General features: G+C 45.3%; 2 protein-coding genes across 2 annotated transcripts; one reads left to right on the top strand and one right to left on the bottom strand.

The window, feature by feature from the left end:
- The first annotated feature begins 34602 nt into the window (after window positions 1-34602).
- Window positions 34603-37526, top strand: LOC148220382 (uncharacterized). The gene is given in 3 exon segments (XM_088155541.1): window positions 34603-34758; window positions 34760-36402; window positions 37517-37526. Coding segments are annotated over 3 exon segments (1809 nt in total).
- Window positions 37527-37863: 337 nt separating this feature from the next.
- LOC148220381 (endogenous retrovirus group K member 8 Gag polyprotein-like) lies at window positions 37864-49694 on the bottom strand. Its single transcript, XM_088155540.1, has 5 exons — window positions 49683-49694; window positions 48235-48304; window positions 46006-47171; window positions 41014-41657; window positions 37864-37867 (listed from the first exon to the last, which is right to left on the bottom strand). The coding sequence occupies exons 1-5, from the start codon at window positions 49692-49694 to the stop codon at window positions 37864-37866; spliced, it is 1896 nt and encodes a 631-aa protein (XP_088011666.1).
- Window positions 49695-71747: the final 22053 nt, after the last annotated feature.

Here is a 71747-nt window from a genome sequence, read left to right as displayed (position 1 = left end):
ATATTTGCCATGGCAGGCATATTGTATGGCTTTCCTGTTAAAAAGAAATTGGTTTTGCTCATAGCAAACTAGATATGTACCCAGTCTGACACCTATTTTTTAGGCTATATTTCCAAGTAAATGGCTTCCATGATGATGCAGTAAGTTTATGTCATGAACAGGAATGGAGTGATTGCATGCATCCTTTTTTACCCCAAGCCAGCTGCTGAATAATGAGACAGAGACTCTCACTGATGCCAAGGAGTGCCCAAGCTTTTGGGAAAAGCACTGGGCAGATAAAGCCTATTTGCACATTTTGTGCTATCGTCTTCTTCAAAGTTCATGGGTTTGTTCATCTTTTAGAGCTGTTCTAGATGTCTCTGTAGTTTACATGTACTAAATTTAGCAGGTATTGCTCTCATGCCGTCCTAATAGATTTGAAGTTGGGATCTACTGAGGCTTCAATGTCTCAGAAGAAGCAACGTTGATTCCTTGAATTCTATTCTTGAACGTGAGAATGATACTTATGTAGTTAATGAATTAATTAAATCGAATTCACTTGAATGGAAAAATTGTCTTGTTCATGTAGATTTTAACTTGGGAAATTGATATTTGAGTTCTACTTTTCATTGTTGTTGCTTTTCTGTGTTCTTTGATTGCACAGATAGCAGATGTACTGACCAAGTATTCTGAGAAACTGGAGGAAATGTCCTTCCTCTTGGCAGCTGATGTTCACAAGCTCATTAACGCTAAGGCCATAGTAAATGTTTTACCTGGGGCAAGATAGCAGTCTGAATATTCCTAGAATGTCTTTCTTTCCCCAAATGAAATTCATTTTTTCTACCTATCAATCACTGAAATATAGAAGAAATTTCTACTTGGCAGGGTATTGGTTATCATTTGTGGTTTTTTCTCCCCTCATTTTCTGTAGAGGATACAACTTTTTGTTTGTTTTTGCATGTCGTATGCTGCTTCTACTTCTGGTTTTCTTTTTTAATACACAGAATGTAAAGAGAGCACTGCTGGATAATGAGAGGGCAACTGCCAAGCTACTCTTGAATCGAATGGAATCAGAGCTTGAGAAAGAAAAATGGCATCAACTGAAATGGCAAGGGAGAGTCAAGGATTGGGAGCTCATGCAAAAGAAGTGTGTAGTTCAGAGTTTCAGGTCAGAAATGTGGCAGTCTTCTTTTGGACAATGAGCAACACAAAGTGGCTAGTGTTCACTTTTGGTTTCTATCAAAGTAATACTTGATCATTTTTTCTTCCTACTAGATATCACGTATGACATCACATATATCATGTGATTCCATTCTACATATCTACTTTCCATCCTGCAGAGAATTTATGGCAAGTGAAGAAATACAGAATCCCCCAACTGTGAATATGGAAATGGAAAAGTTGATAAAGGAGCAGATGGTACTCAGTGAACAGAGACTGAAGGTTTTCCAATATATCGGGTATGGCAAAAGAGGGTATAGCATAAAGGAAAACAATTGTTGCTGGAGTTAATGAAGGACTTGGCTACAAAATGCACTTTGCTTCCTGTCAATGTGCGATTGCTAAATGCAGCAGTAAGGCAGGGTCTACATCTATTTCTGTACAGCTCTTTTGAATGGAGAAAATGTATTCTTGATTTTCAGTGCCCCAGCTACACTTAATAGGTGGCGACCAGGCTCTAAAAATGGAGGAATGCAGAAGTAAATCTTGAAACATAGTAGAAATGGGCAAAGATGGGTGGAGAGCTAGAAGTTGGTGCTTTTGTCAAGGCATTTTTTCTCCATGGGTGGGATTTCATTTGCGTAATAAATTAAGAGACGAGTCTGGATAGAAATCTAACTTTGCTACGTTTGACTATCCATCCTGAACACAAGACGCTTTTGTGTGGGTGCAATGCATTACGATCTTTACAGGGAGGTTTTTTATGGTGGATGTAGGAACAAGGTAGATGACAGTTAGTTCCTTATCGGGCAGTAAACAGTTGGCCTTGAACAACAATCTCAGGTTTATTTTCATTGCCAAGATGGCTGTAAATAAAAGAAAGCCCAGTAGTATGGATATTCTGATTCATGATTTTATATTTGAAGTACTGAGTGGTTTGTATTTTAGGATACCTGACTCTTGTTTCCTACTTTGATAGCACCTTGTTGCCTCCAACATGTGCCAAATCTGATGTAAGCGAATGATGCAGAACTCTGGAGAATTGAAACAAAAGTCTAGGTAGGTCGGGAAATCTTAAGAACATTCTGGAATTCAAGCAATATTTTCTTTTCTCCCGGGCAACGATGAGGCAGACAGTTGCTTTGAGAGTGCATGTTTGCTCTATTTTTTGTTCCGTGTGTTCCCACATACCTTCTCAGTTGCTTGGAGGTGGCAGTAAGAGCCAAAGAAGCTGCCTGTGGCATGGCTCTCCTTTGGCCAGTACAAACACCTGTGCATGGTCAGACCTAGCAGGAACTGGCTTGGTTAGAATGAATCTGGGGGAAATCAAAAGTTAATTTTGACATGGATCCCTTCTCAATCATACAAAAATACTCCTTTTTAACTCTTGCAGAAGAAGAGGGGAAGTATGAGAAGAAGAGGGGAAGTATTGGAGATACTTCCTTTCTCTGTGTCCTTGCAGCATGCCTTCCCTCTCTGTGTCTGCCTTCTCTTGCTCCAGAGCACATCCTGTTGGGATGTTTGTAGCCTGTATAGCAGCAAAGAAGTTGGTAGCGATTTTAAGTACCTTGCGACTTTGAAGCATAATGATAAAGAGCTGTGTATGAAAATGTCTTGATTTCTTTGGCTGGTAGTGTCTGGTGTCTGTAGGCAAAGGTCTGTAGGCACTGCTGGGATCTGTTCTGTGTGCTGAGATTCAGCACATGGCCTCTGTCATGTTTCCATGTCACACTGCACTATGAAAGATGGGAATTTTGACTGTGGTCAGTTCCATAGCATTCAGAGAGCCCCAATGTGGAGTGCGTGGAGAAAATGAGCATCCAGTATGAGCTGGTCGAGGGCAAATGTCAGGAGAAAGGGCACATGTGCAAGTTGAGTGCCACAGCTTTTGGCTGTGATAGCCGTGGTCCAATGTGTCATTAGAGTGAAATGCGTCTGAGGATGCACCAAACATTGAGATAACAAGTGGAATTCCTTTTTAACCTCTGCCTTACTCTGTTCAAAAAGTAAGCCATCCGTTTGGTTTCACAGTAGTAGTTGGTATTTGTACATGATATGTGGAAAAGCCGTAACAAATGCCGGTAATGAAGGGAGTGCTGTCCTACGTGAATGTGGAAGATGCAAGGAGCCTCAGCCCTTTTACTAAATCTGTCTTATCTTGGGAAAGAAATTCCACCTCTGCCTCAATTTCTCCCTTTGTGTCCAACCAGATGGTGTTGTTGACTAATCTCATATGGCATGTAGGAGGCTGAATCTATCTCTGTCCATCACAAGAAAAGAAACACTACGTTTAGCCAGGCTCTCTGAAAGCCACACAGTATTGCTTCTGTGCATGTCAATAATCTGTTCTTCTTTTCCTTCAAATGACCCTGTTGGATATGAACATTTGCACAGCAGAAGATTCTGAAGTTGTGCGCTTCAACATGCTTCAGATGACTGAGAAACTAAAATGTAGGTTTGAAGAAGAAGTGGAGCGCGTGGATGTATGACGTTTCTTCCACCCACTGCCCACCTCATCTGGGCTACCGGCTAGCTCCGGGAAGCCTGCGTCGGTGAGTGGCCCCTCCCCGGCACCACTCTGGGAGCCGCAGAAGAGGCGTAGCAACAGCTACGCCTGGGCGAGTCATCAGGGAGGGACAAAGAGGCGCAGGAGACACCTTTTACAGTTCTGGGGGAAGGGATTTATTGAAGGAAGAGGTAACAGGTCAGGAGGTTGGGAGAGGGAACCGCAAAAGGCAGTTTGAGGGGTTCTACACAGGCTTAAGTACGGGGGAGGAGCAAGGGGATGGTGTAAGGGTCGGTCCGAAGTTCCCCTTGATTTTGCCTCCCGACCGTCACAGGGAGACCTCGAGGACCCCCACCCAGGCTGACTCCGAACAATGGTTTACTGGCCGGGCCAGGTGGATGCTCATGACTGTGTGCTGGTGTATTGTGTTCACTGGACTGTGCTGTCGTGGCACCAACCAGAGACTGTGTTGCATCAACTGAGGACTGCTTGTCCGTACCTGTCTCCTGCAGCACCACACAATGGTCCATAAATCTTCCCACCTTTTGGCTAGAGGCCACTCGCTTTGGAGAAGGACTATAAAAGAGCGACCCTCTGGAAAGAACCTTTTGAGATCTCTCCACTGATGAAGACCCCTGAGATCTCCCCACGGACGAGGACTCGTCTATCGGATGACCCGCGAGGACGCCCGTCTCGTCTGATGGTATCTATTCTCCCATCCCTTCCTTTCCTTCCCCTTTCCTTATCCTGTACCTCTCCCCTTTACCGTAACTGAATTGTTGGCATTTGATGAAATGCATTGCTGTTGTTGACTAAACTGATTTTCTGTTGTTGAATAAATTGATTTTGTCCCCTGCATTTTGCCTGTTTGCACCTTTGACATCAAAGGAACCATCACGACCCCCGCTCTGCATTAATAGCGGATCGTGACAGATGGCACAAAACTCTGTCCAATAACGGTTAACGGGGGGGAGGTACAGAAGGCGGGGAAAGGGGTACATTGAGCCAATAAGGTAAACCAAGGGTGGGGATACATACAATATAACCAATCATGAATACATAAGGGAATGCTTGACAGAGAAACTTCTAGAACAAAGGGAGGGGCTACAAAGGATTGACATCCAGTGGGGCAGGGTTTAGGGTGAGGGACAGGGAAGGTTCCAGATAAAGGGGAGGGGTTTAGGATGACTGACTAGGGCAAAGGCGGGAAAGGGAAAAGCCATTATGTACTTAACTTAGGGGAACGAAACTGGGACCAACCATCAACACAGAAGGGAAATTAACATTAAATAACGCAACACTACATCTCCCCCTTTCTTTTTAAACAGAAGTGTCATTTTCAAAGTCCTCACCAGAGGTGAATCCCTCATTCACTTCCTCAACTGCTTTCATGTCTTCACCATTTGGGGGATCTTCGAGATCCCAGTCCAGGATAGGCCGACCTCTGCGCGGTTAACGTGGGGTGATGGGGAGATGCTGCAGACAACTAAGATCTTAATAATGGGGATAGCAATACAAACGAGAATAATAACAAGGACAATAGAAATAATGTTTTTGACAACTGAAGCCAGCCAAGCCAAATGTCCCCAGCCTTTAAAGATGTTCCTCAGCCAGTCTTCGGATTCCTCCTTGATGTTCGTGACAAGGCCTTGTATTTGCTGTATCTTGGAGTGGACACTGCTGCTCCGAGATGACAAGTTGAGACAGCAGAGGCCTTCGAAGTCCTCGCAGCCGTGGCCATGTGCAAGCAACAGGAAATCTATTGCTGCCCGATTTTGTAAAGTCGCCTGCCTGGTAATTTCCTCATCTGCTAGGAGGTCGCTTAAGGCCGCTGATGTAAGATTTGCCTGTTTTGCTACCCAGCACTCTAGGAGGCCCAATTCACCTAGGGCTTTAGCCGCTGCCACCCACGGTAAAAAGATGGAGACAGGAACTCTTTTGGACTTAGACCAATGAAAAACATCTGCATTGCAATTTTCGTCCAAATTATGAGCTTCTCTCTTTTGGATTGCCGATTTTTTGTTTTTAGATTTCCAATTCGAAATTTGGGTACGGTTAGGCGAAAACAGGGTCAGTCGTCCAAGGGTTCACAGCCCTCCTATCAGGTGAGAGGGGATGCCTGCGCACGCCCGGTCGCCACAGATCAAGAAGACCCCTTACCTAGTGGACGAGGTTGGTCTACAGGGGTCCCCTCAATCTGGGGGGTGGCGTTGCACCACGCGGCAACTCTATAATCAGGTTTGGGCTGGATAATGTTTAGGTATGATTCGGGGTTGGACCATCTATAATGATTCTGAACACAAAAAGGGGATGGGGCTGAACCAAGTAACTCTAATTCCTGAGGTTCCTCGGGTGCTTTGGGAAGGTCTTTAGACCACTCCCGCCACACCCAGAGGGGGTTGGTCATAGGATAGGAGGCATAGGAGGGGTGCCACCACCGGGGGTTAAAATCATCCCGCATGTTGATGATTGTCTTGGGATATTCGTCGGGCTGAAATGGGATCCCCACCAGGCAGGTTGAAAGTGGGTTCCCTGTTGCCGCAGTTGAGAAGCAGAGATGGTCCTGCTGCATGGCTTGGGCCAGGGTGACCCACACATTCTTCCTCGGCTGTGGGACTATCCACTCCACCGAAGACTGGCAGAGGCACTCCCAGATGACAAGGGCGTACCACATCCTGGGGCTCCGGGAGGCTGACTAAAACAGAACAGGAAAAGGGAATGGGTTACTCAAATAGGTCCTGAACTTCAGGGGGAGGAAACAACTTGGAGAAGGGGCTGTCCCGCCCTCTGGGGGACCCTTGGTGTTCCAGGGAGGGGCGCCGGGGACGACGAAGCGCTGCATATTTGACATTTCCGGAGGTTGGCCCTGACAGATGTCCCTGACTGGCAGTATAGGGCCGGACCCACCTTTGAGGGACCCACCTCAAACCAAAGGGCGTGGATACGCAAGCGTACCCACGACCCCAGGTGACTAACTCATGTGGGCCCTCCGTTTTACCAGTCTCCGGGTTCTTCACCATCACGGGAGGGTGTTTTCTCAACCGTAATGATGAAGAGTTCGTGAAGTGCCTCACAATGGGAGGACTCAGCACTTCGAAGGAGCAGTTAAGAAAGTTGATGGTAAAAAGGGCTTTTTGCAATTTAGTATGAGGTGTATCGAATTGAGTATCGCCCTGTTGCTGCTCCAGGACCCATTTGAGCGTTTGGTGGGCGCGCTCAACCATGCCCTGACCTGCAGGGGAATAACGGGATGCCAGTCTTATGTTTGATTCCCCACCTCTGCAGGAACTCCCGGAAGGCCGTGGAAGCATATGCTGGGCCATTGTCCGATTTCAATTCCCTTGGGATCCCCAACACAGAGAAGGCCTGTACAAGGTGTTTCTGTACGTCCTTGGCCTTCTCCCCTGTGTGGGCAGAAGCGAAGACTGCCCCGGAAAAGGTGTCCACACTCACACGTACGTATTTCAACCTGCCGAACTGCGGAACGTGGGTGCCATCAATCTGCCAAAACTCACAGCTCTCCAGGCCTCTAGGATTGATGCCAGAGCTCAGGGTTGGCACCCCGAGCTTCTGGCACTGGGGACATGTGGCCACAATGTCCTTGGCCTGATCATGGCTTAGTTGGAATTGCCATACCAAGCCAGGCGCATTCTGATGGAATTTCTGATGGCTCAGCTTTGCCTGTTGGTAAATATCAGGAATCCTGGCCATATCAGCTGGTGCGGCCAGGGTGTCTGCTCTCTGGTTACCCTCGGCGATAAAGCCTGGCAGGTCTGTGTGCGATCTTACGTGCATCACGAAGTACGGATGCTCTCGGTGGGAGACAGCATATATCAGCTTCTAGAGCAGACCGTGGAGGTTCGGATTAGAGACTTCTTTCAATACAGCGTTCTCTGCCCTTGACACCACACCCACCACATAGGCTGAATCTGTAACCAAATTAAGTGGCTCTGAGAACCTCTCGAAAGCTCTAACGACTGCATCTAACTCAGCAATTTGAGGGTAACCCTCAACAACCTTAACATCTGCCTCCCACTGCTGAGTCTGGGGGTTCTTCCAAGTCATGACTGACTTGTGCAAAGCCGCAAATGGGTCTGTAAAAACAGTTAGAGCTTTGAGCGGCACCTGGCTCAATTTTTCTTTCGGGACCAGATTGAAATTTTAATTAAATAATTTATGACTTTGGTGGTGGACAGATGTTTGCCCTGTTTAGCTATAAGGGCAAAGAGAAGAGTCTCATTCTCCGGGAGCAAATGCTCCCAAACCTCCTTAGTCAGCTTGCTTGATGATAAGGCAAGTGGTACTCAGATGAACGCAAAATCGCAACCCGCCAGCTCTCGCAAACAGGCCCTGGCCTTCCTGATCAGCTGCGCCATCAGCTCCTGTGGCCTGGTGATACTTTTGGACCTCTGATGACTGAGGAACACCCACTCTATAATCAAGAGGGGGTCCCTCTGGTCCTGGTCCCACTGGTAAATGAGGCCGTGGAGGTGCGGCAGCCATCCCAGGATAATAAACTCAAATTGCAGGTTAGGCAGGTAGCGATGGGCTTGTCTCGTCCCCATCGCCTTCTCTACCTTTTCCAGAGCTGCCCTCGCATCTGGGGTCAGCACCCTAGGAGAAAGTAACTCATCTCCCCCTTTCAATAAATTGAAAAGGGGAGCTAGGTCCTCGGTGGTCAATCCCTAGCCAGGGTCTGACCCAATTCAATGACCCACACAGCTGGTGGAAATCCACAAGGGTTTTTGGCTTGGTGTTAATTGCCAATTTCTGTGGGACAATAGTCCTGCTGGTAATTTTGAGCCCGAGATACTTCCACGGGGGCATCCTCTGAACTTTCTCCTTCTGGAGCTCAAACCCTGCAGAGATCAAAACCTCAATGACAAGGTCAAGGACATACTGCAGTATGTCGTCCGTGGGGGCACAAATTAGCACGTCATCCATATAGTGCAGGATGATGGCCTCCTCTGCCTTGGCATGGACAGGAGACAGCAATGAGGCCACGTACTATTGACAGATACTGGGGCTGTTCTTCATGCCCTGAGGCAGTACCCACCAATGGAAGCGCCTCATTGGGGCTTCCCGGTTGATGGATGGAACCGGGAAGGCAAACCGTGGTGCATCCTCGGGGTCAAGGGGAATGTGGAAAAAACAATCCTTGATATCTAGGACTGCCAGATTCCAATTTTGCGGCAGCATTGAGGGTGAGGGCATACCTGGTTGCAGAGACCCCATGTCTTCTATCTTTTTATTTATTTCACGAAGGTGGTGAAGGAGCTGCAACTTGTCCTTCCCCGGCTTTTTGATGACGAAGACCGGAGAATTCCAAGGGCTCCAGGATGGCTCAATGTTACCTTTGGCTAACTGCTCCTCCACGATTTCGTTGAGCACCTGCAATTTCTGTTTGTTAAGTGACCACTGATCTATCCATACTGGTTCATCAGATAGCCAATTCAGTTTCTGGACAGGGTGCTCCACAGTGGCCGCTAAGAAAAATCCCACGGGGTTTTCGGGATCTCAATACGAACACCCCATTGCGACATGGCATCTCTGCCCCACAGGGGAGCTTTATACTCCATAACAAAAGGGCGGACATTAGCCACCTGCCCTTCAGGTCCCTCAATTTTAATTACGCTTTTTGACTGCCGAGCCAAATGGGCCCCCTTGACTCTGTATTCTGCCAGCCACGGGTTGCAACTCCCAATGTGACGGCCAATTCTCGGTTGGTATAATTGTCACATCTGCTCCTGTATTGAAGAGTCCGTCAAGGAAAAAGTAGTCTTCACCCCGACAGAGTCCGCATCCAATGATTGGTTTATCCTCACCAATGACTTCCGCCCAATAGAAGCAGGGCTTAGCCGGTTTCGCCACGATGGTGTTGGGCACCGGAATCGCCTGCCCTACTAGTTGTTCCTTTGGCAGGAAGTATGGTGGCTGGATGCACCGTGCCAGGAGAGAGAAACCGTCCGGACACAAAAGCTGTGTCTGCGGCACGATTTCAATCTCCGGAGGGGTACACTTTGTATCCCCAAGCACAACATATGTGCAGTCGAGTCCGGCAAACAAACCCGGTGACGTGGGCTTCACCGACACCAACCGCCAGTCCTGTGTTTCAAAATAAGTGTTATCTGTCAGGGCCAAGCTCAGGGGAGGACGAGGAGTCCACCCTGGCGCTATTTGTCATGTTCGGTCAATGTCGGATCCGGTGGGAATGTCACATCCGGTATTAGTATTGCCCCCCCCCCCCCCCCCCCCGCCAAGGTCCCCCTCGTGGCCCACCTCATTCTTGTTTTCACACGAGGCGGGGTCGCTCTCCCCAGTTCGTTTTTTTTTCCTTGTGTGTTTCCTCCCACCTCCCCCTGCCCGTTATCGATTTTATTTTGAAGAGGGCACACGCGCGCGATGTGACCAAGCTGGTTGCAGAGGAAGCAGCGCACAGGGAAAGTCTTTGCAGCTGCAGTCATCGCCGCCATCTTCACTCCTCCTCTGGTGGGAATAGGTGGCGCTGGCACAACTGCGTGCTTGACACAGGCCTCCACTATAAGCTGGAGAGACGGCTCAGGGTAGAGAGGTAGAGATGTTATAACCTGTTTACATGCATCGTTAGCATTTAACTTTATCATTTCCATTATTAGTTCTTCTAGGGTGTCCTGGTTTTTCACTTGCTTTTCAATTTCTATCTTTAGCCTCTCCACGAATTCAATGATAGATTCCGCCGGCCCCTGTTTGATGGAGGCATAGTGGACACGGGGCTCGGTGGTCGGCATCACCATGAATGCCTTCTCGGCAGCAGCTTGAATTTTTAAAATCACAGGCTTTGGGATTTTTTTCTGCCTGTGCTTCTGCCTGGGACCACTGCCCTTCGCCTCACAAATGATCCATCGTGATCGGATTTTGTCTGCGTCAATGGCGCACTCGGGGGTCTATAAGAGCTCAGGCAGAAGTTCCCCTAGCATCCTTTTCCATGTGTCGTCCCACAATCTGTACTCAATTGATAGGAGGAGAGATTTAAACAATCCTTTCAAGTCGCTAGGGACCAAGATATTGGAGGAGAAAGTAGCTTCCAATAAGCCTTTAAAATATTTGCTCTTTCTCCCGAACTCCTTCTGTGCCCTACAGAGCTCCTTTTATGGGAGTATTCAAATGGCCACCAATTTGGAATACCCCTTTGCCAAGAATAAAAAACAGGAGCAGCAATGAGTGTGGTCTCCGGTTCCGGGTTCTGATCCCCTGGCCTGTCACTTCCGGTTTCTGGAGCGTGGGAACTGGAAGGAGGGGCGTGGGAATCAGAAGTTGGAAGCTGAGGGGCAGGACCGCTTACCGAGGAGGAGCCAGAACACTGGCAACATTCATGGTGATGGGTGGGACCTGTTGAGCTCGGGGGCGGCCTCTCTGGGGGTGGAGTAAGAGGAGGAGTTTTAGGAGGAGGAGGAGGAGCCTGGGGAGGAGGAACACCCCTCCCGTGGGAGGAGACAGGGGCAGGACTCGGGGAAGGAGGCGGGAACAGAAAGGGTTTGGGACATGGTGTAGGGGGCGGAGCCACAGTCGGAGGAGGGTACGGATCAATGAGGAAGGGATTCTGGGAAGTAAAAGGAGCCAGAGCACAAGGGACCGGAAACGCCACGTGGCCGGCGCCATCTTGTACGCCGGAGTGCAGGAGGCTATTTTGTGGCTCCAGGGGGGATGACTGGAACCTGACTGACTTTGGGGTTTTTGGGGTAGAGCCTGGGGGAGGAGCAGGGGAGGGTTTCGGGGTACATTTACAAACTTTACAACTCTTTAAAACAGATTTCAGGGTAGAACTCGGGGTGCAACTGGGAGAGACGGAACTGCGGGAAGAGGGATTAGAGGAAGGCTCCCTGACGGCTGGCACCTTGCCGCCCGGGCTAGGGTATCGGGAGGACCGAGAGGGGCCAGGCAAGTAGCGGCTGGTCTCCCTGGCCGGGCTGGCCTGCGATCGATGCCGAGCTGCCCGTCTCGGATCCCCCGATGCAGGGGAAGAGGGATTGGAAAGAGGGTTAGGAGAGGGGGGAACAACTGGGGGAACCCGGGATGGCTTGCTTCCCTTCCCCGCCCTCTCCTGGCGGGGAGGGGCCGGTGGCACGCTCCCTGCCTTTTCTTTTACAGCTGTACGAATTTGAATGTATAAACTGAAAAGCCGATCAACGCCATGAGCCTTTGTCCTACTAGTTCCCAAAATTGGACCGACTCCATTTGCTGGGGTGACACCCCGGGGAATTGGGAAGCAAGCCATTTTATGAAGTTCTTTAACGAACCCCGTGAAAACTTTTTTTCCCTCCCTCCAGGGTACCCACAAGTTGGAAAAACATCTCCCACTGCTGTGTGGACAGCTTTGCGCCCATTATGGTGTGCCTGGTACCCACACAGCAGAACTCACTCTCCCACTGCAGCAAAAGAAAACTGAAACAACTGAGAATAAAGGTCCCAGGGCCAGTGAGTCCCCCACCCTCAGGGACTAAAGGAAGGGGTTTTTTTACGGGCCCCCACACCTAGGGCTGCACACCCCGCCCCGCCTAATGGTAAGCCCCCCTGCACCCCGTTGGGGGATACTTACCGGCTCCGTTGGCCTCTGGAACAGGAGCTGCAACAGGACGCTCCTCCCTCGAAAGTGGTCCTTCCGGGCGCAGAAGTTTGCCACCTTCTCCCCGGGAGCGCTGCCGACCTGGCTGGCTCCGAACGGGGTAGTAGATGCCCAATGCCTCTGATCCTCAGATCTTAGAGGCTATTCATGGGGTCACCGGCGAAGTGGCCCCGCGGGGAGAGCCAAACTGACTTTTCTTCCACCCACTGCCCACCTCACCTGGGCTACCGGCTAGCTCCGGGAAGCCTGCGTCGGTGAGTGGCCCCTCCGCGGCACCACTCTGGGAGCCGCAGAAGAGGTGTAGCAACAGCTACGCCTGGGCGAGTTGTCAGGGAGGGACAAAGAGGCACAGGAGACACCTTTTACGGTTCTGGGGGAAAGGATTTATTGAAGGAAGAGGTAACAGGTCAGGAGGTTGGGAGAGGGAACAGCAAAAGGCAGTTTGAGGGGTTCTACACAGGCATAAGTACGGGGGAGGAGCAAGGGGAGGGCCAATAACGGTTAACGGGGGAGGTACAGAAGGTGGGGAAAGGGGTACATTGAGCCAATAAGGCAAACCGAGGGTGGAGATACATACAATATAACCAATCATGAGTACAAAAGGGAATGCTTGACAGAGAAACTTCTAGAACAAAGGGAGGGGCTACAAACAATTGGCATCCAGTGGGGCAGGGTTTAGGGTGAGGGACAGGGAAGGTTCCAGATAAAGGGGAGGGGTTTAGGGTGACTGACTAGGGAAAAGGTGGGAAAGGGAAGAAACATTATGTACTTAGGGGAACGAAACGGGGACCAGCCATCAACACAGAAGGAATGTTAACATTAAAAAATGCAACACAACAGATGTATGTTTCTTTTATTTGATGACATATATTTTCATCAATCCTTGGGATTAGTCTGTTCTTCCTGTGCTCCCACCTGCAATGCTTTTTTCTGCGTGGTAGGTTATTGATGTCACCTTAGAAAGAGGTCCATAGTGTGACAAAACACTCCAAAGAAACAGTTTGGTGTGGAAGAGTTTCACGTGGAAGTGTTCATAATTCTTGTGTTTATTATTTGTAATATAAATAGATTATATTTTTATGATCATTTCTATCTGAAATATATATGATAGCGATGAATGACGTATGGCCCAGCCTGCTTAAGATCAGACTTTAGGAATAGCTGGAAATGATCTCCCAAATGTCTTCCAATCTTTTCTATACATAAAAAAAGTCGGCCAGTTGTTTCTAAAGGGATAAATTATAGAATGTGATTTGGTGCTTTGTGGTGCCAGAACAAACAGAAGTTTGGATAATCCGTATTCTTAGCAGTTTACTTGTAGACAGATTTTTTTTACTCTCCAGATAGAAGACGCCATGTTGGATACCAGCCGTAAAATTCCAGGCAGCCTTTTATCATGTTACATATCCTCTTACTCATTCATTTCACCTTCCAGCAGTTTAGAAAGAACTTGTTCACTTGAATGTTTTTCTTTGGAGTGATTTTAAGGAGATGGCAAAATGGCCATAATACAGGTAGAAACATAAAAACAAGGGTGTGCTATAAAGACAGGACTTCTTAATGCAAAGAGCCCTCTGAAATTCCAAATACCTGCTATAAAATTAAAAATGTAATCTTTGACTTTTAGATGGGAATTTCTTCTCTTCAGTTTCATTCTGTCAGGTGCATTTTTGCTAACTGCTTGATTCACGCTGAATGGACAGCCCTGTCTTATTCTTGGTATGACAACAGTGATAGAGATCACTGCTGCTTTTTGTAGAAAGTGGCTGCAAATTGCTATTACGAGATCTTGTGCAGGTCTAGAGTCTGATTGGATGTGAGGTTCTCATTGTTTCAACAACCAACTTGGGGTGGCAGTGTCAGAGGTGTTCATTATCTAGGAAGATTTTCATAGGCGATGAGTTTTGCTGAGGTAGCTTTCTCTTCTGGGTGTAGAATATATGTGCATAATTAACTTCCTTGAATCCTAAATAGTTGGGGAGATTTTAGTATCTACGAAACCATTTTTATTAGCTTTTTTATGTGGCCTTAAATGATGAAAGTGATCTGGATACAATTTTAGAAAAAAGGAAAAGGGTGAGCTGTGAGGAAGAGCTGAAGGACTATTTGGAGAACACCCTTTCTTCTTGAGATCAAATTAGAACAAAGTATGAATTTTGTTTAGTCAACTTACAAGGTAGAACATCTTTGAACATTGGTTGTACTACTTAGGCCTTGTTTTAATGCTGTTGTTTGAAGGTATGGAAAAAGAGTGCTTTTCACTTCATGTAAGAATATAGAATAATGGCCCTAGTGAAGAAGTTTAAGGCAAATAATGCCCAGGGTTTAGGAATGGGACAAAGGAAGACTGGTATCATTCAAAAACCATAGCACATCAGTATTACTGTGCATACCATCACATCCATGCCTTATTCAGAAGGTCAAAGTAGTAGCGCAGATTCTTGGATCACCGGAATCAGAAGTTGGTCTGCACCATCATCTCTTCACTCATAGATTTGATCTCATTCAAAGTTCTAGGAACTCAGAAGTTTAAGATAGCCAAGCACTTTCAACTTTAAAAACCATCTAAAAATTGGTACAATACCGCTCTCCTTCCTGAAGATCTTAGCAGCAGCTCTGAAGCCATAGAGGAAGCAGCACTGTACGCACACGCAGGAGGTCTTTCCTACCTGCTCGATCAGAGGCACATTAGAAGAGCAGTATGGACCTGAGGGGCAGATGCGCATACCTTCACACACCTCGCAGTGGGACTGTGGTTAGAGCTGGAGGTTTGATACTCTTCCTAATAATTTGAGCCCTTAAAACAAAGCCAGAGGTAACAGACCAAGTGAAAATACAATGCCAGGTTGCGGAAAGAGAATGTTACCTATCTGAACACCTACATAAATTCCACATCATTCTCTTTGTTTAGGAGACCAAGCCAATGTCCTTGTAAATGAAAACAAGTGTGAATATTGATTTTTCTTGAATCAAGACAGCTTTATGTCCAAGTCAAAGGCCAATAAACCAGAAAGGCTCTGCTGAGCACAGTGCAGAACTAACATGGAAGACAGTAATTTGACCTCTTATGTAAGCAGTGTTGGAATGGTTCCCTATCCAAAAGGAAAGATGTCAAACGCTTCTTTGGAAATATTTTGACTTCTGTGCATTTCTTTCTTTGTAATGAACTAATCTCTAACAAGCCAGGACGTGATTGTGTTCAGTAGAAACTGATCAATGGCAACATTTAGCCTAAAGTTTTTATGAGATTGATCAGGAAGTTCAATTTAGATTTAAAGGCACTGTAGTCATATTTAATTTTATTTCTCTCCGTACTTGAGTCTCTTAAACAGGGACCTTCAATTGGACAGGAAATGGACACTGAAGCAAATTGTAATGGATGACGTAATGGCTTAACCGGAAGCATTTTGTGGGAATTGATTTCTTCTAGGTATCCATCAGCCAGCATTTTAGTGTGAAGGAAATCTTCAAACAGGTAAAACAAAAATTCCCGTTGGTTTAAAACCTGACTGCTATATTAATTTTTCACTTTTGAGAAAATTTTCATGACCTTTAAAATTCAGACTATATCAAGTATTGTTTCAGCCATTGAAGAAAGTGCTTTTGATAGAGATAAGAGAGGGAAACCAAAACATTTCTCAGAGCCACACTTTGAACTCTGTCCTTGTTACAAACGGCACTTGAGCAAATTCATTTGCCTTTGGAACAGAAAACGACAAGGTAACAGGTTTATCATTACGGATTTGAGTGTTCCAGGTTCTTTAGATAGTAAGTGATCTATTCAAGATGACCTCTTAGTGAAATAGATGCATTTTGAGAAGGGATATGGATTTCTTAGAAGAAAGCAAATCCCTATGTTAAAACGGTGTGGTGGGTGTTTTTTGTTGTTGTTTTGCTTTTAGAACTTGCAAGGCACAATCGACTTCATAGTACGAGATCCAAATAAGACCACGACATTCCAAACAGGTGTTTCTTTTTGATAGTTTTTCAATCTGTATATCTTTGGATTGTAACCAGTAGAACTGTGCTTGAACTGGAAAGAAGTAGCTGAGGTTTCAGAAGTGGAACATACGGTGGAACAGTAAGCTGAGAGCATTGTGCAAGGAGAGGAAAGAGGGGAAAATGGTAAGAGTTTCCTGAGTCGGAAGGGACCCCTAGGGATCGTCAAAGTCCAACTCCTGGCCCTGCACAGACACTCCAACAGTCCCACCCTCTGCATCCCTGAGAGCATTGGCCGAACGCTCCTGGATCTCTGGCAGCCTTGGGGCTGTGCCCATTGCCTGGAGAACCTATTCAGTGCCTGACCAGCCTCTGAGGAAAAAAAACTTTCCCTGATAGCCAGCCTAATCGTCCCCTGACACAGCTCCTGGCATTCCCTTGGCTCCTGTCCCTGGTCGCAGAGAGCAGAGAGCAAAGTTTTCTCTGTGCTGCCCTTGAGAGGAGCTGAGAGGTCCCAAGTGAGGTGTGAGCTCCGTGTCCTCTCTGCAGCTGAACCAAATGCCCTCAGCCACTCTTCGTATGGCTTCCCCTCCAGCCTCTTCACTATCTCCGTGTCCCTCCTTTGGACATTTCTCCAATAGCCTGAGGTCTTTCTGACGTTGTGGCATCCAAAATCGCCCCCAGGGCTTGAAGAGAGCTCAGTCCCGGCCCAGAGCAGAGCAGGACAATGGCCTCGCTTGAGCCAGCGGTGCCACAAGATAGGGACAGTTGTCAAAAATCAGCTGGAGTAACAAATCTGACAGAGAAACGCGATCTAGGCACAAGAAATGGAAGAAGCAGAGGAAGAAGATGAGGAGAGGATTCCTTGTAAAAGTGAAGAAAATGAGCATGCAGAACAGGGACTAAGCCTTATGCATGTAAGTGAGCAAGAGAATAAGTTTGAAAGTGAAGGCAGTTTTTTCCAAAAGAAGGAGGAATAGGAAGTCTTTTTGCTGAGAATTAATAGAACGTTTTTTTTCCGTTTAGTTTGTATATGAAGCACCCAGGGCTCTGAATCATGTTTGTAAACAGTTAAGATTTTTGCTAAGAGTAGAAGTAGTTTCCATGACCAAGATGTAAGTTAGGTAGGTAAATGGTAGGTTAATAATTACTAGATGCTTAGGCTAGAGCTAATTGGTATAATTATCTGCTATTATAAATTTACGTTCAGAAGAACGTAAAATTAGTGAACTCCTAACCATGAAGCACGTAGCCTTGGATCGTGCCAGAGGGTCACTGAGACCTGATGAAGACTCTCCTGACTTCATCGTTCGAGGCCACTGACCCATTTCGAGACCACCGACCCAATTCAAGAGAAGAGCTGTGCACGCGTGAAGGACTAATGGGCTCCTTTTAATATGGGATGGGGATGGGACGTGCTGGGGTTATGCATATGTATTGTATGTAAGATCTTGGGGAATAAATAGAGAACTGGCAGCTGTAGTTGCTAAGGTGCTTCCTCCATCATATTTGAGAAATCAAGGCAACCAGCTGAAGTCTCCAGACACTGTATTGTGTTGACTCCAATACTCTTGGTCTTTTTTGTAAATCTTAGAGCTCTGAGTCAATTTCTGCAGAGGATTCCCAATGCAGTTTCAAAAATGGAATCTTTGTTATTGGTCCTCATGTTGATCTTGAATATTTCCATTTTCAGCACTCCTATATTTTCGAAACAACTGTAATGACTGAAAAGAAAGCTGAGCAGTATGCTCTTTCCAGTGATATAAATGGAGCAGTATTCTTTTCAGACAAATATATTTTTGCTGTGTCTAAGCACATGTGCATAGCTGTGTTTGATTTATGTGTCCAGGTTTTGGCAATGGGGCAGCCACAGGGCCGTCCTGTGACAATGGCAACGGTGATGCCCTGTCCCGCTTTCTTCCAACTGGCTCCACTTCAGGATGTCCTCCCTGCTGAGAGAAGCGGTTGGGACAGCACCTTTAGAAATGTGACTTTCTGGGTTTGTTTTATTTTGTTTTGTTTTGTTATTTTTAAAGTTACTAAAAGCATTCACCCTAATTTTTTGATGTGTTGGGTTTGGAGGTTTTTTTTCAGTTTTGCGTGGGGTTTTTTTGTGGGCTTTTTTTGGGGCCTTTTATGTCTCTTTGTGGATTATTGGTTGGGTTTTTTTGTGTGTTTGCTGGTCTGATTTTTTGTTCGTTTGTTTGTTTGTTTGATACGGTTTTGTAGAGTTTTTTAAGCAAATTGATTGGAAAACTGAATAGTCCTCCACTATAGTCTCCTGGATTCACCTGAGACTCTTCCTAGGCATCTCCCTGTTCCTTGTTGCAATGAGTCTCACATCATTCTCCTGAGGAAACTGTCTGCTTATGGTTTGGATGGGTGGGCTGTTTGCTGGCTGACAAACTGGGTGATGGCCAGGCCCACAGAGTGGTGGGAAATAGAGTTCATCCAGCTGGTCCCCAAGGCTCAGTCTTGGGCCCAGTCTTGTTTAATATCTTTATCAGTGATCAGGACAAGGGGCTAGAGTACACGCCCAGGAAGTTCACAGATGATGCAAAGTTGGCTGGTAGTGTTTTTTCCTTCTGGAGGACAGAAGGCTCTGCTTCTTCTTCCTCCTGTTCTGAGCTCGCTGCTCCTCTTCATCCCTCATTAAGTGTGCTGATTTTATCACTTGAATGAGAAAACAAACAATTTTAGCAACAATACTAGTGGCAGGGTACAAGAAAGGAAGAGTTCACATGAATCCCCCCCCCCAACATCAGACAATACCTGATGGCTCCTCTGCCTAGCTTACTGACTACACCAGAACCCATTGTCCCCCAAAGATACTCCCTTCTCCCTGCCCCCAGCCATGATTTGAGATGGAATAGAATAACTAAGGTTAAGATTCTCCCTATGTAACTCCATCATACTTTGATTCTGGGGAAAAAAATTTCTTGAAGTTCTCTCATTTCAGATCATTTGAATTTGAATTTGCATACGAAAAATTCTAGCCAGAAACTCAGGACAATATTAATAGCCCATTCTAGAATGTCTGAGATGATATACACTTCTTTCAAGAGAATGTGATACCTCACGTGACTTCTCCAGAATTTCAATGAACAGCAGGAGTAGTCTACAAGATTCTTGCTGCCATCTGGATTTCCTGGTATTTGGCTGGTCTATGTAAGTCAACCAGCTATTCAGCAGAGGGAATATTAGTGTGATACTTGATGGTATGTGAGATGGAACACAGTAATTTATGCCTTTTTCCATAGTGATAAACCTGTAAAGAAAGCTCCATAATGCTCAGACAAGGAGGCTGCTGGACTTCAAGCAGCAAAGGCCCAAAACGAACCAGTGAAAATGTGTCATTGAAAAAGAAAAAAGCCAGGTGGGGAGCAAAGTGATACTTAAGGGCAGTTTACTGAAAGAGGAAATCTAGTGAAAAAAAAAGTCCAAGACTGAAGGAATAAGAGGGAAAATGAAACTAAGGAAGGAAATCAATCTCAGCTCATCATTTTAGAAGCTAACAAGTTGTCATTGCAATGATGCATAAAGTGAGAAATAATAAATATGTCTGCGCCAAAATCTGAAATATGAACTTTATTGCATTCTGTCTTTCACAGAATCATACAACAGTCTGTGATTAAAGATCATCTAGTCCAACTTCCTTGCCAGGTAGATCTTACAGTAGATCCAATTGCTCGAGACTAGCCAAACTGATAAGGAGCACTCTCTATGATGGGGCATCCACAACTTCTCTGGAACACCCGTTTGAGTGTCTCACCAGCTTCATTGTTGAAAAGTTTTTCCTTTTAGCCAATCTAAACCTAGTATCAGTTTGAAAGCATGGCCCCTTGTCCTGTCTCTGCAAACCTGCCTAAAAAGTCTTTCTCCATTTGTCTTATACCCTCTTTAAATATTCAAAGTCCACAATACTCTCCCTCCAGAAACCTCTCTTCTCCAGGCTAAAAGATCCTACTTTTCACAAGAACCAGGTCATACACTGAGATGGAAGGCATCTCAGGAGATCAGATCATCCAACAGCTCAGCGTAAGAATAGCTCTGAAGTCAGATCAACTAGCTTAGGGCTGTGTCTGTTTGAATTTTGAAAATTACCAGGAATTGAAATGCTTCAAGGAAGAGACCTCTGGGTGGCTCCAGAAACAGCCTGAGAAACTCGAGCAAACTCAAAACCTCAGAAACTACCACTGCTTTCTCTCCCTCAGCCCAAGCAGTCACAAAGAAGAAGTGTTCCCAGCAGGCTGGGATAGCACACATATACACTACATATACATGACAGGCATCGCCAGCAGACACATCCTGCTCCTTTCTGTGGCTGGCAAGAGTGAGACTGGATGATTACATGTGGGCAAACTGGGTCCCTCCAGCAGCTCAGACACTCAGCCTGCCCAGTGACCCCACTGAATTCCAGTATTTGCAGTGTCCCAAGGCCACAGCACTACTCCGCTTGCTGGCACAGACCATCACACCCCTCCTAAATCAGTCAGGACTCCCCTGGTCCCACAGCCAGCACCTCACGTGCTCTCCCCCAGGCCACTGCCATTGTTCACCAACTTCTCCACTTTGATCTTTGCTGGTGCTCTCAACACTGGCACACCCAGATGTTCTGCAGCTGTTGTCTCCTGGTGGAAAGGACTTGTAAAGCCATGTTTCCTAACAGGACTTCCACAACCTTTCAAAGCAACCTTTTCTGGGGTATGAACAATCTCATTCAAATGTCAACATTTCTTTTCCCATATGTGCAATCAGAATTTCCTTCTTCTGGGCAAGCCCAAAACAAGGCACAAACTACATTGTGCCTTCTGTTTCACATGCTGACTTGTTTGTAAACAATGCTAGGAGAATACCTGTTTTGATCCAAGCTAATCTCTGGCCCTTATAGTGTTTTCAGTAGTTAGTTTTGCTTTGCTATTTACTTGATGTCCCATTGAATTGTTGAATCATAAACAGACTATCTGTCTGTATAGCAGCATAGCAGTGATGAATAAATGCAAGAGAAGGAGCAAGGTGATTGTTTGCTAGACTCTTCCTAGAAACTGAGAAATCTGTTACTTAATGCTGACCACAGCAGATGGAGGAAGCATCCTACATGATGTCAAAGCAATGAAACTGTAATCACCTTTATGATTACAGTCAAGGCACTGCTTTTGCCACCATAAGTGGAGTGCAGGGAATCTTAAAAGACGACACTGTAACTGTTGTCCATGCTCACTGAGAAAATAATGCTTTTACAGTGGAGCAGGTCTCACTGCAGCTAAATCATGGCTTCAACTGTACACCGCCTTCAAAAAAGCCCACAAAAACACAAATGAAAGGATTTGGAACCCAACGGAATCTCGGATGGTGACATCAGCTCACTTTGGTTTCTTTCCAAAATCTCAATTCCATTTTCTTCTGAGCCAATTATCCCACCTAACCTGAGATGTAATGTATGGATTTCCAACACATCCAGTTACCTTAGAATTCGATTGCCACTAGGCAAAAAGACAGAAACAAGCAGTTAATTTCAGACTGAAACCAAGAGTGTTTAGAACAGAAATACTTGGACGAAACTATTGTTAATAAAACAAAAACTTTTAGGACTTCGCCATTTATTTTTGGAGGTGGACAAAGTTTTACATCCAAAAGTCCCTAGGGAGCTCTCACTCAGTGCAATGTGCCTGTAAAGGAGCTCTCGTTTGTCTTTCAAGGAACGATTTGTCACAGCACAGGCAGGAGGAGCACAAGCTTGATGACTAGAAGAGACAATGTAGAACACGTCTCTGTCGTGACACATTTTCGTGTGCGATATGTCCCTCCAGGTCTTGGGACCATGCCAAGCTCTATGTATTGTGAGCGCTGCTACTTGCAGCTGAGAAGGACGGTGGAGCTAGCAGCGAATTCGTAGAGCGCTGAGCAGGTAGTCAAGGAACGAGATGTGCCCCTGCAATGCGGTGCTAATAGCAGCTTCCTCGCTGCAGGGGCGAGCTCCGGCCACAAGACCTTCACGTCCTGGCAACAGATCTCTGTGAAGGGCATAGGCAAAAAGCTTTCGTTTTCCATTTGAACTGCGAGAGAGGCAGACTGTTGCACGGAGCTCTGAGAACAAAGGTGCACGCCCTAGGTGGGCTTGGGCGGACGCAGAGATCTCGAGCGCTTGGCTGCCGGCGCACTGCTGGCTGTGTGGCGCCACTTCAGCAGCTTCTGGCCGCTGGGGAGTGAAAGGGGCGCCAGGCGTGGGCGAGGGAGGTGAACGAAGCAGCACAAGTACCGTGCTTGTGTGCACCACGTTACAGGCTACTACGAGAGGAAGGTGGCTGCCTCTTGCTTGCCTTCCCAAGCGCCCTTAGCAGTCGAAAGGAGGAAGCTGAAGCACTGCTGCTTGTGCTGCTCCTTGGTTCCCTTGCAGCCCGCTGTGGGAACATTGGCGGTCAATTCTAGGTGCCGAGTTGCGGAGAGCACCAAGGTAAATGACGCTGAGATGGGAAATACAGGCTGAAGCAAGGAGGTGGACATGGCTTACGTGCCATAATAGAAGGTGAACCTAGGCACTGCCTCTTCAATCTGGCCCCCTCTGCTCTGGTAGCAACTTTTGCAAGTAGGCAAAGGGCGCTGTGAGTATGTAGAAGAGAGGGCAGCGAGAGGCCGTGTGTTATGCGCACTTTCAGCACTGCTTGACAGAGGGCTACTTTAAGAATGCCTTCTTCTTCCTCGCATCCTTCTCGCTTCGCTCTAGCTGCATGGAGTAAACCATAACAAAGGTGTGAGGAAGGGTACTGCCCCAGCTTTTGCCCTGCCGTGCAACGGCTGTGTGCCATTTTTTAAAAGCAGCAAGAGCACTGAGAAGTGAAAGCGATTGTCAAGGAGCTATTTGGCTGCTCGTGTGCTCTTTGCTGCACTGCTCACGCCAGCCCAGTGCCCTGCGACTTCGTTCTTCGCCTTCTGCCGTCCAGACAGAGCTGAACTCCAGCGGTCAGTTTCAGCTCTGCCCAACAGCTTCTCCTCAGTTCTGCGGGCAAGCACGCCCTCTTGCCTTGGCTCCGAGTGCAAAGTCCCTAGCGAGCTCTCACTCAATGCAATGCACCCGGAAAGACACTCTCGCTCGTATTTCAAGGAGCGATTCCAACCAGAGTTTGTGTTGTACCACCAACTGAAGAGTGCTTGACCGTACCTGTCTCCTGCAGCACCCCACAATGGTCCATAAATCTTCCAACCTCTTGGCCAGAGGCCACTCGCTTTGGAGAAGGACTATAAAAGAGCAATCCTCTGAGAAAGACCATTTGAGATCTCTCCACTGACGAAGACCCATATATCAGATGACCCATGAGGACGCCCGTCTCGTCTGTTGGTAGCTATTTTCCCATCCCTTTCTTTCCTTCCCCTCTCCCTATGCTTTCTTTCCTATACCTCTCCCCCTTACCGTAACTGAGTTGTTGGCATTTGATGAAATGCATTGCTGCTGTTGAATAAACTGATTTTGTCCCCTGCACTTTGCCTGTTTGCACCTTTAAGATCAAAAGAACCATCATGACTCCCCCTCTGTATTAATAGCATATCGTGACATTAAATTGGCGAAACGGACAGGATATTCTGACAGACAGAAGGGATGCAAGGCTGTCTGTAGTCTGTATCAGGGGAAGGAAGTCTTACTCCAGCCGCACCTAGCTGGCCACCTTGGATGGGTGAGTCTGTCTAGAAAGCAAGATGGGTTTTTCCGATTTCCCGCAGACTGCAGACACCTTGGTGTGGAGCATCCCCAGACTCGCACAATTGCACAAAAGATCTACTGGTGCAAAAGGCGGGTCACTGTTGTTGTTGTTGCTGTTGTTGTTGTTGTTTTTTATGATGTTTTTGATACTTGGTGTAGTGAAGAGACAACCTGGTATTTTGTAACTAAGGAGTGCCTCCCAAGTATTTTGGTCTCTTCACCCACACAGGGAAGCGAAGGGGGGCACACAGCAAAAGCTGTTTCGTTGTGTGTGGTAACTTAAGCAATAGACCGCCCTGTTGTGGTTTTTACTTATCCCTTCACAACATGACTGAGAATTCCACCGTAACAGATAAAACTGCATTTTATGCTCTATTAGGTAAGTATAGCACCAGACCGTCCCTAGGTGGGGAGGAATGGGGGAACAATAATTGGTTTAATCTGGAGAATGTGATTGATAGAATATATTCTTTGCAACATGAATCAAAGTTCAAACTGGGCAAAAATAAAACCATACTCTGCTCAGTTTTGGGAGCTTGTCTTACGGCAGCCATAGAAACTCGCTCTAAGCGAGTTAGTGAAGAAAGTACAATTATAGATTCTTTGCAAACTCTTGTTCAAATTCTGCAAAAACAATTAGATCAGGAAAGGAATGAGAACCGTTTGTTGCGAGATGAAAATCATTTGCTACAGGCTGCCCCAAAAGAAGAAAGTACCAAAAAAGTAAAGCAGAATGAAACACACGCAGAAACAGAAGAGAAGGAGATTGTTCACATTAATCAAATTTATCCCCAAAAGGAGTTAACTACAATGAAAAAATCTTGGGGAACACTGCTGTCCGAAGTTGAGACCTATGGTTAAAACACAATATACTTATCTTGGTCCTGATGATTTTGTACCAAATATTTCTACAAAAGAAATCCCATATTCTGCCACTGAATTAGCAAAACTGACAAAGGAATATGGGAGACTCCATCATTAGGCTTTTACTTGGCCCTAAAATTGGGTTTTTCCCTTTCTTCTGTTCTGGCTCAGATGTTAGGGTGAAGTTTCCCTGGGCCCTAGCCTCATGGACGTAAATAAGATAACAAAGGAGGCTCTTTTCCCTAATGAAGTTACAGGGTTTATTTCTCGTAGGTAGCCAGGGAAAGAGGGAGGGGGAGAAAAGAGGGGAAAAAGAGACAGAGGCCAGGGGGTACCGACCTTTTCTAGGGTCTGAAAAGGAGGGCGGGGAGAAATTGGATCCCAGCCTGCCCTGTATGGCCAGGAGGGGAGAGGGACCAAGATACAGGTCACAGCAGGGGTCACGGAACGTACCATTTACAATGTATCTAAGAAATGCAACATCACCCTGTTTTTTTGTTTAACAAGTTGAAAGAAGGATATTAGTTTCATTCAAATTATGATGTTGCCCACCACTTGCAGTATGTGGGAGGGTTAGATTGTTCTAAGTTTTTCATTTCTATGTGATTGACTACTGAGGTAGAGGGAATGAGACCATTAATGGCCTTGAAAACTAAGTGACGTAGGGTCCCGAATGCCGCTATTACAAGGAAAAGGATAACAAAAATTAACATAATTGTTTTGACTATAGATGTCCACCACCCTGTGAGTCCTCAGCCTTTGAACAGTCCATTGAACCAATCTTCAGATTCTTGCTTCACTTGTCCGATTAAGTTGTTCATGTTTCAGGGGAAGCATGGATGTTAGGAGCTCTCGAGGTGAGGTCCATACAGCAAAGTCCTTCAAATTCCTGGCACTCATGTCCGTGCAGTAGTAAGAGAAAATCTATAGCAGCACGATTTTGTAGTGTGGCCTGCCTGGTAATTTCCTCGTCTTCTAGGAGGGAGCTGATTGCGGTGCATGTTAAGTTTGCTTGTTTGACTACCCAACACTTTAGGTGGCCCAATTCGCCTAGAGCTTTAGCTGCTTCAACCCATGGAAGAAACAGGGAAGCAGCAATTCTTTTGGACTTGGCCCAATGGAAAATTTCAGAATCACAGTTTGGGTCCAAATTGTCTGCACTTCTTTTTTGGATTTTATAACCTGATTTGTTTTTGTGAGTCCAATCGTTTATTAAGGTTTCGTTGGGTGCCAACAGGGACAACCGACCAAAGGTGCATGGCCCTCCTAAGAGCCGAGAAGGAATCCCTGCCCACGCCAGGTCTCCACAAATTAAGAACAATCCCTTTGGGAGGCTTTTGGGGCTTGAATAAGTTAGGGTGGCAGCTGCAATATGGCTTATAGTATTGCACCACCTTTTGGCAGTGAATTCCCCACGATATTGCATTGTGTTGTGAAATTCTTTTATGCTAGAAGGTTTTGGGAAGATCCTAAAGTGAATGCAATATTGTGCTGGGTAGGAACCTAACAGCTCTAGTTCTTGCGGTTCGTGAGTTGATTTGGGCAAACTTGGCAGCAACTCCTCTATGGGGTTCTTACTTACCCCAGCTTGCTGTCTATGATTTTTGTGTGATGAAATGGTGTGTGACTCAGGAATTTCATTGGACAAGTGTGTTTCAAAACTGGCTGAATATTCTCCAGCCTTCAATGGGATTCCTACCAGGCAGGTGGACGTAGGGTTTGCTGTTGCTGCTGTGGACAGACATATGTTTTCTTGTTGGAGCGTTTGTGTCAGGGTCACCCAGATGTTCTGACGTGGTTGAGGGACAATCCATGCAGCTGCCAGACTGTTCAGTGATAAAAGGAAGACAGCTTGGATGGGGTTCATCACGTGACTGAGAGAAGAGAAGCTTTTCTCTAAAAGGAAAGACAAACATTATAAAACCTGTTAAAAGTCTCTATCTGCCACAATGCCACCCTCTATGAGAATTTTTTTTCCTTTTTTCCGGCGGCGTCTTCTTTTTGAAGCCACAGCCACCTGCTCCTCGTTCTCCTCAGTTGGAGCAGGATGTTTGGAAACATACGGTTTCACCCACTTTTGGGGAATCCACCGAGGGCCTGAGGGAGTGGATATGCACACATAGCCACGCCCCCAGGTAACGAGCTCAGAGGGACCTTTGATTTCCCAGATTTATGGGTCCCTAATCAAAACTGGAGGATGTTGGGATAACTTGAACTGTTTACCACTTTTAAAGTGACGTACCACAGGTGGACTCATGTTCTCAAATGAACAATTCAGGAAACTGATAGTAAACATGGCTTTGCAGAGCTTCCGCTGTCGAGACATCCATGCAGTTGAACTGCTCTGTTAAGCCAAAACCTGCTTGAGTGTCTGATTAGCTCGCTGAACTACACCTTTGCCTGTGGGGGAGTGGGAGGTGAAAGTTTTATGTTCCACTCCCCACTGCTGGACGAATTCCAGGAACTTCTTGGACTTATGCGCTGCGCCCTGATCAGTTAAGATTTCCTTAGGGATCCCCAATACTGAAAAGGCTTGCACTAGGTGTTATTTGGAGAGCATTGCCCTTTCTCCTGCATGGGCAGAGGCATAGACTGCGCCTGAATACATGTCAATGGTAACATGCACATATTTGAGGAGACCAAAACTAGAAATGTGTGTGATGTCTGTCGCCATACCTCACAACTGCCAAGACCTCGGGGGTTAACCCCCATGCCTATTGAGGGCATGGTGTGCAGCTGACAGGTGGGACAGGTGGTCACAATGGCTCGAGTCTGACTCCGTGTTAGCTGGAACTGAGGCATTAGACCTGGTGTATTCTGGTGATACTGCTGGTGGCTGAGCTTTGCCTGTTGGAAGATGTCAGGAAGGCGTGCTTGTTCTGCTGGGGTTCCTTGTTCTGCTGGGATTGCTTTGTTCTGTTGGGGTTGCAAGGGAGTCTGCCTGACGGTTCCCTTCTGCAATTTCGCCTGGCAAATCTGTGTGTGATCTCACATGCATCACATAGAACGGGTGTTCTCTATGAGAAATCAAATAAATTAGTTTGGAAAGCAACCTGAAAAGCTGCTCATTCTCGATGTCTCTGAGCACTGCCTGCTCTGCCAGGGACACTACCCCTGCTACATAGGCTGCGTCTGTTACCAAGTTTATTGGCTCTGAGAACTTCTCAAAGGCTCTCACGACTGCTGCCAGTTCAGCTACCTGGCGTGATCCCTCCACAAACTCAACATCAGCTTCCCAATGCTGAGTTTGAGGATCTCTCCAAGTCATAACCAACTTGTGGGAAGCCCCAGATGCATCCGTGAACACTGTGAGAGCTTTGAGTGGTCTCCGACTCCTCAGGAGGAATGAGGTGGAATTCCTCATTAAACAGTTTGTGAGACGGGGCGTAGACAGATATTTGTCCTCAGTAGGTGTCCAGGGCTAATTGGAGGCTGAAATTGATCTGGAGCAAGTGCTCAAACATCTCTTTAGCCAATCTTTCAGGAGAGATCCTTCCTTCCTCAGACAGTTTAACAGGGAGGTGAATACATGTGAAGTCACAACCAGCTAGTTCATACAGTCTGATCCTTGCTTTCCGAATCAGCTGAGCTATTAACTCTTGTGGCTTAGTGGTAGTTTTGGATCTTTGGTGGGAGAGGAAGACCCACTCTATGATTAAGAGAGACTCTCTCTGCTCCTTGATCCATTGGAATATTAACCCTTGTAAGCGAGGCAGTTTCCCTCGGACAATGAATTTGAAGGGCAGCTCGGGCTGGTAATGGTGAGCTTGCCTCTCTCCTAAGGTCTTTTGTACCTTTTCGATTGCAGTCTTTGCCTCTGGGGTCAGTTCCCTGGGAGAAAGCAGCTCTCTCTCCCCCTTCAATAAATTGAAGAGACATTCTAGGTCCGCATTAGTGAGGCCTAGCCAGGGCCTGACCCAATTCAATGACCCACACAGGGAATGGAGATCTGCTAAGGTTTTTGGATTACAATTAATTTCCAATTTCTGTGGAACAATGGTCCGTGCAGTAATTTCCAAGCCCAGGTACTTCCAAGGTGGCATTCTTTGGACTTTGTCCTCCTGCAATTCAAATCCAGCAGAGGTTAAAACTTTAACCACTAGGTCAAGTGTGTCTTGGAGTAGAGAATAATCGGGGGCGCACACTACCGCATCATCCATGTAATGAAGGATGATGGCCTCCCCTCTCTGGGCACGCACCTGGGACAGCAACGAGGCCACATGCCACTGGCAGATGGAGGGACTACATTTTAATCCCTGGGGCAAAACCTTCCAATGGTAGCGCTTCATTGGGGCTTCTGGATTGATGGTAGGAACCGAGAAGGCGAACCGTGGGGCATCCTCTGTGTGTAGGGGAATGTAGAAGAAACAGTCCTTGATGTCTAGAACAGCCAATTGCCAATCTCTGGGAAGCATTGTTGGAGAAGGCATTCCAGGTTGGAGAGACCCCATGTCCTCAATTACTTTGTTTATTTCCCGGAGGTCATGTAGCAGCCTCCACATGTCCTTCCCCGGTTTCTTTATCACAAAAACTGGGAAATTCCACGCACTTGTGGTCTCCTCTATGTGGCCTTTAGCCAATTGCTCCTCCACAAGCTCCTCAAGCACCCTGAGCTTTTCCTTACTCATCGGCCACTGTGCTACCCACTTTGGGGTATCATCTAGCCATTTCAACTTTTGGGTAGGGAGCCCCACAGTGGACGCTTTTAAAATCCCAAGAAGTTTTAGGAATAATTAATTTCACCCCCCACTGGGACATGGTGTCTCTTCCCCATAGAGGGCATTCATAGTCTGTAACAAATGGACGGATGCTAGCCAATTTTCCATCCGGCCCCTCAATTTGTACGATGCTTTTTGATATTTTTGCCAATTTGACTCCTCCTACACCCTGGATTCTGCCTGCCACAGGCTGAAGTTCCCAATGTGATGGCCACATCCTTTCGGGTATGATAGTCTCATCAGCACCTGTGTCCAGTACCCCCTCCACATGGAGGTGATCTCATCCACGGGTTAGGTTACATGCCAGAGAGGGCTTGTCCTCACCCACCACTTCTGCCCAGTAGACTTCAGGTGATTTTCCATCTACTGGGACCTCCACTGGAACAGGAATGGCCTGGGCAAGGATTTGTCCCTCAACCGGGTAATATGGTGGTAGAGAACATCGTGCCAGGAGAATGAGGCCAGTTATGCTTCCCTTGATGGTCATGGGAGCTACCTCAGTCGCTGGGGGTGTGTGTGCTGTGTCCCCGACAACAAAGCCCTCACTGTCCTGTTTCATGTCGTTTAACATCACGTCCTGTGTACTGTTAGGTAAGTCCACTGTAATGACTGTCCAATCAGGTGACCTGAAATGAAAACCTTTTGTAGTCACAAGCCTAGTGGCTTCCAAACCTTGTTAATTGAACATTTAATATTTTCATTGCCATGCATCCCCACACCCTCTATCCCATCCTCCCCCTTTTTGTTTATTAAGAGAGAGTCTTTTGCGATTGTGGAGCCCGCAGTATTTATAGCCGAGCGCGCTATTGTGTTAATGGCGGGTACGCGCTGTAAAGCTAGATTTTTTGTTTGTTGGTCTTCTTCTGTTTCTGGTTGTGTGGACAGTCTCTGGCGAAGTGTCCTGGCTGCTTGCACTGGGAGCAGATGATGTGCTGCAGCTGCTCTGGTGACATTGGTTGCTTCTTGGCTTCTGGTGTTACAGTTGCCATGGTCTTTGGGTGTGCCAGTCCTGGATTTCTCTCGTGTCCACTGAGCAGTTCTGCTTTCCTGGTGCAGGCTTCTATCATCTGTGCTAAGCTAGGTGCTGGCTCGAGGGCAAGGCCAAGAATAACCCTACGGCAGGTTTCATTAGCATTCCTCTGAGCCATCTCTTTAATTAATTCAGCTTCTACCCCTGGATCAGACACCTGTCTTTCAACGTGCGCACGAAGGCGGTCCACAAACTGTAAGAAATTCTCAGAAGCAAACTGTTTAATGTTAACATAACTGCCTTTAGTATCTACTGTTGGTAATTGATTAAAAGCCTTTTCTGCAACATTGCATATTTTATCCAGGACAGACTTGGATAGTACTCTGGTTTGGCTTTCGGGGCAATGCCAATCCTTTTCCCCACATAGGTGTTCATATGTTATGTCATTATTTTCAGCATCTTTTGCATCATCTGAGCTTTTCAAAAGCTCTAGTAAAAGCACTTTCAAAGATCTTTTCCGCAGGCTTTCCCATAGATCATATTCTGAAGGAGTTAACAGACATTGGAAAAGCTCTTTGATATCATATGGAACCAGTTCGTTTGAGTTAAAGGTGGCTCTCATCATGCCTTTAAAGATGTCACTATTTCTACCAAATTCTCTTTGTACTTTACAAATTTCTTTTTTATCTTGATAGGACAAAGGTTGATAACTTCTTCTACCATTCCTCTTACCAAGATAAACTACAGGAGCAACTGATGGTATATACTCTTTTTCCTGGTGTTGACTTTCAGGGCTGGGCATCCCCCCCCACCCGGACTGGGAGGCTGCCCACCCCCCCCCCCACTACAGGAACACCATTCGTCCCGCAGGGGCTGTGAGCTGACCCCTCCTCACCCCCACCGGCACTGAAACTAGCAGGGGCTACATTGCCCTCCCCCACCCGCAGCAGCTTGGAGGGAAGGAATATGAAACCGGAGCAGGGGAGGGGTGGTGGGATTCAGGGTTGCAACACCTGTGGGCGGGGTCGCTACGTGCCGTGCAGGGCTGGGTCTTGGAGGGGGGAGGGGGTAGTGGAGCCGAGGGCAGGGATGGGTTATGGGAGGGGACAGGCTTAGGGGCAGGGACCGGAGGGTGAAGGGGTTGTGGGATGAAGGAAGAGATACGTGGCTGCCACCATATGGAACCCCCCCTACGTGTTGTATCGCATGGCCAGAGCTATCTGGGACCCTGACACCTTCAGGAGTAGCCACGTGGCCCTTGCCCAGAGGGGCAGGGAATAAGGAAGAAGGGCTGACAATTTTCGAAAAATTATCAGAACCGGTATACCGGGGAGGACCCAGGGACTCAGAGCCGCCACAGCCGTGCTGGGCGCCCTGCACCCCCCAGGGAGACCCGTGGGTCCCCTCCAGGTCCGGGTTATAGGGTTTTGTGGAAAGGGAAGGTGAGTCTGAACCGTTTTGCTGCTGCTGTCTGTTGTTTTCTGTCTGAAGTAAAAGGTTTCAAATTTGTAAGAATATCGGGAGGAATAGAGAGGCTGTTTCATCTCCATTCTCCACTTTTAAAGTTAATAAATCCCCTATTTCATCCCGAAATGAAATCGAATTCATATTTTGCAATTCAAGGACAGATTTTTCAACAATCAGCTGGCAAAACGGGCCAATTTTTTCTTAGATATTAAAACATTTCCTGAGCTTAATATTTCCCTTAGTTGGTTTCTTATACTCTTTTGTAAGGCAGATTGCTGTAAGCCCATGATGTTTAACAATTTGTCGCTATATCTACCCCACTACCATTAAAAACATAGGAAGAGAGTTTGTTGTTAAAACGTGCCAGGTACACTGCGGTTTTCAGGCTTTACTGGATGCGGAGCCGATGTTAATTTCACCGTTTCTGTCGGTAAAACCCACGTGGCGCTCGCATCACTGTAGGGACCGACTCCGCCGCAAAAACCCGCAAAAAAAACGCTCCGTGCCACCGCTTTGAAAGCGTTCAAAGCTGCCTGCCTGCTGCTGCGCCTGGGTGACTGCGTCCAGCTTCCCCAGTCCGCGCGCCACAACACGTGGCCGCGGGCACACTGAGCCGCGTGCAACACGCGCACACGCCCGCGCCGTCTCTCTCCTTGAGAGCTGTGCCGTGCCAGCCAAATGCCACCTGTGAGAACCCCCTGCGGAGCTCCAGGAACCGACCCGCCGCGAAAGGAGGCTTCCACTCACCTTTTTTTTTCTTTCAGGCAGAGGCATCTGAGTAACTGTAGTGGGTCTATGTCCAGAACCGACCTGCCTGGGCTTTGGACAGGCTCCCGGTTCGTGCTTAATGGTCATCGAACTGCACAAAATGCAGGTTAAAGAAATTTAATCTAGTATATCCGCTCCAAGGCTTCTTGAATCCCGAAAATAGGAGTCACAGCTGAATGTGGTGTGCTCTGTAGAGACCGTTCAAGTTGGGCGCCAACTGAGGCTTTTTCTCGGCCCTAAAATGGGGTTCTTCGCCCTTCCTCTGTTCTAGCTCAGGTGTTAGGGTGATGGTTCCCCGGGCCCTTGCCTCATGGATGTAAATTAGATAACAAAAGAGGCTCTTTTCCCTGATGAAGTTACAGGGTTTATTTCTCGTAGGTAGCGAGGAAAAGAGGGAGCAAGAGAAAAAGAGACAGAGGTCAGGGGGCGCAGATCTTTTGTAGCGTCTGAAAAGGGGGGCTGGGAGAAATTGGATCCCAGCCAGCCCTGTATGGCCAGAAGGGGAGAGGGACCAAGCTACAGGGCATAGCAGGGGTCACGGAATGTACAATTTACAATGCATCTAGGAAATGCAACAGTCTTTCCTACCTGCTCGATCAGAGGCACATTAGAAGAGCAGTATGGACCTGAGGGGCAGATTAACATACCTTGACACACCTCGCAGCGGGACTGTGGTTAGAGCTGGAGGTTTGATACTCTTCCTAATAATTTGAGCCGTTAAAACAAAGCCAGAGGTAACAGACCAAGTGAAAATACAATGCCAGGTTGTGGAAACAGAATGTTACCTATCTGAACACCTACATAAATTCCCCATCATTCTCTTTGTTTAGGAGACCAAGCCAATGTCAATGTAAATGAAAACAAGTGTGAATATTGATTTTTCTTGAATCAAGACTCAGCTTTATGTCCAAGTCAAAGGCCAATAAACCAGAAAGGCTCTGCTGAGCACAGTGCAGAACTAACATGGAAGACAGTAATTTGACCTCTTATGTAAGCAGTGTTTGCTGGGGTCTTCATGCTGGAGACCAGGAATCAATAACACGCACTCAATATGAATGCAAAGAGCAGAGTCTTTATTTTTAACAAAGAGATGCTTTTTATACATTTTCAGTGGTTACTTAGAGTTTGTTACAAAGAGTACGATTGGTTACACAAAAGACCTATTGTCTTGGGGTGACTGTATGATGCCTATATCCCCAAATCTTCTGTTCTGTTGGTGTTGAATATTAAATTCTGCAACTTTAAGACTGGTTCCAGGAGTGAAAGGGCAGAGGGGTGAAGAAGAAGTGCAGAGTTTGTTATCAGAGACTGCACTGGCTCCCCCGCATTCCTGCTCTCAGACTGTGTTGTCTGCGGTGGACAGCGAGAGAGAGCTCTCCTTTGCTCTTGGTTAGTTTTTTGGCTAGCTGAGGCAGAGAAGCCCCCTGAATTGTTTTTTTGTTGGTTTTTTTTTTTTTCCCCATTTTTTTTCTGTTTTCCTGGAACTGTTTGAACCTGCTTTGGACTGAAAACCCAGAAGAGCCCACACCTGTGGCCCACTGGGCCTGGCCTGGGCCGCGGCATTCCCCAGCACCAGAGGGACTGAGAGCAGACTGAGGGAGCCGGGCAGCCCACGGAAAGAACTCTTCTAAATCTGCCATCTCCTCGGAACGGCGAGAGGTTGTTTGATATTGTTCATTGTTGCGCTGGGAGGTGTGTTGCCTGTTGAATAAACAGTTCTTTTTTTCCACTTCTCTCCAATTTTTTTTTTTCCTTTTTCCTTTTCCTTTTTCCCGAGGGACCTCATTCAGAGGTTTCCTCCCAAATTTGCCCTAAACCAGGACAAATACTTTTGGCGCCCAAACGCGGGGCTCGAGAAAGTGGAAAAAAAAAACTGTTCTGATTGCATTTTGATTATATTTACTCTGTATTGGGGTAAAGCAGTCAGTAACCATGTTGTTTGAAGTCATAATGTCTGCTGTGTCTGTCGGGGTAGACGCCTTTATGGGTCTCGGGTCCCTAGGCTTTTTTGAGGTTTTTATACCTTTCTGGTCTCTAGGCTTATTTTCTTATCCAGAGATAGCTCCAGTAGTGTCCCTAACGTGCAGTTTTTTTCAGTAGAGGAGCACGAATTAGAATAGCTATTGTGCTGGGCTCAGTCATAATGATTTATAGAAAGTTCATAAAGCTACTGGAGTTTGTTCTAGGCATCTATGGTTTATCGTTTCTTTGTCCTACCCTGCATCCCAGTTCTAATAGCATGTTTTGGGGGTTCATTAGTAATTGCACCCAGTTTGTTAGAGGAGGAGCAGGGGATGAGGCTTTTCAGCCTTTGCTTTCTTTTTTCTCCCTTGAATCTGTTAAGTCAATTTTTGAGGATGTTCAGTTTCCCCTGAATGTCAAGGAAACTGCAGTCCTGGTATTTAATCTAGTAAGCTTCCTCTACACAGTCTGCAGCCTCTCTAGAGTGAGGGCTGAGGTGTCCAGAGGAGCTGATGGGACCCCTGACCCAGGAGTAGGCCCAGGTGTGGAAAATTCTGAGTGGTGTGGGGAATGGGAGAGAATGGGCAGAACCCTGAAGAAATTTTCTGATTCCCCAGCCTGGGAATTTTCACATGAACAAATTCAGAACCCAGAGGAGGTGGGGAAATACCTGGAAGAGAAGTGTCATGATGATTCTAATGAGAAAAGGATCATTGCAATAAGCTGGGCCCTAGCATATGCTTATCGCACACTGCTAGATACTGTAGGGCAGCAGAGAGACGCAGGGGGGCAGGGAGATAAACCAGCCAATACCCCAGTCACTCCGGTTGTAGCTAAACCAGATAGTAAACCTAAGCCACTGGCAGTTGCTGCAGGAAGAAAACACACCAGCAAAACTGATCGGCCAGTGGACAATGATGATGAGGGGGAAGGACCCTCAAGGCAGGCTTCCGATACAAAATCAGAAGTCAGGACAACTGGCACAGGATCAGAAGCCAATATTGAGTCCCTGTCTCTGAAAGACCTTCGTGGCCTGAGAAAGGATTACACCCGACGACCTGATGAATCTATAATTAGTTGGCTGGTCCGTCTCCGGGATGCTGTAGGCGAGGCTACAATTCTGGATGGCTCTGAAGCCAGGCATTTGGGATCTGTGTCACATGATCCAGCTATTGACCAAGGAATGATGAGGGGGGCTAATCCTCAGAGTCTCTGGGCACGGGTCCTGGAAAGTGTGGCACAAAGATACCTGTGTGCAGACGATCTCTATATGCAGCAAACCCAATGGAAGACCATAGAACAAGGGATTCAACGCTTGAGAGAAATGGCAGTGGCAGAGATTGTCTTTTCAGATGACCTAACAACTAGGAATACAGACTTGGTACCATGTACACCTGTGATGTGGCGAAAAATTGTACGACTTGGGCCACAAGAATACTCTTCTGCTTTAGCAATAATGAAGGGGGATGACAGGGAGGAGACCGTGCTCGATATGGCAAAGAAGCTCCGAGCATATGCAGATGCTGTGCATGGCCCAACACATGCCAGAATTGCAGCTGTGGAAACATGTCTGCAGAAATTAGAAGATAGGATGGAGGAGAATCATAAGAGACTCAGGGAGGAGATTAAAGAGGACATTCTCCAAATCTCGGCTATACGGATCAAAGGTTCTGGCCCCAAACATAAACGCTCCCCAGATGGGGAGAGAAGACCCTTCTCACAAGCTGAATTGTGGTCTTTCCTGCGTGATTCTGGAGAAAACATGAAGAAGTGGGATGGAAAATCTACTACTGCTCTGGTAAAACGGGTGCTTGAATTGCAGGACAGCGAGATGCAGAGAGGGAGTTCCACTAAAAGGGAAGCAGCTCCAGTTGCCCGTAGCCAAACTGTCAAGTATGATGATGATGATGATGATGATGATGATATGTCCGATCCCCTTGAAGGAACCTCCAAGACATATGCTCAAGGAAAGAAGAATAACCAGGCTTAGAAGGGCCCTGCCTCTAGCCAGGTAGAGGCTAGGGAAAACCGTGTTTTTTGGACTGTGTGGATTCGTTGGCCTGGCACATCTGAACCACAAAAATATAAGGCCTTGGTTGACTCCGGTTCGCAGTGCACACTAATCCCATCAAGACATGTGGGGACAGAATCTGTTTCTATTGCTGGTATAACAGGGGGATCACAGGATTTTACTTTGGTGGAAGCAGAGGTGAGCCTGACTTAAAATAAATGGAAGAAACACCCTATTGTGACTGGCCCAGGGGCCCCACACATTTTGGGCATAGACTTCCTCCAAAATGGGTATTTCAAAGATCCAAAGGGACTCAGGTGGGCTTTTGGAATAGCTGCTGTAGAGGCAGAGGGCATTAAACGATTGAACACCTTGCCAGGACTATCAGAAAACCCATCTGCAGTAGGACTCCTGAAGGTGAAGGAGCAACAAGTGCCAATTGCCACCTGAACAGTGCACCGCCGGAAGTACCGGACGAATCGAGATGCCGTGGTCCCCATCCACAAGATGATCCGTGAGCTGGAGAGCCAAGGGGTGGTCAGCAAAACCCACTCACCCTTCAACAGCCCCATCTGGCCTGTGCGTAAATCTGAAGGAGAATGGAGATTGACCATAGACTATCGTGCATTAAATGAGGTGACTCCACCGCTGAGCGCTGCTGTGCCAAACATGCTGGAACTCCAATACGAGCTGGAGTCCAAGGCAGCAAAGTGGTATGCCACTATCGATATCGCCAATGCATTTTTCTCCATTCCTCTGGTAGCAGAGTGCAGGCCTCAGTTTGCTTTCACCTGGAGGGGTGTGCAATACACGTGGAACCGACTGCCCCAGGGGTGGAAACAGAGCCCCACCATTTGCCATGGGCTGATCCAGGCTGCATTAGAAAAGGGTGATGCTGCAGAACATCTGCAGTACATCGATGATATCATCGTGTGGGGGAACACAGCATCAGAAGTATTTGAGAAAGGAAAGAAAATCATCCAGATTCCCCTGAAAGCTGGTTTTGCCATCAAGAAAAGCAAAGTCAAAGGACCTGCCCGAGAGATCCAGTTCCTGGGAGTGAAGTGGCAAGATGGACGGCGCCAGATTCCCACTGAGATCATCAATAAGATCATTGCAATGTCTCCACCAACCAGCAAGAAGGAAACACAAGCTTTCCTAGGTGCCATAGGTTTTTGGAGAATGCACATACCTGAGTACAGCCAGATTGTGAGCCCCCTTTACCTGGTTACGCGCAAGAAGAACGATTTCCACTGGGGCCCTGAGCAGCAGCAAGCCTTTGCCCAGATCAAGCAGGAGATCGTTCATGCAGTAGCCCTTGGCCCAGTCAGGACGGGACCAGAGGTGAAGAACGTGCTCTACTCTGCAGCCGGGAACCATGGTCTGTCCTGGAGCCTGTGGCAGAAGGTGCCTGGTGAGACGCGAGGCCGACCACTGGGATTCTGGAGTCGAAGCTACAGAGGGTCCGAGGCCAACTACACTCCAACAGAGAAGGAGATCTTGGCTGCCTATGAAGGGGTCCAAGCTGCCTCAGAGGTGGTTGGCACAGAAACACAACTCCTTCTTGCACCCCGACTGCCAGTGCTGGGCTGGATGTTCAAAGCAAAGGTTTCTCCTACCCACCATGCCACTGACGCCACATGGAGTAAATGGATTGCCCTCATCACACAACGCACCCGTATTGGAAGCCCGAATCGCCCTGGGATTTTCGAGATAATTACCAACTGGCCGGAAGGTGAAAACTTCGGTCTTGCCGACGAAGAGGAATAGGAACAAGTGACCCGGGCCGAAGAAGCCCCACCTTATAACCAACTGCCAGCAGATGAAACACGCTATGCTCTTTTCACTGATGGTTCCTGCCACATCGTGGGGATGAACCGGAAGTGGAAAGTAGCCGTATGGAGCCCCACACGACAGGTTGCACAAGCTACTGAAGGAGAAGGTGGATCAAGTCAACTTGCTGAACTCAAAGCTGTTCAGCTGGCCCTCGACATTGCTGAAAGAGAGAAGTGGCCAAAGCTCTACCTTTACACTGATTCATGGATGGTAGCCAATGCTTTGTGGGGTTGGCTGGAAAGGTGAAAAAGGCTAACTGGCAACATAGGGGAAAACCAATTTGGGCTGCTGACGAGTGGAAAGACATTGCCACTCGGGTAGAAAGGCTACCTGTGAAAGTCCGTCATGTAGATGCCCATGTCCCCAAAAGTATAGCTAATGAGGAGCATCAAAACAACAAACAGGTAGATCAGGCGGCACAGATAGAGGTGTCAAAGATAGACCTAGACTGGCAGCACAAGGGAGAGTTGTTCCTGGCTCGATGGCCCCATGATGCCTAAGGCCACCAGGGTAGAGATGCTACCTATAAGTGGGCATGAGACCGAGGGGTGGATCTAACCGTGGACAGTATTTCTCAAGTTATCCATGACTGTGAGACGTGTGCTGCCATCAAGCAGGCCAAGCGGGTGAAGCCCCTCTGGTATGGGGGGCGGTGGTCCAAATATAAGTATGGAGAGGCCTGGCAGATTGACTACATCACACTGCCCCAGACACGCCAAGGTAAACGCTATGTACTGACCATGGTGGAAGCCACCACTGGATGGTTAGAGACCTACCCTGTGCCTCATGCCACTGCTCGGAACACCATCTTGGGCCTTGAGAAACAAGTTTTGTGGAGGCATGGTACCCCTGAGAGAATTGAGTCAGACAATGGGACTCATTTCAAGAATAACCTTATCAACACCTGGGCCAAAGAACATGGAATTGAGTGGGTGTACCATATCCCCTACCATGCACCAGCTGCAGGGAAGGTGGAGAGGTACAATGGACTGTTAAAAACCACTTTGAAAGCATTGGGTGCGGGATCTTTTAAGAATTGGGAGCAGCATTTAGCAAAGGCCGCTTTGTTAGTTAACACCCGAGGTTCCACAAATCGAGCAGGCCCTGCCCAGTCTCAGTCCTTGCATACAGTAGATGGAGGTAAAGTCCCAGTGGTGCATGCCAGGGGTTTGTTAGGGTAGAGAGTTTGGATCAATTCTGCCTCAAATACAGACAAACCCATTCATGGGATTGTTTTTGCTCAAGGACCAGGTTGCACATGGTGGATAATGCAGAAGGATGGGACAACACGATGTGTACCTCAGGGACATCTAATTGTTGGGTGAGAACCATATGTAAATATTACTATTGAATATCACTGTCATTGTCTGTCTATAGCTGTACCTTGCATATATATATGTGTGTATGATAATGATGTATGTGTTTATAGAATTAGTGTGTGTATCAGATATGGTAGTAAGCTGACGATATGGGGATAAGGGGTGGAATGTCTTGGGGTGACTGTATGATGCCTATATCCCCAAATCGTCTGTTCTGTTGGTGTTGAATATTAATTTCTGCAACTTTAAGACTGGTTCCAGGAGTGAAAGGGCAGAGGGGGGAAGAAGAAGTGCAGAGTTTGTTATCAGAGACTGCACTGGCTCCCCCGCATTCCTGCTCTCAGACTGTGTTGTCTGCGGTGGACAGCGAGAGAGAGCTCTCCTTTGCTCTTGGTTAGTTTTTTGGCTAGCTGAGGCAGAGAAGCCCCCTGAATTGTTTTTTTGTTGGGTTTGGGGTTTTTTTCCCATTTTTTTTCTGTTTTCCTGGAACTGTTTGAACCTGCTTTGGACTGAAAACCCAGAAGAGCACCGGGAGCTCACACCTGTGGCCCACTGGGCCTGGCCTGGGCCGCGGCATTCCCCAGCACCAGAGGGACTGAGAGCAGACTGAGTGAGCCGGGCAGCCCACGGAAAGAACTCTTCTAAATCTGCCATCTCCTCGGAACGGCGAGAGGTTTTGCTGTTTGATATTGTTCATTGTTGCGCTGGGAGGTGTGTTGCCTGTTGAATAAACAGTTCTTTTTTTTCCACTTCTCTCCAATTTTTTTTTTCCTTTTCCTTTTTCCCGAGGGACCTCATTCAGAGGTTTCCTCCCAAATTTGCCCTAAACCAGGACACGTATATATGTTAATAGTAATTCTATTGGTTCATCTAAGATCTATCTTTCTACAGTCTAGTTATTGCGTAAGATACTCTTTGAAGTGGACATGGTATGTCAACTAAACAGGATCTTGCTTCCCCAGATGTCTTTTCCTTTGTTCTTGTTTATCTCAACGTTAAAAGTTATGATTTTGTTTTTCTCCTATAGTCACGCCAAGGACACGGTAACCTTGAACAGGCCTTTAACATAACTAAGGTAGTTTTCTATAGACAGGCTGCAGAGCCAGAGCTCCTACTAAGCCGCCAACATCTCCCCCTTTCTTTTCAAAAACAGCATTGGCCATACGTCGAATTTGAAAGGAAAAACCCTGGATGATGCAACGTCCCATACATAACACAGTTACTACAATTAGTACAATAATAATTCCTATCTTAATCATATCTTTTACCCATGCAGAAATCCCAAAAGACATTAACCCGTCATCAAGGGGGTTGTGATTGACAGTAATCTTCTTAGCGTGATCTTGAAGCCATTCTAGCTGCTTATGGATTGAATCACTATGATTGGACAAGTTAAAACAACACATTCCTTCAAAATCTTCACAGCCTTTACTTTGGGCCAACAAAAGGTAATCAATAGCTGCTCTGTTTTGAAGAATAGCTTGTCGGAGACTACTCATATCTTGAGCCATTTGGGACAGAACTTGTGTAGTGACATTGGCCTGTTTAGCTGTCCAGCACGCTAGGTGTTGGATCTCAGTTAGCGCTTGTGCTGTTCCCACTGGGGGTAGAAACGCTGCAAAAAATCGAGCGGTTCTACTCCATAGTTCCACTTCATCATCGCATTTATCATCTAATTCTGAGACTTGTCGTTTTTCCCTTCTATTTTTGGAAATGTTCCAGGCAATCAAATGATTATAAGAGGGTAGCATTAAAGATAACTTGCCAAGGTAAAAAGGACCCCCATAAGCATGATGAGGTATTCCTTGCCAGGCTCTATCTCCACAGATTAAATATAGGCCTTGAGGTAGGGAAAGGGGCTTAGAAATGTCCAAGTGAATATGACCAGAACCCCACCCATAGGGGGATGATCCACAATGTTCACTACTATTGTAAAACTTACGAGGGGTTAGCCAGACTTGTTTTTTAGATTCGTTAATGTTCCAACTAGTCTGCCCAAAATACACACATCCTGAGTGATTTGCTTTTCATCTGTCTAGTAAATTTAATTCTTGAGGATCCCATGGCAGGGTTGTATTTAGAGATTTGATTATTTTTGCCAGGCAGTGACTGTTGTTTTTTACTTCTGAGCAATTGATAGGGGGGGCTATAGTGATTTCTTGTAGTTGTACCGGTGACCGAATGAGGCAAGTTTTAAATGGGTCAGTGGCTGCACTAAGATGTAAACAAAAATTTGTGTTACCAGTTTTGTTGGCCCAAGCGATCCAGAAGTTCTCTTGAGGGAGGTTGATTGATTGCGAAAAGCACTGGGTAAGAGTCAAACATAGTGTTAGTAGCTTAATTAGCATCATTATTGCTATGGATTTTGCAAGCAACAGTATATTGGCTAGATATAATAATAGTACACCAAGCAGTCTCAACTAGCTTTGTATAATTTAAAATATACCACGCATGCAATGCTAAATTCCTTTCTTCTATTGATTCAAATAAGCTTATAGCTTCACTAACAGTTAAATCAGGCAGTTTTAACCACTTTGTAAGTGATTCTAAAGGTCTTACTGATTGGCGTTCCTGACATTCATTACATCCCAAAAAGCAAGTATAAATATCACTGGAGTTATACTCCCTTTTACAATTTCCACATAAGAAAGTTCCTAATTTCCATACTACACAACCGCAATGAGGAAATAATACTTCTTGTATTCTAGACCTAAGATATTTCTGTACTAGTCTACGCAAATCAATCACATCTGGAAAGTCTGGGATATTAGGGTATGTTCTTATTGGTTCCTTGAGAATAATGATTAGGATCGGGATGAGATCTTCCACTCTATTCATCCACCGTTGAATTTGGCTCCGTGTCTTCTCCAGTTTCCTCAATCTTTGATATCCAAGGCTTGACCCACTTGGCTGGGATCCAATTAGGTTTAGCACCTGTTAATACACAAGCATAACCCCGTCCCCATGTCAATAATTGGTGGGGACCAGTCCATTGTTGTGATTGGGCTTCCCATACAGATACTTGTATCTTATGAACAGTCAAAGATTCATCCTTGCAAAAATGTAGTGTAATGGGCAACATTTGGGTTTTTAGCTCAGGGCGTTCCATCCACATTTTCCAATTGTGGACATACAATGTTTTTGCTACGATTTCTTGTGGAGAGAGGGTGACATTCCCCTCCCTTTGTAAAGCAGAGAAAAGGCGTTTAAGGTCTTGATGTTTGCATTCTACAATAGCTTGCCCAGTACTATTGTGAGGTACTCCTGTGACATGGGTAATGTTCCATCTGCGTAGGAACTCACGTGAAGTAGAACTAACATAATTAGGACCGTTATCTGTTTTTATTTGTTGTGGGACACCATGCACTGCAAAAGCTTCTAACCAGTGTCTGCAGGTTGCCTTACTTTTGGCGTTTATCATAGGCGTTGCCCATACTAGTCTGCTACAGGTATCAACAGTGACATGTACATGTTTAAAGCGTCCAAATGATGGCACGATTGTGACATCTGATTGAAACAATATTCTAGGGTGGAGACCACGAGGGTTCACTCCTTGTAACTGGATTGGGGGTAGTTTTGCACAATCAGGACAACATGCTATGATACCTCGTGCCTCTCGTTTTGTTAGATGGAATTCCTTCTGTAGGCTTAATGCTGACTGGTGAAAAAAGGCATGAGAGGCAACGGCAAGGTCAAAATTACTGAGGCCAATGGCTGGTGAGGATACAATTTGGTCAATTTTGGCGTTTCCTTCTGATAAAAACCCTGGTAGATTGAGATGGCTGTGGATATGTGTTGAGAAAAAGGCATGGTGCTTGATATTAATTACATTTACTAGAAGAATGAGTTCATGATAAATTAAGGAGTTTGAGATTTGACCTATTAATGCGTCCTCAGTTCTTTCCAAGATAGAGGCAACATACAAGGAATCGTTAACGAGATTAATTTCTTGAAAGTCAAAGTGTTGAAAAGCTAAGGTTACAGCCTTGAGTTCAAGTAATTGTACTGATCCTTCCAGATGTTGGTAAACTACGACATCCCAGTTGCCATTTTTCCATATTGCATATCCGAACCTTTTGGTCCTTCCACTGGCATCAGTAAAAACAGTGATCGCATTGGGAATTGGCTTAGAGTTTCGCAATGTTTGACCTTTTAGTGGGAGGTCAGTGGAAAACAAGGCATGTGACGGGTAATGATTATCAAGTTCTAAGCCAAGAGTGGCTGTAGTGAATGCATACGATAGTGATTGCCATTCAGTGCAAAGAGACAAATTATTTATGGGCACATAAAGAGAAGATGCATCAACTCCAGTAACAGTACGCACTCATTGGCGTGCTTTCAGAAGTAAGGATCCTAAATGATCAATACGTCTTGTAACAGAGGAAGTGGGGCTACATGCTAAAAACACCCATTCCAATAACAAGAAAGTCTTGAATGATTCCTGCCCAATTATAGCAATTTTTTCAGCAGGGTAGTTAATGATATAAAGGTTTATTGGTATGGTAGGATCAAACCTAAAAGCAGTTGTACAATGCAACTTTTTAGCAATTATTTGCAGTGCTTGTTTCCCTTCTTGGGTTAATTCCCTTTTATCATTAATGTCCTTTGAACCTTGTAACAATTTTCTTAAAGGATCTAAGTCTTGATTTGAAATACCTGCCCATGCACGTATGCTTTGAATGTCTCCTAGAAGCTTTTGCACATCATTGACTGTTTCAATATTTGCATGTAAAGTTACCTTTTGAGGCACTAAGCGAGCTTGTGTTATTTTAAAGCCCAAATAAGACCAAGGGTCGGAGAATTGCACCTTTTTTTTCTGCCACTTTCAATCCCCACTTTTCTAATTCTAGCAATAATTCCTTTTGTTTTAAGTGGGGTAATGGAAATTCACTTGTGACTAAAATGTCATCCATATAATGATATGTTAGAAAATTTGGATTATTAAGTCTCCATTGATGTAAGGCTTGGTCTACAAACCATTGACAAATTGTAGGACTATTTTTCATACCTTGAGGGAGTACCACCCACTCATATCTTTTCATAGATGCACTGTGATTAATGGAGGGCACACTAAATGCAAATCGTTTGGTATCTTCAGGGTGCAACGGAATGCTAAAAAATCAATCTTTGATATCAATAATAAACAGGTGATAGTTTTTTGGTAAACCAGCTGGCGATGGCAAACCTGGTTGCAGAATTCCTAAAGAGTGCATTTGATTATTGACTGCCCTTAAGTCATGTAAAAATCTCCATTTTCCCGACTTTTTTTGTATAACAAAAACGGGGGTATTCCAGGGACTCATAGAAGGTTGTAAATGACCAAAGGCTAATTGTTCTTGTACTAATAAATAGAGATGCTCTAATTTATCTTTAGTGATGGGCCACTGAGCCACCCATAATGGTTGGTCAGATTTCCATGTTAGTTGTATAGTGGGTCGAGCACCTATCGGCTCAGTGGCCTCCCCTGAAAATGTTGGTTGGTTAAAATGACATTCCATTGACTAAGCGTGTCTCTACCAAGGATCCAAAGAGGAGTGTCTAGTACATAAGGTTTTACTACAGCCTTGTTTCCCTCTTTATCAGTAATTTCTACGAATTCCTGACTTTGTAAAGTACGGGTGGTTCCAGCAACTCCTAAGATTTGCTCATTTAAGAGTGTAGTGGGCCACTGCTGAGGCCAAGCAGTTAGTGGTATTATGGTGACATCTGACCCAGTGTCTAGCATCATTGAATGTTCAAGCATCTCGGAATCATCGATATTATCAGAATACAATTTTACAGTTACTTGCCGGGTCGGTCTATCACTAGTCATGACTTGAGCAAAGGCAATTAAGGGTCCGGTACTACCAAAACCACCAGATCTTTGTGAATTAGTAGCTGTTGGAACCTGGGGAAGAAAAGGAACAAGTTGAGCAATTACACTACCTTGTGGAATGAACATTGGTGGGGAAAAGACTTTCACTACTATTCTGATAACACCACTATAATCAGCATCAATTACACCAGGTAAAACGAAAATGCTGTCTAATGTGGCCGACGATCTCCCTAGCAATAATGCGGCCATACCGCCACCTAGTGGACCTTTGGTAGTACTATCGATGACGGTAACAGAATCATCAAAAATAGTCACAGAGTCTCTAGTTACCAAATCGACTCCAGCGCTCCTTTTTGTGGCGGGGAGCATGTTGTAGAGACAGCCATGGCTACTGAGGGGTTCTTTTTGTTTGCAGCGCCCCCCTCGCGGCTCATCTCGCTTCCCGCCAACGGTGTCCCATCCTTTTTAAATTTGGATCGGCATTCATTTGCCTTGTGGCCAAACTTTTCGCATCGGCGGCAAGTGCCGACAAATGATGTAGATGTGAGGTTCGTATTGTTATTTTGTTCTTGTTTTGCCAAACATGAAGGACAATGCTTTCTAATATGCCTGGTATGACGGCTATTATAGCATGTATTGCGAGGGCCTTTGTCCCCGTTCCCTTGCTTGTGTGCTTGAGTAATGGCTGCAGCTAAAGCAGCAGCATGAATTTGAGCTTTGTCCTTTTCAATTTCTAAAGGGGCTCGTGAACATTGTTCAATCATTTGTATTATTGTCATATGAGCTGGTAATGCTGCTAATAATCGCTTGCAGGTGGCATTTGCATTTTGCATAGCTATTTCTTTTACTAAAGTATCTTTCATATCAGGAGGGACATCTGGTGCTACCTCTACTCCTTCTTTAATCCTGTCCACAAAAGACAAAAAGGATTCATCTTCCTTTTGCTGAATATGTAAATAAGGTTGTCGAGGCTTACCTACTTGGGGCAAGTTGTTAAAAGCTTCTAAAGCAGCAGACTTGCTTTGAGCTAAAATGCGAGCCCCTAACATTGCCTGTCTTTGTGGATCGATGAATTGACCATTTCCCATAAGCATATCTAGCGTGGCAAAGCGTAGAGGATCACCTTGCGGCAAATTGACATTATCTAATTGTTTAAGCTCCAATCTTTGTTGCCACTTTGCTAAAAATAACATATAACTAGTAGGTCCTAGTATAAGCTCAAGCATAGCCTTAAGGTCAGCAGGGACGAGTTCTTGATATTTTAGCAATGCTTCTACTTGTCGCCTTACCAAGCGATTATCAACACCGTAGTCCATTACAGATTTTTGAACCCTTGCTATCATTTGCCAGTCTAAGGGCTGCCAAGCATTATTACCACCAGTTCCTCGCACCACTGGAGCTGAGACAAACTGAAAATCTCCCGTCAACTCAGCATTTGTTACCACTCCTTTCCACCTCTTATTCATGTCAAAAGAAGGGTCTTTGGGGATGGAAGTTTTTTCAGGACCTTTCCCTGAGCCTCGCGAGCCTCCCAAGCCTCCGGAGCCTCCCGAGCCTCCTTTGTTCCACCAACGCTGAAAAGAGTCATTAAAGGTAGTTAACAATCCCGTCCCTTCCTTTTCTGTAGAATGAGAAACATTTGTGTTTTCAATTTCGGAAAGCATTATTGGGGGTAAACCTTTAGATGTTAGAAATTGATTTGCAGTAGGCATATCCCACTCCCCCACCTTAACCAAATTGATAATGTTCTGTCGGCGTTGAGATGTAGAAGTATTTGGTGCAGAAAAAGAATTTTCCTCTAAAGTTTTGAGGCCGGAGAGAATGGCGTTATGGGCCTTTTTATATGCTTCCCGAATCGTTTTACTTTTGGAACCCTTATCAAGCCGCTTCATTTCACCTAACAGTTCAAGCATGGTTTCAGTCTGCTTTTGCAGTGTGGACTGTAAATCGTCGGTGTCCATTTCTGTTTCTTCGGGAAGAGGCACAGTCGCTGGGTCGAAAGTGGGAGGTGAGGGCAGATGTAACACGGGGTCAGTATTAGTGGGATTAGCGGGCGCTACGCTCATTGTTACTGGGGGTGCCGTAGGTACCGAGGGCGCAGAGGGTGCCGTAGGTGCCGGGGGTGCAAAGGAAGGCACATTATGAACATCGGTAGGGTCCCAGGGTGGTATTAAATCATCATAGGGGCCACGGGCTGCAGGGGCTGACACGTACGCGGGTGGGACAGTAGCAGACTCTTGGGTGAGTTTACCAGCTACGGCAGTGACCATGGTCTGTGCTGCGAGTTCCAGCTCAATTTCAGCACCCATTTATTCAATTAACATGCGCAGCTGCCGGTACGTAGGAGCTAAGGATTTTACCTCCTTATTCCCAGTTTGTATAGCTTCCCACAAATCTGCCCCGACTTCTTGCCAAGTAGTCTCTTTAAAAACATCTGTAGAGTCTTTTAAAAAACCACGACATTTAGCCCAATACAGTAAATTCACGAGCGAAGACCGAACAACAGTCTCTCCTTTCTTTTAGGCAAGTTTCATTAAGGCATCAACAGTAGCCTTCTCGATAGCTGATACCGTGTTTCCCATCCCGCAAATTTTTTACAGCCGTCTAAGGCTCCGACTCACCGGTCGACAGTGGCCACTCGCGCCTCTCTCGGACGCCCGGTCGCAACCGCTGCGGGAAGTCAACGTTCTCCTAGGCAGCACGCACAGAGACCCAGCACATAAAAGTCCGTCTGTTAAGGACTCTGGCCCCTTCGGATCATCAAGTCGGGGTCAACAAGATTCTGGGGTCTTCATGCCGGAGAACAGGAATCAATAACACGCACTCAATATGAATGCAAAGAGCCGAGTCTTTCTTTTTAACAAAGAGATGATTTTTATATGTTTTCAGTGGTTACTTTGAGTTTGTTACAAAGAGTACGATTGGTTACACAAAAGACGTATATATGTTAATAGTAATTCTATTGGTTCATCTAAGATCTATCTTTCTACAGTCTAGTTATCGCTTAAGATACTCTTTGAAGTGGACAAGGTATATCAACTAAAGAGGATCTTGCTTCCCCAGATGTCTTTTCCTTTGTTCTTGCTTATCTCAACGTCAAAATTTATGATTTTCTTTTTCTCCTATAGTCACGCCAAGGACACGGTAACCTTGAACAGACCTTTAACATAACTAAGGGAGTTTTCTATAGACAGGCTGCAGAGCCAGAGCTCCTACTAGGCCGCCAACAGCGTTGGAATGGTTCCCCATCCAAAAGGAAAGATGTCAAACGCTTCTTTGGAAATATTTTGACTTCTGTGCATTTCTTTCTTTGTAATGAACTAATCTGTAACAAGCCAGGACCAGATTGTGTTCAGTAGAAACTGATCAATGGCAACATTTAGCCTAAAGGTTTTATGAGATTGATCAGGAAGTTCAATTTACATTTAAAGGCACTGTAGTCATATTTAATTTTATTTCTCTCCGTACTTGAGTCTCTTAAACAGGGACCTTCAATTGGACAGGAAATGGACACTGAAGCAAATTGTAATGGATGACGTAATGGCTTAACCGGAAGCATTTTGTGGGAATTGATTTCTTCTAGGTATCCATCAGCCAGCATTTTAGTGTGAAGGAAATCTTCAAACAGGTAAAACAAAAATTCCCGTTGGTTTAAAAGCTGACTGCTATATTAATATTTCACTTTTGAGAAAATTTTCATGACCTTTAAAATTCAGACTATATCAAGTATTGTTTCAGCCTTTGAAGAAAGTGCTTTTGATAGAGATAAGAGAGGGAAACCAAAACATTTCTCAGAGCCGCACTTTGAACTCTGTCCTTGTTACAAACGGCACTTGCGCAAATTCATTTGCCTTTGGAACTGAAAAGGACAAGGTAACAGGTTTATCATTACGGATTTGAGTGTTCCAGGTTCTTTAGATAGTAAGTGATCTATTCAAGATGACCTCTTACTGAAATAGATGCATTTTGAGAAGGGATATGGATTTCTTAGAAGAAAGCAAATCCCTATGTTAAAATGGTGTGGTGGGTGCTTTTTGTTGTTGTTTTGCCTTTAGAACTTTCAAGGCACAATCGACTTCATAGTTCGAGATCCAAATAAGACCACGACATTCCAAACAGGTGTTTCTTTTTGATAGTTTTTCAATCTGTATATCTTTGGATTGCAACCAGTAGAACTGTGCTTGAACTGGAAAGAAGTAGCTGAGGTTTCAGAAGTGGAACATAAGGTGGAACAGTAAGCTGAGAGCATTGTGCAAGGAGAGGAAAGAGGGGAAAATGGTAAGAGTTTCCTGAGTCGGAAGGGACCCCTAGGGATCGTCAAAGTCCAACTCCTGGCCCTGCACAGACACTCCAACAGTCCCACCCTCTGCATCCCTGAGAGCATTGGCCAAACGCTCCTGGATCTCTGGCAGCCTTGGGGCTGTGCCCATTGCCTGGAGAACCTATTCAGTGCCTGACCAGCCTCTGAGGAAAAATGCCTTTCCCTGATAGCCAGCCTAATCGTCCCCTGACACAGGTCCTGGCATTCCCTTGGCTCCTGTCCCTGGTCGCAGAGAGCGGAGAGCAAAGCTGTCCCTGAGCTGCCCTTGAGAGAAGCTGAGAGGTCCCAAGTGAGGTGTGAGCTCCGTGTCCTCTCTGCAGCTGAACCAAATGCCCTCAGCCGCTCTTTGTATGGCTTCCCCTCCAGCCTCTTCACTATCTCTGTGTCCCTCCTTTGGACATTTCTCCAATAGCCTGAGGTCTTTCTGACATTGTGGCATCCAAAATTGCCCCCAGGGCTTGAAGAGAGTGCAGTCCCAGCCCACAGCAGAGCAGGACAATCACCTCTCTCGAGCCAGCGGTGCCACAAGATAGGGACAGTTGTCAAAAATCAGCTGGAGAAACAAATCTAACAGAGAAACAGGTGATCTAGGCACAGGAAATGGAAGAAGCAGAGGAAGAAGAAGATGAGGAGAGGATTCCTTGTAAAAGTGAAGAAAATGAGCATGCAGAACAGGGACTAAGCATTATGCATGTAAGTGAGCAAGAGAATAATTTTGAAAGTGAAGGCAGTTTTATAAATAGGAAGGAGGATTAGGAAGTCTTTTTGCTGAGAATGAATAGAAAGGTATTTTCCGTTTAGTTTGTATATGAAGCGCACAGGGCTCTAGATCATTTTGTGGGAAAATGGAGTGTGTAAAGTTGCCAATCATTTTGGAGCGAATTTGGAGGTTTTTTGGCTCCCAGGTGAATTTTGCGTAGAATTCTGGGGATTTGGGGGTTCCCAGGTGAATTGGGGGGGGGGGGGATTTAGGGAGATCCAGGTGAGTTTGAGGCGTCCCAGATTGATTTTGGGGGAGAATTTGTGGAATTTTGGGGGATCCCGGGTAGCGAGGATTGGGCTTGTGTTGGTTTGAAAGTAAAACCAGTGCAAGACTCCAAGTCAGTAATACGATTTTATAGGAGAAAAGAGAAAAAATAAAATACGTGCAATAATATAGAAGAAAAACCATCAACAAAGTCATAAATACAACCTGTCACCCTGTCAGTCAGGGTGTTAGTAGCAGTCCGTATAAATGGTGGCTGCAGTCCTCCTGGATGACAGATGTGGTTCAGTTGAAGCAGTGCTCCTGTAGAAGGTGCAGTTTTCCTCCAAAGATCCAGCGATGATGTGGAAAAAGGTCCGACTTTCCTCTGGGATCGAGTGGAAAGGACTGCCTTGGTGTTCCAAATGACAGTTTTTATCTAGGTAGGAAATGTTTGGCTCCTCCCCCTGTCTGGAGCGTCTCCCAATGGGATGATGTAATCTTATCAGTCACACAATAGGACTTAATGTCCCATTAACAGAATACATCTTCTGGAGGAAGGATGGTGTTGGGGGTTGAATGCTTCCCTTTTCTTTCTGTGGAATTTCTCCCATTGTTATACTAAGTAATTGCGGCTACACCTTAAAACGACAGATAATGTTCTCTTGTAGGTGCGTGGGTGGAGGGGGAAGGGGGGGAACAGGAAAAGGAAGGGTGGGACGCGGGGTCTGGAGCGGGCGACTCGCTATCGCTTGGCTCTTGGAGTAGGAGTACAGCCCAGGGCTCCGGTATGGCATCTCCCCTGCCATCCCAGCACTGAGATCCACGCTCCTTGCCATTGGACATCGCTCTGCTGCTCTCCCATCTCACCCTACTATCTCCAGACACCCTGCTGAGCATAACGAACGACACCGTGAGGGGGAATCACTTTCCCAGCCTCTCTCACCCCTGGGACGCGGCCGCCATCACTCCAGCCCTCTTCAACTGCACGGGACCTGCCCTGCCCCCACAGCACCGGAAAGTGAGGACAGGGAGACGGCCTGTGGCCAAAAGGGACTGGAGGGGAGCTATACTGTTCTGTTCTGTTGTCATTTTTTATAGCTGTTCTTGTTTTTTCTGCCTTGTTAGATATCAGTAAAGAACTGTTACCCTTATGCCCACATCTCCTGCCTGAAGGCTTCTGATTTGGACCTAAAATAATTAAAAGGGAGGGGGTTGCATTCCGCATCTCAGGAAAGGGGTTCTTGCCTTTCCTTAGCAGATACCTGTCTTTCAAACCAAGACAATAATACAGCATAATATAACATAAGAAGGTGATTTTATACAGAATTATTTAATCATATAATTTCCTTTATCAAGTGTCCATGCTTCACTTCAGAGCTTAGTATTCTGGTTTATGCAAACCCTAATGCTTTTGTGATTAACACGAATCTTTTATCCATTGGAACAATTTCCCCACTTCTCTTTTTTTATCCCATTGATTCGTGTTCTGGTTTCAAATTTTGTCAGTACCTCTTGTACTGCCATTAATTTTGTTGCCTTCTCAGGGTCTATTGGTATTGTAGCAACTTGCATTCCTTGAACCACCGACTGGATTAGTCGAATGAAGCATGGAACAAGACAAGGGATGAACAGTAGTCCTAATAATGCACATGTTAACATAAATCCTAATTTCTTCCACCAAGTTTCCCCCAACAGGTTATTCCACCAATTATCATTAAGCATAGAGTTCCCGGTTTGTACAGGTACATGGGCTATTCGTTTTATTTCTTCTGCAATTTTAGTAATTACTTCACCATTATCATCAATTTCTAAGCAGCATTCAGAATTATTAAACTTTCCACACACTCCCCCTTCTTCAGCTAACAGATAGTCTAGAGCCAGTCGGTTTTGATATACTGCTGCTCTAGTTTGGGTAAGTTGTTTAGCTATCAATTCCATTGCTCGGGCTGTCCGGTTTGAAGTAATTTCTACCACGGCTTGTAGCCTGATAATTCTATTTAGCATATAAATTGGAGTGCGATAGCCCCAGCTCCCATCCTGAGCCCAGGCAGCTGGTCCATAATATTCAATAATTCGTTCTGGGGGCCATTCATCATCCTTCCATATTTGTGTTCCCCCTATGTCTGTGCTCCTTTTATTTCGATACAAAGTTTCATACAAGGGAACTCCTAACACTCTATTACCCTTTTCCTTTGGTAATGTAAAAAACGCAGGCTGGATAATCCCTAGAGTACATGTCCCTCTCCATCTTTTTGGTAGGGTATTATAAGCTTTTTTCCCACAGATCCAAAATATTCCATCTGGGGCTTTCCAGCTTAGTTTAACTCATTCAGGTTGTTGCCAATAGGTCCTTACACTTTTTACTTCTTCATATGGGTTGGCTCTATTTTTATTATACCAGCATAGTCCTGTAAAATTGTTCTTTATACAGTTACCTTTACTTAACTTTCCCCAATATCCTTCTGGAGCTTTGGGCCACCAAGACTGTTTGCTTGCATTTGTAATCAGGATAGTCTTACAGGGGGTGTGCCCCACATATTGGGTAAAGTTAGTTCCCTGACGTGTTATACATACCTCTCCTATTACCTCATGACTTAGAACCCACCCTTCAGGTCTATTGACTCCCCTCGATATTTCCGTTTGATTCCACTGTAACAACTGCTCTGGGCCCAATCCCTCCCCCCTCCATGGCCATTGTTCAGTCATTTGCATTCCTCCACAGATCCAACAGTGAGTTCAGTTCAGTTCAGTTCAGTTCAGTTCAGTTCAGTAGTGATTTCTTTCATTAATGCTACAAATAAACTTTTTCCCAAGGTGGGTAAGTTGTTTTGTTTTCTCATACAAGTTAAAATTTCCCCCACGGTTTGTCTTTGTTCCTTTGAACACCTTAGTTATATTTTTTATCAATTCTTCCTTGTAGTGATCTTGCACTCCTCCCTGAATATCCCCACATACCTTCTTTTGTGAAGCAGAGGCGTGTCTCTCCTACTGGACAACTTTGGTATGCTGATGGAGCCCACCCTCCTTTTCCCAAATTGGTGGCTACCCAGTAACTTCTTCCCATAATAGTGCAAGTTTCTAAGTTGTGTTTATTATAGCAGGCCGAATTGATATGTGTATGGAAGGCAAGGGTGGATACCGTTCGTCTGCCATACTTAATTGTCTGGTAACACTTGGAACAAGCATCAGCACTATTTCCTTTTAGCATCATTAGCAATAGGATGACTCCCATGACCATTTTCATCCCTCTGCCTCCCTCAAGGCCTACGGGGTTGCTGCCAGTAGCCGAGGTTTGTTTGATCTTCTCGGCAGCAGGGAATATGTCCTGGGGTCTCCCACATTGTCTTTCTCTTTTGGTAGTGTTTCTTAATTTTGTCCCAGCTTTTAGCTTTAACAATCCAGTACAAGGTACAGCAGTAACAGCACAGTATACACAACCCTTCTGACACTTTCTTGTCAATGCCTCTGCTCTGGCTCTCTTTTTTTTCCTTATTCCTCCCACCAGTTATGATCATCAATTTCGATTTCTCCTTGTGCTGATAGGGTATTAATACTTTAATAGTTTCCTTACATTCATTTCTTCTACACTGGACACATAATGCGAATGGGGGATACCCACCATAGGAATAACACCACAACAACTCAGTACAATATGGACACCTTTTCTTGATGAACAGGCTACACCCGGGTTTGGGGCAGGTGACTTTCAGTCCTGATTAGGAGACCTTCGAGACAAATTGATCCGATATTGACATCAAGTCTTCCGAATTCGCACTTTGAGGTCTCCAGGCTCAGATGTCACTGTCCAACCTGCAGTAGGAGGGGTTACAGGACCCTTGCCTCTACTCACATGTGTCCATCCCTTTTCAGCTGTCCTCACAGCTGTTTCAGTCGTTGACAGAACTAAATACGGTCCTTCCCATTTTGGAGCTAGATTTTCTTCTTTCCATACTTTCGTTAACACATGTTGTCCTGGCTTAATTTTATGTATGGCAAATCCTAGAGGGACAGTTTGAGCTAAAATCCCCTTCTCTCTTAATTCTTCCAAGTTTTTGCTGATTGTTATTATGTAATTCTGAAGAGAAGGGTCCTGAACTAACGTGGGATCAAGGTGTAAGGCATACCATACCGCATTTCATATGGTGAAATCCCTGTTTTTAAATTTGGCATTGTTCGTATATTAGACAGGGCTAGTGGGAGGCACTTTGTCCATGGCATTTTAGTCTCAATCATTAATTTTGACAGCTGTTGTTTTAATGTTTGATTCATCCTTTCAACCCTCCCAGAACTCTGAGGGTGCCAAGGTGTATGATACTCCCAGCTGATGCCCAGCGCCGAGGTCAGTAACTTAAGCACCTTTGATGTAAAGTGCGTCCCCTGGTATGAGTCTATTGCTCGAACCAGGCCATACCTTGGGATTATGTGTTCCAACAATATTTTGGCTACCACTTGTGATGTGGCCCTAGCTGCAGGGTATGCCTCTACCCAGTGGGTTAATAGGTCTACTCTCACTAGTAAGTATTTCCACCTTCCTATTTTTGGTAATTCTGTAAAATCTACTTGTATTCTTTCAAAGGGACTGTAAGCAGTTTTCCGTCCTCCTGACGGACCTTGTCACATACCTTTTTTATTAATTTTCTGACAAGTTAAACAACCCTGTACGCTCTGCTTTGCAATATCAAAAATGCCGATGCATCCAAAAAAATTTAAAAATTGGTCTGCTAGCGCTCTGGTTCCCCAATGTGTTTGTTGGTGTAATTGTTCAATAATTTGTCTGGCCTGGGTCTTAGGTAAAATTTCCCTGCCATCTGGTAAAACCCATTTGTTCTCATGCTGTTCTGCCTTTAATTTTTTTATCGCTTCTTTTTCCTGAGGAGTAAATAGCTTCTGTAATTCCTGGTTGGGGCTGAGATCTTTAACTGTAGTACTTAATACAGAAACCGGTTTTAGCTCCAATGCTGCTTTTTTTGCTTCTTTGTCAGCCAGATTATTCCCCCTTGTATGGTAGCTTGTTCCTTTTTGGTGCCCTCTTATATGGGCCACAGCAATTTCAGTGGGGCCCCTAAGAGCCTCTAGTATTCTAGCAATTAATTCTTGATGTATCAACCCCCGTCCTTGAGTGTTAATTAACCCCCTTTCTTCCCAAATTTTACCAAATGTGTGGACTATGCCATAGGCATACTTAGAATCCGTATATATCATCCCTTTTTTACCTTCTAAATAAGATAATGCCCTATAAAGAGCAAATAGTTCACAAGCCTGAGCGGACCATGCTGCGTTTAAGGGTCTGGATTCTACTAATTTCAATTCTTCTCCTCCTACTATGGCATATCCCGATTTTCGTTTTCCTTCCACCACTCGAGAAGATCCATCTATAAACAATTTTACTCCATCCTTAAATTCAACTTCTCCCAAGTCGGGTCTAATTTTTGTTTGTAATTCTATAACATCCACACAATCATGTTCTAAATTTTCTCCTGGTTCTCCATATAGGAATTGTGCAGGACTTTGAGCAGTTGTTGTTTTTAGCTCCAAATCTGGGGAAGTGATTAGAATAGCTTCATATTTTAATATTGGGGCATCGGTTAAGCATTTCTCAGCTTTTTGATTCAGAATTCCCCTTACGTTATGAGGGGTGTGGACCACTAGGGGTGCCCCAAAGGTAATTTTTCGGGCTTCTTCAATTAAAAGTGCTGTGGCCACTAGGGCCTGGAGGCATGTGGGCCAACCCCGACTGACAGGGTCGAGCAGTTTAGAATAATATCCCACTGGCTTTCTACTGCCTGCCCATTCCTGGATGAGTACCCCATATGCTGTTTGATCAGAGGTATTTACAAATAACTGAAATGGTCTCTCCAAGTCTGGGAGACTGAGTACAGGGGCTTGAATTAAAGCATGTTTGACCTTTTCAAAACTTTTATCATCCTCTTCTGTCCATTTTAGGCGATTAGTGGTAAGTTTTTCATATAGAAATTTTACTTTCTCACTAAATCCCTCTATCCATTGGCGACAATATCCCAGCAATCCCAAAATTTTCCTCACTTCTTTTTTGGTTTTTGGAGGTCCCAGACTTAATATTCCAGAGATTCTATTAGGATCCAATTTCTTTTTCCCTTTGCTTAGCCAATGTCCCAAATATTTTACTTCTGGTTCTGTGAACTGTAATTTGGCTTTGGATACCTTCAATCCCTGTTGTCCCAAAAAGTTTAAAAGTTTTATAGTCCCATTTCTAGTAGATTTCTCGTCCTTTCCTGCTATTAATAGATCATCTACATATTGTAACAATTTCACCCCATCTGGTGACTCAAAAGACTGCATGAATTCTTCTAGGGCTTGTCCAAAGAGATTAGGGGATTCTGTAAAGCCCTGAGGCAATACTGTCCAAAGCAGTTGTTGTTTCCTGCCCTTATCAGGATCTTCCCATTCAAAGGCAAAGTAATCTCTACTACTTTCTTCTAATGGGCATGCCCAGAAGGCATCTTTTAGATCTATTACACTATACCAAGTGTAGTCAGGGGACAACTGGCTTAAGAGTGTGTAAGGGTTGGCTAGTATGGGAAATTTGGTAACAGTTTGCTGATTTATAGCTCTCAAATCCTGTACCAATCTGTAATTCCCGTCTGTCTTTTTGACAGGCAGAATAGGAGTATTATGTGGGGACATACATGGTTCCAAAGCCCCCTGTTGCAAAAGGTTTTCTATGAGAGGCTTAAGGCCCCGTCTCCCTTCCAGAGATATTGGATATTGACGAACTCGGATAGGCAAATCGGGATCAGTGATTTTCACTTTGATAGGTTTCATTTTTAACTTCCCTATTTCTCCAGGGGTGTACCACACCTCAGGACATATTTGCTCCTCGTCCTTTTGAGTTAAAGCAAAAATTTTAAGCTGACCTTGGGATACTTCAATTTTCAAATCCAATGCTATTATTAAATCCCTCCCCAATAAATTATTTTCTGCCTCTGGCAGTAACAGCAGATCTTTTAATTCAATTTTGGTTTGGGTCTCAATTTGCACATTTTTAATAATAGGGACCCGAAATGGTTCACCTTTTGCTCCAACCACGAGTGCTGTTTCTCTACTAGGTTTACACCCTTTTGGTAGGTGTTTAATTGTGGATTTTTCGGCTCCTGTATCTACTAAAAATTCCACCTCCTCCCCCTGGGGACCAATCTTTAAATTTGTCAAGGGCTCTTTGGATGGTATGGTCCCTAACACATACAGCCCCTGACATCCCTATTCATCTTCCTGGAACATTTTTTCATCCCGTATCCATTCTTTACAATTTTTCTTTATATGACCTTTCTTGTTACAGTAAAAGCAGGTTCGCCTTGGTGAATTATTTCCTGCTTCATTTCCTTGTTTTGGTGGGGGTTTTCGTGGTTTCCCTCCCCCTTTCTGCTGGGTTTCTTTCTGTTTCACGAACTGCAGCTATAAAGATTTTTGCTTTTGCTTTCTGCTTCTCTTCATCCCTCCTTACATAAACTTTTTGTGCTTCTCTTAGCAATTCTTGTAACCCCCGATCTTGCCAATCATCTAGCTTGTCTAATTTCTTTCTAACATCTCCCCATGATCGAGCAACAAATTGGGTTTTGAGGAGTGCCTGACCCACTTGTGTATCAGGGTCGATCCCGGAGTACATTTGGAGATCTTTCCTCAGCCGCTCCAACCAGTCAGTCGGGGATTCATCCTTTTTTTGTTGTTCACTAAAGGCTTTATTAATATTTTGTCCTTTAGGAACTGATTCTCGGATACCTTTAACGAGTATCCATCTTAAGTCCATCATATTCTGGCGATGGACATCATTCTGATTATCCCAGTTAGGATTATTTAATGGCCATTTCTGGTCTCCCCTAGGTCCAGTCTGATGCTCCCAGTCCCATACCCTCATTCCAGCCTGTCTGATCATTTCCCGTTCTTCCGTGGTGAATAGGATACTTAATATAGATTGTAATTCCATCCAAGTATACAAACTTGGTCCGAGGAATTGATCTAGTCTCTCTGATACCCCTATAGGATCTTTTAATAGTTTTCCCATTTCTTTTTTAAAGTTTCTCACTTCCTCTGTGTTCAAGGGAACATTTACAAATCGAATTAAGCCAGCCTGTTGTCCTGCTAATGGAACTTCCCACAGGGGGTAAAGGCGAGCCTTTATATTGTTATCTCCCTCCTCTCTGGTGATACTATCTCTCCTGGTGTTCCTTTGACTGGAGCCAGTTCTTAGAGCTATGGGAGTACCAGGAGGAGAAGTGGGTGCGGTGGGGGGGGTCTCCTGTATTTTCTGTATTATACGGAGGTGGGAGATTATCGAGGGGTTCCCAGGTAACCTTTTTTTTTTCTTCATCCTCTTTTTCTTTTAAAGTATATATCAAGGATGGCTTGGACTGTTTTGCCCACAGGGCAGCATACTCACATTCCTCTCTGTTAAATGGTTCTTTATGAGCCACATATGTGTCTAATGCCCGACAAATCCAACCCTCAAATGATGCGAACATGGGCCAGTATAGGTTATCTTTAGGGATCATTTCTCTGGTCCACTCCACCATGCAATATTGAATCAATTTTTCTTTACTTTTTCCTCTGTATACCACCCCTGTGTCCCAACATTTTAATATTACTCCCAAAGGGCTGTCTGGTGGTATTTCTGGCAACCTACTTGTCTTGTCTTTATTTTCCCAGTCTCCTTGTGGACCAAATGAACTTGAACCTCTTCGTGGGTCCCTGGGACTCAGAATCCTACTCCCTCTTTTTCCCATTTTTACCTCCAGGCACTGTCTTGAGGTGTTTGTACTCCCCAATGTGTTCCGCCCGAACCCCTGCTTCTCCTTGGGTCAGGATGGACTGGAACCCGCCTCTACCTGGGCTGGGATGGGAAAAGCAGCTTTTCCCTACTCCCTCCGTGACTGGTGTGTTGCAATCTGCTTTTCTTTTCCTCCCCCTTCCCCCCCCCCCCCCCCCCCCCCCCCCCCTTCCCAGGTACTGCCTTTGCCTGGACTAGGATGGGAAGGACCTAGCCTCTACCTGGGCTAGGACAAGAAAATCAGTCTCTCCCTTTGTGCTCACTCGCTTCGTCCAATCACCGGCCAGGTCCCTCGCTGGATGCTGGAAACGCAGATAGAAGGACTCCACTCTCACTTCGCAGCAAAGGCCACGTCTCATTCAGACAAACACACAGTCATCCCCACCAAACCAGACAGATACTCACAGTCCGATGCTCCTGTCTGGGTCTTCGTGCACAAGAATTACAGGTGATTTTGCCGCGGTCTTCCGGGGAGATTTTCCTTGCTCAGTCTATATGGTGCGGTACCTCGATGGGTCCCCAGAATCACTGACGAACCAGGGCCAGAGCAGTGGGGCGCCTCCCCGAAATCGCAGTGCCTCTCAGGGCTCCAAGGACATCCTGGGTTTCTGCACCTAATTGTTATAAATGAGAGACAAAAGTCTCGATATTCAGCAAAATTTTGGATTGCTTTATTTGATCTAGAAAGAGCAAGCAGCGCGCTGGGGAAAACGAGGGGTCACCGCCCACTCCACGCTCCACCGAACCTTGGTTTGCAGCCTCTTCTTGTACTGTGGTTCCTCGTTGTAATCAACAATTTTTGGGTTATTTTGCTGTCATAATTTTGCCAGGTAAGCAGTGGTGGTCGAATAAACATCCTTACACAAATTCACAAAGCCTCCAGGCGATAATCAGTCACAGATAGCCATCTGGTCCTTGTAGATAACCACCAGAAAAGTTCTGGAAGTCTGGTCCTTGAGATAAGCAGTATTGACTGGACAAAGGCAAAAAGGGCTTTTTGGGAAGTCCGATTTCGCAAGCTGGTAGCCGATAAAACTTATTTGATAAACATAACATAATATAACATAATGTAATGTAACATAATACAACATAATATAACATAACAAGGTGATTTTAAACAGAATTATTCAATCATATAATTTCCTTTATCAAGTGTCCATGCTTTACTTCAGAGCTTAGTATTCTGGTTTATGCAAACCCCAATGCTTTTGTGATTAACATGAATCTTTTATCAATTGTCACATCTGCTTCCGGGTGTGTGGGCCACCATGAGCCCGCAACAGCCACCGAGGACACTGTGGATTGTGGATGAGGCTGGGCTGGCCCCCCGCGCCTCGTTGGTCTGGCATCAGCAAGAGTGGTGTCCGAGCGGCATCGCCTGAGGGCCCCATGGCGGGGGGGGTGGGGGGGGGGGGAGAGGGCTGGGAGTGACCCTGGGCGACACCGGAAGCGATATCCGTAGTGCCCGGAAGGCCAGTGGTGGCGTCGAGTTTCACGGGTAGGAGGCTGCTAAGCTGCTTTGAAAGCTGGAGCTCCTCTGCTCTAGGACAGACTGGGAGAGCTGAGGGTGTCCAATGTGGAGAACAGAAGGCTCCAGGGAGACCTTCGAGCCCCTTGCAGTGCCTGCTGGGGCTCCAAGATAGCTGGGGAGGGACGATGGAAAAGGGTCTGGACTCCCAGGACAAGGGGGAATAGCTTCAAACTGCCAGAGGGCTGGGGTAGATGGGATATTGCAAAGGAATTCTTCCTTGTGTGGGTGCTGAGGCCTGGCACATGTTGCTCAAAGAGGCTGTGTGGGATCCCCATGGCAGGAAGTGTCCAGGGCCAGGCTGGAGCGGACATGGAGCAACCTGGACTAGTGGAAAAGTGTCCCTGCCCATGTCAGGATGTGGGAAGAAGATAATCTGTCTCTAAGGTCGCTTCCAGTCCAAACCATTCTGGGATTCTAGAATTCATGGAAGGCCCTTTTCCAAGTGAAGTGTTGTATCTCTTGGCTCCCAGCTTGTAGTTGCCAGTTCTTCTGGAAGCAGGCCTGGCCAAGCAGCTGTGATGAGCCATGGGCTCTCAACTGGACGTGTGTGATATATTTGCAGAGAGGAAGGCTGCAGACAGATCTTCAAGGTCCAGGTAAAACAAGCAAAGGATTGAATAAAAGCCAAAGGTTGGTTGTGTTAGTCAGTTTGCTGGCTGTTGAAATGGCCCCAGATCATTTTCAACATTTCCAATTTGGATTTGTTTGAGTAAAAAATGAATGTGTTACCTCCAGCATAGGCTCTCCAATGCATCTCCATGTACTCCCATCTCTTTGTTGTATATCAGGTTCTATTAACTGAAGACAGAATCATAACACACTAGTAAAACATATAGAGGTGTATTGAGCCAGCTTCAGGAGTTTTCAACTCTGCTGTTGACTTTTCTCGTAACTGTAAGCAAGGCAACACAATCCAGTTACTCCACTTTTCCTCCCTGAGGAAAAGATGATCTTTTTTTTTTTTTTTCTCATTTTAAAAATAGCCTCGAATGAAGAGAGTTATGCATGTGGCATGTAGGATTCATTATTTTACCTTTCTCTTCTGCTGTCTTTCGCGTACTAGTTGTTTTTAATTTTTTTTGTTGCTGTTCTCCATTCAGTAGGTTTGAAAGAATTCTAATTGTTGAGATGATGGTTCTTTGAAGGCTCACTTAGCCCACCTTTTGGGTGAAGGAAAGAAGAAGACAAGGTCCTCTAAGAAGAGTAAAAAGCATACTTTAAAGAGACATTCAGAGAAGTCTTCTGATGTCATGCAATTACCGTGTAATCAGCAGAAATGTGTTGGAAAAACACCCATCAGTGACTTCACAAGAAAGCCACACTCAAGACAGGTAAAGAACAGAAGCATAAAACCCCAAAGGTCTGAAATGGACAGATTTTCATTGGGAATGAGCAACTCCTGAATTCCTGGTTCTACAACTAGGGGCTTGTAATAAATATACTGTCTCCTTGCCAAACATAAATTTGGTGTAATGAACTGCTGACTGCTCGTTCAAGTGCAGGGCTGGTAGACGAATATTTGCCATGGCATTGCATGCATCCTTTTTTACCCTAAGCCAGCTGCTGAATAATGAGACAGAGACTCTCACTGACGCCAAGGAGCGCCCAAGTTTTGGGATAAGCACTGGGCAGATAATGCCTATTTCCACATTTCTTGCTAGCGTCTCCTTCAAAGTTCATGGGTTTGTTCATCTTTTAGAGCTGTTCTAGATGTCTTTGTGGTTTACATGTACTAAATGTAGCAGGTATTGCTTTCATGCCGTCCTAATAGATTTGAAGTTGGGATCTACTGAGGCTTCAATGTCTCAGAAGAAGCAACGTTGATTCTTTGATTTCTATTCTTGAACGTGAGAATGATACTTATGTAGTTAATGAATTAATTAAATCGAATTCACTTGAGTGGAAAAATTGTCTTGTTCATGAAGATTTTAACTTGGGAAATTGATAGTTGAGTTCTACTTTTCATTGTTGTTGCTTTTCTGTATTCTTTGATTGCACAGATAGCAGATGTACTGACCAAGTATTCTGTGAAACTGGAGGAAATGTCCTTCCTCTTGGCAGCTGATGTTCACAAGCTCATTAACGCTAAGGCCATGGTAAATGTTTTACCTGGGGCAAGATGGCAGTCTGAATATTCCTAGAATGTTTCTTTCCCCAAATGAAATTCATTTTTTCTGACTTTCAATCACTGAAATATTGAAGAAATTTCTACTTGGCAGGGTATTGGTTGACATTTGTGTTCTTTTCTCCCCTCATTTTCTGTAGAAGAGACAATTTTTTGTTTGTTTTTGCATGTCGTATGCTGCTTCTACTTCTGGTTTTATTTTTTAATACACAGAATGTAAAGAGAGCACTGCTGGATAATGAGAGGGCAACTGCCAAGTTACTCTTGAATCGAATGAAATCAGAGCTTGAGAAAGAAAAATGTCATCAACTGAAATGGCAAGGGAGTGTCGAGGACTGGAAGCTCATGCAAAAGAAGTGTGTAGTTCATAGTTTCAGGTCAGAAATGTGGCAGTCTTCTTTTGGACAATGAGCAACACAAAGTGGCTAGTGTTCACTTTTGGTTTCTATCAAAGTAATACTTGATCATTTTTTCTTTCAACATGATATCACGTATGATATCACATATATCATGTGAATCCATTCTACATATCTACTTTCCATCCTGCAGAGAATTTATGGCAAGTGAAGAAATACAGAATCCCCCAACTGTGAATATGGAAATGGAAAAGGTGATAAAGGAGCAGATGGTACTCAGTGAACAGAGACTGAAGGCTTTGCAATATATCCGGTATGGCAAAAGAGGGTAAAGCATAAAGGAAAACAATTGTTGCTGGAGTTAATGAAGGACTTGGCTACAAAATGCACTTTGCTTCCTGTCAATGTGTGATTGCTAAATGCAGCAGTAAGGCATGGTCTACATCTATTTCTGTACAGCTCTTTTGAATGGAGAAAATGCATTCTTGATTTTCGGTGCCCCAGCTACACTTAATAGTTGGCGATCAGGCTCTAAAAATGGAGGAATGCAGAAGTAAATCTTGAAACACAGTAGAAATAGGCAAAGATGGGTGGAGAGCTAGAAGTTGGTGCTTTTGTCAAGGCATTTTTTCTCCATGGCGTGGGATTTTATTTGCGTAATAAATTAAGAGAGGAGTCTGGATAGAAATCTAACGTTCCTACGTTTGAATATCCATCCTGAACACAAGACGCATTGGTGTGGGTGCAATGCATTACGATCTTTACAGGGAGGTTTTTTACGGTGGATGTAGGAAAAAGGTAGATGCCAGTTAGTTCCTAATGGGCAGTAAACAGTTGGCCGTGAACAACAACATTCTCAGGTTTATTTTCATTGCCAAGATGGCTGTAAATAAAAGAAAGCCCAGTAGTATGGATATTCTGATTCATGATTTTATATTTGAAGTACTGAGTGGTTTGTATTTTAGGATACCTGACTCTTGTTTCCTACTTTGATAGCACCTTGTTGCCTCCAACACGCGCCAAATCTGATGGAAGCGAATGGTGCAGAACTCTGGAGAATTGAAACAAAAGTCTAGGTAGGTCGGGAAATCCTAGGAACAGTCTGGAATTCAAGCAATATTTTCTTTTCTCCCGGGCAACGATGAGGCAGACAGTTGCTTTGAGAGTGCATGTTTGCTCTATTCTTTGTTCCGTGTGTTCCCACATACCTTCTCAGTTGCTTGGAGGTGGCAGTAAGAGCCAAAAAAGCTGCCTGTGGCATGGCTCTCCTTTGGCCAGTACAAACACCTGTGCATGGTGAGATCTAGCAGGAACGGCTTGGTTAGAATGAATATGGGGGAAATCTAAAGTTAATTTTCACATGGATCCCTTCTCAATCATATAAAATTACTCCTTTTTAACTCTTGCAGAAGAAGAGGGGAAGTATGAGAAGAAGAGGGGAAGTATTGGAGATACTTCCTTTCTCTGTGTCCTTGCAGCATGCCTTCCCTCTCTGTGTCTGCCTTCTCTTGCTCCAGGCCACATCCTGTTGGGATGTTTGTTGCCTGTATGGTAGCAAAGAAGTTGGTAGCGATTGTAAGTACCTTGCTACTTTGAAGCATAATGATAAAGAGCTGTGTATGAAAATGCCTTGATTTCTTTGGCTGGTAGCATCTGGTGTCTGTAGGCAAAGGTCTGTAGGCACTGCTGGGATCTGTTCCGTGTGCTGAGATTCAGCACATGGACTCTGTCATGTTTCCATGTCACACTGCACTATGAAAGATGGGAATATTGACTGTTGTCTCTTCCATAGCATTCAGATAGACCTAATGTGGAATGCGTGGAGAAAATGAGCATCCAGTATGAGCTGGTCGAGGGCAAAGGTTAGGAGAAAGGACAGATGTGCAAGTTGAGGGCCACAGCTTTTGGCTGTCATAACCATGGTCCAATGTGTCATTAGAGTAAAATGTGTCTGAGGATGCACCAAACATTGAGATAACAAGTGGAATTCCTTTTTAACCTCCGCCTTACTCTGTTCAAAAAGTAAGCCATCCGTTTGGTTTCACAGTAGTAGTTGGTATTTGTACTTGAAATGTGGAAAAGCCGTAACAAATGCCGGTAATGAAGGGAGTGCTGTCCTACGTGAATGTGGAAGATGCAAGGAGCCTCAGGCCATTTGCTAAATCTGTCTTATCTTGGGAAAGAAATTCCACCTCTGCCTCAATTTCTCCCTTTGTGTGCAACCAGATGATATTGTTTACTAATCTAATATGGCATGTAGGAGGCTGAATCTATCTCTGTCCATCACAAGAAAAGAAACACTACGTTTAGCCAGGCTCTCTGAAAGCCACACAGTATTTCTTCTGTGCATGTCAATAATTTGTTCTTCTTTTCCTTCAGATCACCCTGTTGGATATGAACATTTGCACAGCAGAAGATGCTGAAGTTGTGCACTCCAACATGCTTCAGATGACTGAGAAACTAAAATGTAGGTTTGAAGAAGAAGTGGAGCGCGTGGATGTATGACATTTCTTCCACCCACTGCCCACCTCATCTGGGCTACCGGCAGGCTCCAGGAAGCCTGCGTTGGTGAGTGGCCCCTCCCCGGCACCACTCTGGGAGCCGCAGAAGAGGCGTAGCAACAGCTACGCCTGGGCGAGTCGTCAGGGAGGGACAAAGAGGCGCAGCAGAGACCTTTTACTGTTCTGGGGGAAGGGATTTATTGAAGGAAGAGGCAACAGGTCAGGAGGTTGGGAGAGGGAACCGCAAAAGGCAGTTTGAGGGGTTCTACACAGGCTTAAGTACGGGGGAGGAGCAAGGGGAGGGTCAATAACGGTTAACGGGGGGAGCTACAGAAGGCGGGGAAAGGGGTACATTGAGCCAATAAGGCAAACCAAGGGTGGAGATACATACAAGATAACCAATCATGAATACAAAAGGGAATGCTTGGCACAGAAGCTTTTAGAACAAAGGGAGGGGCTACATAGGATTGACATCCAGTGGGGCAGGGTTTAGGGTGAGGGACAGGGAAGGTTCCAGATACAGGGGAGGGGTTTAGGATGACTGACTAGGGAAAAGGTGGGAAAGGGAAAAAACATTATGTACTTAGAGGAACAAAACTGGGACCAACCATCAACACAGAAGGAATATTAACATTAAAGAACACAACACAACAGATGTACGTTTATTTTATTTGATGACAAATATTTTCATCACTCCTTGGGATTAGTCTCTTCTTTCTGTGCTTCCACCTGCAATGCCTTCTGCGCGGTAAGCTATTGATGTCACCTTAGAAAGAGGTCCATAGTGTGACAAAACACTACAAAGAAACAGTTTGGTGTGGAAGAGTTTCATGTGGAAGTGTTCATAATTCTTGTGTTTATTATTTGTAATATAAATAGATTGTATTTTTATGATCATTTCTATCTGAAATACATATGATATCGCTGAATGACGTATGGCCCAGCCTGCATAAGATCAGACTTTAGGAATAACTGGAAATGATCTCCCAAATGTCTTCCAATCTTTTCTATACATAAAAAAAGTCAGGCAGTTGTTTCTAAAGGGATAAATTATAGAATGTGATTTGGTGCTTTATGGTGCCTGAATAAACAGAAGTTTTTATAATCTGCATTCTTAGCATTTTACTTGGAGACTGATTTTTTTTCTACTCTCCAGACAGAAGACGCCATGTGGGATACCAGTCATAAAATTCCAGGCAGCCTTTTCATCATGTTACATATCCTCTTACTCATTCATTTCACCTTCCAGCAGTTTAGAAAGAACTTGTTCACTTGAATGTTTTTCTTTGGAGTGATTTTAAGGAGACGGCTAAATGGCCATTATACAGGTAGAAACATAAAAACAAGGGTGTGCTATAAAGACAGGACTTCTTAATGCAAAGAGCTCTCTGAAATTCAAAATAACTGCTATAAAATTAAAAACGTAATCTTTGACTTTTAGATGGGAATTTCTACTCTTCAGTTTCATTCTATCAGGTGCATTTTTGCTAACTGCTTGATTCACGCTGAATGGACAGTCCTGTCTTATTCTTGGTATGGCAACAGTGATAGAGATCACTGCTGCTTTCTGTAGAAAGTGGCTGCAAGTTGCTATTACGAGATCTTGTGCAGGTCTAGAGTCTGATTGGATGTGAGGGTCTCATTGTTTCAACAACCAACTTGGGGTGGCAGTGTCAGAGGTGTTCATTATCTAGGAAGATTTTCATAGGCGATGAGTTTTGCTGAGGTAGCTTTCTCTTCTGGGTGTAGAATACATGTGCATAATTAACTTCCCTGAATCCTAAATAGTTGAGGAGATTTTAGTATCTACGAAACCATTTTTACTAGCTTTTTAATGTGGCCTTAGATGATGAAAGTGATCTGGATACAATTTTAGAAAAATGGAAAATGGTGAGCTGTGAGGAAGAGCTGAAGGAGTATTTGGAGAACACCCTTTCTTCTTGAGATCAAATTAGAACAAGGAATGAATTTTGTATCGTCAACTTAAAAGGTAGAGCATCTTTGAACATTGGTTGTACTACTTTGGCCTTGATTTAATGCTGTTGTGTGAAGGTATGTGTTGGAGGTTGAATTACGCCCTTTTCTTTCAGTGGAATTTTCTCCCATTGTTATGCTAAGTAATTGTGGCTACACCTTAAAACGACAGAGACAGATAATGTTCTCTCGTAGGGGGGTGGCTGGAGGGGGAGGGAAGGGGGAACCGGAAAAGGAAAGGTGGGACGGGGGGGGTGGTCTGGAGCGGGGCTCTCTCTCGCTTGGCTCGTGGAGTGGGAAGACAACCTGGGCTCTGCTCTGGCATCTTCACCTGCCATCCCAGCGCTGAGATCCACGCTCCCTGCCTTTGGACATCTCTCTGCTGCTCTCCTAGCTCACCCTACTACCTCCTGACACTCTGCTGAGCACCACGACCGACACCGTGAGGGGGGAGTCACTTTCCCCATCCCCGCTCACCCCTGGGCCGCGGCCGCCATCACCCATCCCTCTTCGACTGCGCGGGACCTGCCCTGCCCCCACAGCACCGGTAACAGCACAGGGAGACGGCCTGCGGCCAGAAGGGACTGGAGCGGAGCTAGACTGTTTCTGTTGCCAATTTTTATAGCTGTTGTTGTTTTTCTGCTTTGTTAGATACCAGTAAAGAACTGTTATGCTTATCCCCATATCTCCTGCCTGAAGGTGTCTGAATTGGACCTAAAATAATTAAAAGGGAGGGGGGTTGCACTCTGCATCGCAGAAAAGGGGCTCCTGCCTTTCCTTAGACCATACCTATCTTTCAAACCGAGACAGTATGGAAAAAGAGTGCTTTTCACTTCATGTTAGAATACAGAATATTGTTCCTACTGGACAAGGTAAAGGCAAATAATGCCTACGGTTTAGGAATGGGACAAAGGAAGACTGCTATCATTCAAAAAACATAGCACATCAGTATTACTGTGCATACCATCACATCCATGCCTTATTCAGAAGGTAAAAGTAGTAGCGCAGATTCTTGGATCTCCGGAATCAGAAGTTGGTCTGCACCATCACCTCTTCACTCATAGATTTGATCTCATTCAAAGTTCTAGGAACTCAGACGTTTAAGATAGCCAAGCACTTTCATCTTTAAAAGCCATCTAAAAATTGGTACAATACCGCTCTCCTTCCTGAAGATCTTAGCAGCAGCTCTGAAGCCATAGAGGAAGCAGCACTGTTCACACACGCAGGAGGTCTTTCCTACCTGCTCGATCAGAGGCGCATTAGAAGAGCAGTATGGACCTGAGGGGCAGATGCACATACCTTCACACACCTCGCAGTGGGACTGTGGTTAGAGCTGGAGGTTTGACAATCTTCCTAATAATTTTAGCCGTTAAAACAAAGCCTGAGGTAACAGGCCAAGTGAAAATACAATGCCAGGTCGCGGAAAGAGAATGTTACCTATCTGAACACCTACATAAATTCCCCATCATTTTCTTTGTTTAGGAGAGCAAGCCAGTGTCCTTGTAAATGAAAACAAGTGTGAATACTGATTTTTCTTGAATCAAGACTCAGCTTTATGTCCAAGTCAAAGGCCAATAAACCAGAAAGGCTTCACTGAGCACAGTGCAGAACTAACATGGAAGACAGTAATTTGACCTCTTATGTAAGCTGTGTTGGAATGGTTCCCCATCCAAAAGGAAGGATGTCAAATGCCTCTTTGGAAATATTTTAACTTCTGTGCATTTCTTTCTTTGTAATGAACTAGTGTGTAACAAGCCAGGACGTGATTGTGTTCAGTAGAAACAGATCAATGGCAACATTTAGTCTAAAGGTTTTATGTGATTGATCAGGAAGTTCGATTTAGATTTAAAGGCACTGTAGTCATATTTAATTTTAGTTCCCTCCGTACTTGAGTCTCTTAAATAGGGACCTTCAATTGGACAGGAACGGGACACTGAAGCAAATTGTAATGGATGACGTAATGGCTTACCCGGAAGCATTTTGTGGGAATTGATTTCTTCTAGGTATCCATCAGCCAGCATTTTAGTGTGAAGGAAATCTTCAAACAGGTAAAACAAAAATTCCCGTTGGTTTAAAACCTGACTGCTATATTAATTTTTCACTTTTGAGAAAATTTTCATGACCCTTAAAATTCAGACTATATCAAGTATTGTTTCAGCCATTGAAGAAAGTGCTTTTGATAGAGATAGGAGAGGGAAACCAAAACATTTCTCAGAGCCACACTTTGAACTCTGTCCTTGTTACAAATGGCACTTGAGCAAATTCATTTGCCTTTGGGACAGAAAACGACAAGGTAACAGGCTTATCATTACGGATTTGAGTGTTCCAGGTTCTTTAGATACTAAGTGATCTATTCGAGATGGTCTCTTACTGAAATAGATCCATTTTGAGAAGGGATATGGATTTCTAAGAAGAAAGCAAATCCCTATGTTAAAACGGTGTGGTGGGTGTTTTTTGCTGTTGTTTTGCTTCTAGAACTTGCAAGGCACAATCGACTTCATAGTTTGAGATCCAAATAAGACCACGACATTCCAAACAGGTGTTTCTTTTTGGTTGTTTTTCAATCGGTATGTCTTTCGATTGTAACCAGTAGAACTGTGCTTGAACTGGATAGAAGTAGCGGAGGTTTCAGAAGTGGAACATACGGTGGAACAGTAACCTGAGAGCATTGTGCAAGGAGAGGAAAGAGAGGAAAATGGTAAGAGTTTCCTGAGTCGGAAGGGACCCCTAGGGATCGTCAAAGTCCAACTCCTGGCCCTGCACAGACACTCCAACAGTCCCACCCTCTGCATCCCTGAGAGCATTGGCCAAACTCTCCTGGATCTCTGGCAGCCTTGGGGCTGTGCCCATTGCCTGGAGAACCTATTCAGTGCCTGACCAGCCTCTGAGGAAAAAAACCTTTCCCTGATAGCCAGCCTAATCGTCCCCTGACACAGCTCCTGGCATTCCCTTGGCTCCTGTCCGTGGCCGCAGAGAGGGGGGCAAATTTGGGGAGATCCAGGTGAGTTTTGAAGGGTGCCCAGTTGATTTTGGGGGAGAATTTTTGGAATTTTGGGGGATCCCGGGAAGCAGGGTTTGAGGTTGTGTTGGTTTGAATGTAAAACCTGTGTGAGACTCCAAGTCAGTAATAGAATGCAATAGGAGAAAAGAGAAAAAATAAAATACATGCAATAATATAAAAGAAAAACCACCAACAAAGTCAGAAATACAACCTGACACCCTGTCAGTCAGGGTGTTGGTCGCAGTCTGTATAAATGGTGGCTGCAGTCCTCCTGGATGACAGATGTGGTTCAGCTGAAGCAGTGCTCCTGTAGAAGGTGCAGTTTTCCTCCGAAGATCCAGCGATCATGTGGAAAAAGGTCCGACTTTCCTCTGGGATCCAGTGGAAAGGACTGCTTTGGTGTTCCAAATCAGTTTTTATCTAGGTAGGAAATATTTGGCTCCTCCCCCTGGCTGGAGCATCTCCCAATGGGATGATGTAATCTTATCAGTCACACAAGAGGACTTAATGGCACATTAACAGAATATATCTTCTGGAGGAAGGATGGGTTGTGAAAAG

The sequence above is a fragment of the Sturnus vulgaris genome, chromosome W (assembly GCF_052056855.1).
Source record: "Sturnus vulgaris isolate bStuVul1 chromosome W, bStuVul1.hap1, whole genome shotgun sequence".
NCBI lineage: Eukaryota > Metazoa > Chordata > Aves > Passeriformes > Sturnidae > Sturnus > Sturnus vulgaris.
This window is presented reverse-complemented; position numbering and strand designations above follow the sequence as displayed.

What these genes read in the sequence shown, in the direction of transcription:
- LOC148220381 (XM_088155540.1), bottom strand. An exon ending in CGAGTGGCCACTGTCGACCG is followed by an intron (nt 47,172 to 48,234) that starts GTGAGTCGGAGC and finishes GGTGGAACAAAG; the next exon opens with GAGGCTCGGGAGGCTCCGGA. An exon ending in CAAACAAAAAGAACCCCTCA is followed by an intron (nt 41,658 to 46,005) that starts GTAGCCATGGCT and finishes GACATTTCTAAG; the next exon opens with CCCCTTTCCCTACCTCAAGG.